This window comes from Nuphar pumila, chromosome 4, assembly GCF_984573655.1.
Source record: "Nuphar pumila chromosome 4, dmNupPumi1.hap1.1, whole genome shotgun sequence".
Lineage (NCBI taxonomy): Eukaryota > Viridiplantae > Streptophyta > Magnoliopsida > Nymphaeales > Nymphaeaceae > Nuphar > Nuphar pumila.
This window is the reverse complement of record NC_143252.1, coordinates 59695963-59768051: the sequence shown is the minus strand read 5'-3', so window position 1 is coordinate 59768051 and position 72089 is coordinate 59695963.

Here is a 72089-nt window from a genome sequence, read left to right as displayed (position 1 = left end):
TTTGAGTTTGGGAATCTGAAGTTTGAATATAAAATGATTTTGGAATTTCAAAGTCAAATTGGATTTTGAAATTGAATTTTGAATCTTTGAAATGAGATAGAATTGGATTTGGATAAGATTTAAGAAGAAGAATCACTTGGAATTTTGAAAAGGAAGTTTTGAAAATATGATGCAATTCTATCCTATATGATGAATGAATTTAAGTTTTGAAATTAGATTTTGAAAATTGTATTTCATTTTTTACATGAATTGAAATAAGATTGAAGATATAATACATCCTTGACTATGGTCATTGAATGTATTATATAATATCTATATTTAAACTCAAGTGAAGAATGAAACATATTTTGTGCTTTTATAGAGTTTAAAATGGAATTAACTCTCAATATACCCTGACTATGGCCATTGGTATATATATTGAATTAATTCTAAGTTTAACTCTGATAAAAGGTGAAATATTTGAAGAATATGATGATTTTTGAAAAAGGATCCAGTGTGGATCCAGTGTTATTTCATAAAAGATAAGAATACTAAGTCTTGTTTACACCCCGACTATGGCCGTTGGTGTAAATCATCAACTTAGAATTAACTTACCTTTTATGAAATGGTGCACGTGCCATTCGTGTTTCACCATTGTGAGAATTTGAGAAATAAAGAAAAAAAATGCATGAACAACAAGTAATTCATGATATTTACAATGCTCATACTTTCTATCTAAACAGGAAACGTAGAGTTTTCCATTAAGGTCTATCTTATCACATCATTAATTGGAAATTGAAATCTCATTTCAAGAAGAAAGATAGCCTTTTTCATATATTTCCTGCAAAACGTAAGTTAATACAAGGCAATAGGAAAGAAATATCATATTGAAAACTAATCATACATATGTGTATTTCTAAGAGCTAAAAGGAAAATATATGCATCTCAGAATGTATCGATAGCATTCTAAGTTGATGGCAAATTAAATGAGATAAGGCACATATAGCATGTCACACTAATGGAAAAGCATTCATTGTAATTGGGAGTGAATGCATGCTAAACTCGTGGAAGCCCTACCTGCAGAAAAACATATATTAGTATGTATCAAAATATTAATCCCAAATACATGCAGTTCTAAAAAAAATCAGATACATCAAGTATCTACATGTTGGCTGATGGATCAGAGTTTTACAATAAACTCTGTTTAATATCATAGCAGGATGCTATATATGTAGGTGTTGTGAAAAAGATGCTGGGCAGCTATTGCACCAGTTGTATATGCATATACTGTGGAAAGAAGATGTGCAAGTAGTGAAAAGAGGGTGATAAAGGTGGTGTGAGAGATGCTTGTTTGATAAAAAAAAAAATTTAGTAAAGGCAAGACAGGAAATGGGCAAGCAGAATAGGGAATTCAGGAGAATCATAGGCTGGGGTGTTATGTAACAGATGGATGGGGAGATGTTTGACAGCGGAAAATATGATGGTGTAAAGGTAGCTAACAAGTGTAACAGGCGATATGGACAATGACAGTGAGCCAGAGTGTTTGGTGTTGGTTGCGAAAGGAACCCATCTTCTGGCAAATTCCAGAGTTTAAGAAAGAGCTTTCCACGCCAAGATATCAGTTTCATCATCAAAGGCAACGACCTAAGCCCTCATCAACAAGATAGTCCACTGCAAAAATTGATAGCATAGTATTGGCTGTAGCAGGTGGAATTCTTGATTAGCTTTTACAGCATCAATCACATTGCTGGTTAAAGACCAATTATTAGCAGTGACTGGTAAATTCAGACCTTATCAGACCATCTCCATGGAATCTTTTGAATTTCATCATTATATTTTCCCTTGTTAGGCCTGTAACTTACATCAAGTCCCACATCTTCTTGAGGTCAGCTTGGTCAAGTCCTACCTGACTTGCAGCACTAACAAATGTCTGATGATGATCAACAGATCAAACAGTTCTGGCTCTTCTTGTCAGCAGAAAAATTGCTAATGTCATGTCCATCCTCATCTTCATTGGTCCTCTCCTTCCTGTTCTTTCATGATCAACATCGAAATTATCTAGCACATTTCTTTAAGAGCTGAGAATCTCCACTCTGATCATGACTTTCCAACCCTTTTGGAAAGCCTGTTGCCTTACACTTCTGAGCCCTTTCATCCTTACAATTTTAAGCAGATAATCGCACACTCTAATGTGAATCTCTTTTATTACCTGTTTATTTCTCCATTATAACAACTGATAGATCCATTTCAAGCCTAATATTTTCAAGGAATTTCAAAAACATTCATGTCAGACATGTTTGTGACTCCAAGCATTGGAGTGTTTGTGACACCAAACAATGAAGAAACCATTGTTCCAGACATAGGACTGGTTGTTGCAGATGCTGGAGTGCTTGTAGTTGAGGTATTTGCAGTATCAAATGATGGAGTGCAAAAAAATAACCCAGCACTGAGCTACCCATGGTTCCAACTGTTGCAAGGCTCATGGCACCATACCAAATGCCGTAATTGAGGAAATAAATGTTGGAAGACTTGATGCAACAAAAGTTGATATGCCTAGAGCACCAAATGTTGAAGTTCCTGCGGTGCCTAGCTCTGGGTCGCTAGCAACACCGATTGCCGTCACGGCCATGATATGTATAACAGAAGCTATTGGTAAGACAAGGCTTTTGCTATGGGGTGTTGGGACGGATGTTGGTGTTACAGGGGATCAAACTGATGCAAATGATGACGGGACCATGGATGATGCACAGGATAGATGCAAATGGAATGATAATGCAGATGGGCCAATGCTGTCATGAATAACCAATGAGAAGCATATGGTACGAGTGACGATGTAATGTATCTAAAAAAAGGAAAAAAAAAAAAATGGAAGCAACGATTAATGTGAGTGTTAAATTTAAAATGCCATATACTGATCTAAACATGTACAGAAGCAATAAGAAACTAAGGATGATAACGAGGATGGATGTTAATCAGTGCTTCATAGGCATATATAGGGATGAAACAGAGGAATGAGAGGTGCTATGGGACTGGGGTTTTACCACCATGACCCATACGCAAATAGCTGCCAACAATAACACAGAGGCCAAATATAGAGATTTGTCAACCGAACCATTTCTTGATGACTTTGGTAACAAACAATTTTATTCAACATAAATGAGATGAGATAGAATGAAATAATCATACAACTGAAGCAAGATAATGGGAGGAATATAACAAGCAAGACCAAAAATGGATTAATTGGGGATCAAGACACAGGGGAATCGAAAATCTACGTGCTATGACAGATGACCCAGATGACCTGAGCAAAAATGATAAAAAAAAAATCTGCTGTACCAGAACATGATGTGGTTGATACAAATGAGATTAGTTGAATCACTATATGAACATCAGTCTAGAATTGAGGAGGCAAATGAACCACACAACCGTGTGACATGGATCTATTGATCTGCTATGCAAAAATGCTCATGCGGTGATTGAAAGTAAAAAGGGGAAGAGGGGGGGGGGGGAGTAACATGGCGAAACAACAGTGCATTACAAGTAGTGGAATGAAAAAGCATTACACACAGAACCGACGTTTGTTATACATTATATCATAAACAAGAGGAATCAAAGTAAGTAAGAAATTATGAGTAACAGATATTTAAGATGCCAACTGAAGATCAAACATAAACAAATATTCACGACAGACACAAATCAGAAGTAAGTTACAGGAGAGTGAGAAATATAGGAATTGATATATTTCATTGATCTTGCCAAATGTAGGCCGATACTGCTATATGCAGATAGGCACTACATATGTGGCTTGTAGTCTAAACAAAGCAGGGTATCTCAAAGGTTGATGGAGAACAGAAAAAAAAAGGAGAAGCAAGATCCTTACCTGATTTTTAGGCTTCAACTGAAGAAGGATCAATAACTCCTATGCACTGTTGTAGTGTGAGGACCACATTCTTCTTTAATCGATTGAGAGATGATTGGGATAAGAGAAGACAAAAGGGGAATCGGAAGATGAAAGGGGAGGTAGAAAGAAGGAGAGGAAGAAGAGAAGACTGGGTGGAGGGGTGAAAAGTGATCCTTTATGGTGCGCACTTCCACTGGACTTCCGGAGGTTCCCGACGACCTTTTGCTTCAGCCCACCGAAAAGGGGAAAAGGAGATTAGAAGAAAAAGAGGAAGATCGTGAAGAAAAGAAACATGGAGGGGTGAAAACGGATGCCCGATGGGGCCTCCTGCGAGTTCTTCTTAAAGAGGAGAAGAAGGTTCGTGAAGGGCCGACGGTTGAAGATTAAAGGTGGAGGATGAAGGTTCGGAGATGGATGGAGCAGGAAGGCATGTGATCGGTAATGGAGGCTGAAAAGGAGAGAGGTTTCGCCGATAGAGGAGGGCTTTAGGGTTTCGGAGAGTGAGAGAGGGCTTTCTCTAAGCTTTTGTTTGTGAGATTTTTCGTTTTTCCAAAAGAAGGCTCCCCTAACAAAAAAAAAATCATAAAAATGGTTTTAAAAATGTTTTTTTTTTTAGCAAAATCAATTTTTAAAAATTTAAACTCATTCATTTTTCTTGAAATTTTTCCATTTTTTGGTTTTTGTTTTATTTTTCAAATTTTTTTTTTGTATTTTTAGAATAAAATTCTAAAATTTTATGAGAAATCAAAGATTTAAAACTAATTAATTTTTTTTTTTTGTGTTTTTGTAAAATATTTACAAAAGAGAATTTTCTGAGAGTTTTAAAGCTATTTTGAGAAAATTTCTTCAGAAATGAGTTTTGATCCGGATTTTGAAGAAATATGGTTTTAAGGCACTGGATTCGGATCCGGAATTGATTTTGAACATATCAACGTGAATTTTAATCCAGAAAATCTGAAGAATAATTGAAATTTAGCTTTGAAATCGTTTCGATCTTCTCAGAAAATAGAGTCAGGGGCAAAAGGGTCATTTTTATAAAATTTTGGAAAATTTGGGGTGTTCACACATCCATTCGTGACTCTGAGGAGGTCAAGGCTAAGTCGTAAAGACTTAAGAGGTTATTCTAACTCACAGCCCTGAAGAGGCTTATGCGAAGTCATGACTACTTGCGTGGATGTTCAACTCATAGCCCTGATGAGGCTTTTGCGATATACGCTAAGTCATGGAGGCTTGAGCGTCGTATTACGAACTGCGACCCTGAGTGGTCTATGCATTTACTTGAGTTGAATAGATAGGTGTTTGCCTACTTACCAGACCATCAGTGGTTCTGACCCCGTTTAATGGGGATTTCAGGTGTTGAACCTGCGTGGCGATATGCGGAGCAAGGCGGCATCGAGTTCCAGGGTTTCTCTAGACAGAGTTGTACTGCTTCCTTTTATTGAACCTACACTGCTTTCCTAAGCAGTAGTGTTGTAATAAACATATGTTTTCGATAAAATGGAACACTTTGGTGGTCAATGAGTTGCTTGGCCACATACCTGCAACGTGCTCGGAGTTTTCTAAAACCGATGACTCATTATCGTCTTATTCCGCTGCTAAAAGCTTTCTAAATTCGGCTGCAAAGAAAAAAAAAAGAAATTCATGAAAATTTTAACTTAGCTTTGTTTTGGAAATCCAGGGCGTTACAGAATTGGTATCAGAGCAAGAGTCTGAGAAACCTGGTTCGAGATCCGTCTTGTCCACCATATCGCACTGTAAGTATATTTTGTACTTCTTGTTCTGATCTGGGTGCATCTTTGTATAGATGGCAACTCACGACTCCCGAGGATACTGCTATCGTTGCGGGATCATGCACGATGAGTGGGTATGCCCATATGAAGTCCAAGACTGCCAGTATTGTGGCGAAGAAGGGCATTCCGTCAACGAATGCCAAATGAAGCATACCGCCGATATGGGTCGGCGGGGATCGCTTGGTCTTAGGGATGAGACCTCGCGTGTTAGTGGGCCACATTACTCCAGTAGAGGGAGTAGCCGTACTCCAGCAACTTCTGATGAACTACCGTCTCTGGTAGGATTTGACTTGAACTTCCTTGAGGGATTTGGTCAATCGCAAGGCTATCAACAGGCATCATGTACGCCTAGCTTGCACAGTTGGGAGGAGGGATGCAACAACTCCTTCTATAATCCCATTATGATTTCAGATTCCTCGAATCAAAGTACTATTATATGGGGGAACAGAGCGGCTACACCAACGCCGAGTCTGAATGGCCAGGAAGAGGGATACAACCTATATCATCCCGTTATGGTCTCGGATTCTCTGAGCCATGATGCCACTGAATGGGCAAGTGGACCGGCATCACTGATCTATCCACAAGAGTCGCTTGAGAGTGCGGAAGTGCCGCCCAAGCCAAAGCTAGTTGTGCCTGCACCAAGGCAATGTGGAAGTAAACGATACTTCGGGTTCTTTGGGTCAAGAAAGAAATCCAGTTCCTAGAAGAGACTGGTAGTGTTTTGGAGTCAATAGACTCATGTACCTAGTTTCTCGACGCCTAAAAGTCTGCCAGTGCGGCATGACGTTTTGTTTAAGGCGATGCTTGTGTAAATGTGATGTATATTAAGTAAATAAAACTTTGCTCGATATATACATTGTGAAACTAAAACACGTTGCTTGTATGTGGTAGATAAATGGCTCCTACGACAAGGAGAACCATGCCGAGCGAGGAGTCCCATACTCAAGGATTCCTGCTGGAAACACTCAACAATTTGGTTACTGCCATTCGAGAAACAAGGCCAGAACCAGTCGCACCTCGAAGCGAAAACCTTGAGGGAATAATCTATGAAAAATTCCTCAAGCTCGATCCACCAGTCTTCGCCGGTAGAGCCGATCCTGAACTGGCAGAAAGTTGGGTCGAAGAGACCGAACGTGCCTTCCTGGTGCTGGGAGTACCAGAAGAAAAGAAGACCAACTTTGGCACGTACAGGCTGAAAGACAACGCACGAAAGTGGTGGGATACCACTAAGATTATCCAGTTCTCGGAAGTTGAAGTCATTCCATGGACTGACTTCCGGAGAGCTTTCATGGATAATTACTTTCCATTACACTCTAGAAACAAGAAGAAGATGGAGTTTCTGAAATTGGAGCAGGGTGGCATGAATCTGATTGACTATACCACCAAATTTCAAAATCTTGAACGGTACTGCTCCTGGTTATTTGAGACCGACCAAGAAAGGGCCGACAAGTACATCAATGGACTGCGAGAAGGGCTAAGGTCACGGGTTATCACCAGCATGCCCCAAACGTTTCAAACGGCTGTGGCAGCAGCTTCAAAAATACAAGTGGATTGGGAGCGATCAAAAGTGATCATAGCAAAAAGGCCCATAGTTGATGGTGGGAACAAGAAGAGAATGTTTTCAAGTGGCCATGGTTCACGACAATCCTTTCAGAAGAAAAGGTTCCAAGGTGGGAACAACACTCAACAAGTTGTAAGGCCAAGGCAGAACATGGCTCCAAACAACCTGCAGTCCAACCCAAACTGCCCAAAATGCCATGTAAATCACGCAAGAGGACCATGCCCACGTGACACAGGTGGATGCTTCTACTGTGGCAAAATGGGCCACATTGCAAGACAGTGCAGGAAGAAGCTTGCTGATGAGCAAAGGAGGAATGCCGGATCTGCCGGACCCTCTCAACAAGTACCACAACGAACACTAATCCAACGACCCCCACCTAGAGTAGAACAAAGGCCTGCTGCAGGTCGTGTATACGCTGTAACGACTGAACAAGTCGAAACCGGTGACCTCATTGAAGGCACCGTACCTGTTAATGGACATGCAACTTACGTCTTGTTTGATTGTGGTGCTACTCATACGTTTATCTCTGACGATTTCACCGAACAACTCCACGCCTCGGTGCAACCGATTGATAAAATGATCGAAGTATATAACCCGTTGGGTTCACGCACCAAATGTATCCGGTGTGTGAAAATTTTGGATATTGAGATAGCAGGGCAACACTTGCCTACTGACGCCATCCTGATCGATATGATACAGTACGATGTCATTCTGGGAATGAATTGGTTGGCTCAGAATAATGCCAAGATTCTGTGCCGCGAGGGCAGAGTAATTCTATCTCGACCCGGATTGCCTAAGATGGAATACCGGTTATCCAAACCAGTTTCACAAAAAAGGCTCATATCAGCACTTAAGGTACAAAAATACCTTAGGAAGGGTTGTGTGGCCTTCCTATTGAGTCTCTCGGTGGAAAAATCCAACGACCAACCCCTTGAGAGTTTGGAAGTAGTGCGGGAGTTTCCTGATCTGTTTTCTGAGGAATTGCCAGGACTTCCGCCACTTTGTGAGGTTGAATTTGGAATTCAATCCTTACCTGGAACAGCGCCGATATCCAAAGCCCCTTATCGTATGGCACCAGCTTAACTCAGTGAGTTGAAATGTCAGTTGGAAGAACTGATGGAACAAGGGTTCATCCGACCAAGTATGTTACCATGGGGAGCCCCAGTGCTGTTTGTAAAGAAGAAGGATGGATCCCTTCGGTTATGCATCGATTATCGGATGCTTAACCAGGCAACCGTTAAAAATAAGTACCCGTTGCCTCGGATTGAGGACTTATTCGATCAGCTCAAAACAGCGAGAGTGTTCTCCAAGATCGACCTCAGGTCTGGATACCATCAGCTCAGAGTTAAGGAGGAGGATATACCTAAGACTGCCTTCAGAACGAGATATGGCCATTATGAGTTCGTAGTAATGCCCTTCGGACTTACTAATGCGCCTGCTGTCTTTATGGACCTGATGAATCGAGTGTTCAAGCCATACTTAGACACTTTTGTCATCGTCTTCATTGATGACATTCTCGTGTATTCAGAGAATGAGGAACAACACAAGGAGCACTTGAGAATCGTCTTGAAAACCCTTCAAGATAATCAGTTATATGCCAAGTTTTCAAAATGTGAATTCTGGCTAGACAAAGTAATGTTCCTTGGCCATGTGATCTCCAAAGATGGAATTGCAGTAGATCCTGCGAAGGTCGAAGCTGTGATAGACTGGAAGCAGCCAGAAAATATCACTGAGGTCCGCAGCTTCCTTGGACTTGCCGGATATTATCGGAAGTTCATACAAGACTTCTCCCGAATCGCCGTACCGATGACAAAATTGTTGAAAAAGGGAGTCAAGTTCGAATGGACTGACCAGTGTAAGGAGTGCTTTGAGGTTCTCAAATAGAGGCTTACCACTGCCCCTGTCCTTACCTTACCTGCTGGTCAGGGAGGCTTCGTGGCTTATACCGATGCCTCGGGAACAGGTTTGGGTTGCGTATTGATGCAGCATGGCAAAGTAATCGCCTATGCATCCCGTCAGTTAAGAATTCATGAGAAAAACTATCCAACCCACGATCTTGAGCTTGCCGCGGTAGTGTTCGCACTTAAAATATGGCGACACTACCTTTATGGAGAGAAATTTGAGGTCATGTCGGACCATAAAAGCCTAAAATACCTCTTTTCTCAAAAGGAACTCAATATGCGGCAACGGCGATGGCTGGAATTCCTCAAAGACTATGAATTCACGCTTTCCTATCACCCTGGAAAAGCGAATGTTGTAGCAGATGCCCTTAGTCGGAAGACTGTTGGCACTCTGGCCAGCCTCACCGGACAATGGAAGCTGATGGAGGATTTTGTCAGTTGGAAGCCATTCCTGGCTGACCCAGGAAAGATTCGATTGTCATGCCTGACAATCCATATCGAGATCCTCGATCGCATCGTAGCCGAACAGTTCAAGGACCCCCAGTACTTGGAATTAAAAGCTCGTGCTGCAAAAGATGACACTTTCTTCCATTTAAAAGAGGATGGAGGAATATGGATGGAAGAAAGAATTTGGGTTCCAAATAACCCTGAGCTAAGACAGGAAGTACTCCAAGAGGCTCATAACAGCAAGTACACCATTCACCCTGGAGGTACAAAAATGTTTCGGGACTTACAGAGAAAGTACTGGTGGAGGGGTATGAAACGTGATGTGGCTACATTTGTCTCAAGGTGTTTAATCTGCCAGCAAGTAAAAATTGAGCATCAATGACCTGGTGGAAAAATGCAACGGATCGAGATTCCAGAATGGAAATGGGAGGGCATTACGATGGATTTCATCGTTGGATTGCCTCGGTCAAAGAGACAACACGATTCAATATGGGTGATCGTGGACAAACTCACCAAGTCTGCTCACTTCCTGCCGATCAACACTCGATACTCAACTGAGCGGTTGGCAGAGATCTACATTCGGGAAATCGTTAGACTCCATGGAGTGCCGATTTCGATCATATCCGATCGTGACTCGAAGTTCACCTCTCACTTTTGGGAGCAGCTTCAAAGAGCCCTGGGGACGAAACTCTAGTTCAGTACAGCATTCCATCCCCAAACAGATGGGCAATCAGAACGAACCATACAGACTCTCGAAGATATGCTAAGAGCCTGTATGCTAGAATAGAAAGGTGATTGGGATTCCCACCTAGCGTTGGCTGAATTTGCTTATAATAATAGCCACCACGCTAGCATTGGAATGGCACCGTATGAAGCCTTGTACGGGCGACCCTGTAGATCACCAATCCATTGCGGTGAAGTGGGTGAGCGAACCTTGGACTCGCCCATAGTGTTGCAGCATTATACTGAGCAGGTCCACATGATCAGGAAGAAGCTAGTGACTGCTCAGAGTCGACAGAAGAGCTACGCTGATCAGCGGCGTAGGGAACTCACTTTTGCGGTTGGAGATAAGGTTTTTATCAAGGTCTCCCCAACCAAGAGTGTGTTTCGTTTCGGAAAGAAGGGGAAGCTCAGCCCCAGATTCGTTGGTCCCTTCGAGGTTTTGAGCCGGATAGGAGAGACCGCCTACAGAGTAGCATTGCCACCGCAGTATACACAGATACACAATGTATTTCACGTGTCAATGCTTAGAAAATATGTTCACGACCCTTCCCACGTCATCCAACATGAAGATATTGACATCCAGGAGGATATGACGGTGGAAGAAAGGCCAGTAGAGATCATGGACCGACGGGAGCAAGTGCTAAGGACGAAGGTCATTCCACTTGTCAAAGTGAGATGGCAACATCACGGAGTCGATGATTGCACTTGGGAGCCCGAATCGGATATGCGAGATAAATATCCTGAACTCTTCACCTTGTACTCTTAGCTGAATTTCGCGGACGAAATTCCTTTAAGGGGGTAATGATGTAAGACCCGCAATTTTTCAGAAAATATCTGAATAAAATTCATGAGGCATTTACCGGTAAAAACAACATTTCTTCTCAGAATGCGAAACGAATCAATTCCTCCGAGCCAGTTATACTTAGGATATTCGTCGAATCGCGAATATATGCCCAAACACTCTGGAAGCCATAACTTCCTACCTGAACGAAATCAAAGGATTCCTGCGAGCCAACTTTCTTAGTTACATCAATACAAAGGGAATGACGTACTCAGAATTTTTCGGAAAAAAATCGCCGAAAACCCGAAATTCTTGCGGGACCCACGAAAATATTGGTGGGAGCCACAGGAATATTCCTCAGAAAATATCTGGTGGGACCCACAAAAATATCCCATGGAAATATCCAAGTGGGCCCCACTCCAAGGAACCTCTTGGAATTTCTGGAATAGCCAAGGGTAAAAAGGAGATTCTGAAACTTGGGGCCCAAGTTTCAGAATCTATAAATAAAGGACCCCCCCTCCTTTAGAAAATCGCCAACCCCTCTCTCTCTCCTCCTTTTTCCAAACCTCCCCTACCTAGCCTAGCCCACCTGACCCGGTCTGAGCCTGCCTGACTTAGCCTGAGCCTGCTTGACCTGGTCTGAGCCTGCCTGACCTGGTCCTAACCCACCTGACCTAGGTCTGAACCTACTTGACCTAAGTCTGAACCCAGTTGACTTGACTTGAACCTGGTTTGGTTCAAAGTCAAAGTCCAAGTCCTTTTTCGTCCGAAGTTCAAAGTTGATCCTTTTTTGAAGTCGAGCCTCGTTCGAAGCGTTTGAAGCAATCGGAGTCGTTTCTTCCTCAAATTGAAGTAAGTTCGCTTCATTAAACCATCTCTCTCAAGTATTTGATTGTTTGTATATAGCATATACTTTCTGAAGTAGTATCTTGCTTTAGTTCTTGGTTGAGCCTTCTAGGACGGTTCGGTGTTCACGCGGTTGCCTCGTAACTATCGTCGGATATATATGTTCGAATACGCAGTATATGCGTTCTTCAAAATAGTATCTCACCCTAGTTCTTGGTTGAGCCCTCTAGGACACTTCGGTGTTCACTCGCTCGCCTCGTAACTATCGTTGGATACAGATCTAGGTGTATATCTGCTGATTCTGCCGACGCGTCTTATATCGCACAGGATATGTAATTTACCTTTGCCGTCGCGTCGTATGATGCCAAGGCTCCTTGCTTTCTGTACTTCTGATTAAAGCACTTCCGATTATGCATTTACTTACGACGTCGCGTTGAACGATGCCAAGGCTCCTGCTTTCTGCAATGTATTTACTTACGCCGTCGCGTCGAACGATGCCAAGGCTTCTGCTTTGTTATATATGTAGAATATTTCGTTCAGTTACACACCCTGAACAATAGTATATGCATTTCCTTTACGCCGCCGCTGTATAAAGCACACGCTTCTGCTTATATTACATATATGGCGCGTAAGTGAGCGTTCAAATGGAGATCAACTCCAAAATCGCCCATGCGATTCCCTTACCGCTCCTCGTACAAGATTCTGCTTGACGAATGAAGCCCCTATTGGAAAGGCTTCGCCTTTTGGCAAAATGCTCTTTACGTAAAGACTAAATCAATTATGTATGGCCTGGCTATGGCCCAAGGTTCCTGCACCTTGATGGATGCAAAGTACGCACAACGGTGCGCATCCATTTCCCGAGTTAAGCATAGCGATTTCCCACCAAAGAGGGGAGATGCCGCTGAAATGGATAAAAGAAATGCACGCTTTCTCCGTAAAAGAGAGGAAGTGCTGCTGAAATTCCTGAAGGAGCTAAGAATGGCTCAGAAAGAACGTAGCAGAAGTGCTACCCAGTTATGGAACGCCTTCTACGATGTAGAAAGGTTCGTCGCACCACTGCCGGTAGAGCAGAGAAGGTGTTGACAGAATGGTTGGCAGAAGAGCTGCCAGAAGCAGTTAAGTGGCACAATGATGTCCTTTGTTGGAACGATGTCTGAATGACTCGTCTCTCTGACACCTACAAGGGCATCATACTTGTAAGAGCCGTTGCGCCAAAGTAGTGGTGGCGCCTTGACAAGGTCCTGAGCTCGTTGCGTAAAAATACGCCGAGTAGCCGATCCGTAGAGATCGAGTCATGTGCATGCTCATTAAGAATTATCAGACAACCAGACTCGTAAGGGCCGCTGAGCCGAAGTGTGTTGTTTCCACCGAAAGAGGTGAAATGCTCATCAAGGCCGAAGTGCCGAGAGCAGAGTTAAGCATGCATATGAATAAAACCTTTGTTCCACGGTGAAAACCGTGTGGTTGATTGGGGTCGGGTACATACTTCTCAAAGGCTGCCCTATAGGCATGCAATGTTCGTCAAGTAATTGTAAGACCGGCAGGCCCCTTTCAGAATTTCTCACCGAGGAAGACGGTGATGGCGCAGCCTTGAGTGACATATATTTCACCCGAACCTGATAGAGTTCATTGATGGCCTTCGTCACTCAGAGGTATGGAGGTCGTGGTTATCCTTAAATATCTAAGGATTGAACCCAACTACTGCAGTAGCAGAATGCATTCAGATACCTAGTAAGGATCTCTTCCGGTATGCTGTACCGTCCTACTAGGGGGATGGGGTCAACAGGCCTCTGGGGTATCTAAAATACATAGAATAATCAACCCCCAGATCGTCGCGTTGTCGCCCAGATATGAGTCCCCTAAGCTCAGGGGGAGGTGCAATTATCGAAACAAAGCATTAGCTTAGGTACAACGCTACTTTGAATGTATGAGTGGATGACGTTGTTGAGTCAGTCTTGCATAACCTTTGTGAAGGTATCATGGTCGGTATACTACTGGACCGATTGGGATAGAACCCCATTGATATCCGTACGACTAAGTGAAGCTCGAAGAAGCTGTCCTTAGATTCGTAGGATACGGATGTGCCAAGCATAAAGGCTTGAGCTAGACATCCATTCGTGACTCTGAGGAGGTCAAGGCTAAGTCGTAAAGACTTAAGAGGTTATTCTAACTCACAGCCCTGAAGAGGCTTATGCGAAGTCATGACTACTTGCGTGGATGTTCAACTCATAGCCCTGATGAGGCTTTTGCGATATACGCTAAGTCATGGAGGCTTGAGCGTCGTATTACGAACTGCGACCCTGAGTGGTCTATGCATTTACTTGAGTTGAATAGATAGGTGTTTGCCTACTTACCAGACCATCAGTGGTTCTGACCCCGTTTAATGGGGATTTCAGGTGTTGAACCTGCGTGGCGATATGCGGAGCAAGGCGGCATCGAGTTCCAGGGTTTCTCTAGACAGAGTTGTACTGCTTCCTTTTATTGAACCTACACTGCTTTCCTAAGCAGTAGTGTTGTAATAAACATATGTTTTCGATAAAATGGAACACTTTGGTGGTCAATGAGTTGCTTGGCCACATACCTGCAACGTGCTCGGAGTTTTCTAAAACCGACGACTCATTATCGTCTTGTTCCGCTGCTAAAAGCTTTCTAAATTCCGTTGCAAAGAAATAAAAAAAGAAATTCATGAAAATTTTAACTTAGCAGGAAATTAAATATCTTATTCCAAAATTTACATTATTACATCACTAAATAAATGAAATAAAAGGAAATTGCAGACTTCAGCCCCTTCTTTTGAATATCCTTGCCAAACTTGAAATAAGGTTAGCTCAAATATATGGGTTTTTCCAAGATTTTCCAATAATATTATGGAATTATTGGATTTAATTGGATCTAAACCCTATTCTCATGCTTCCTTGATATTTGAAATGATGAAAATGCAAGAAATTCAGTAGAAAATAGTTTGAAATTCGGAATTGGGGTTAAAATGACCAAAATACCCCTAAAATCAAAGTTATACCTTTAAAATCAGGGTTTTTTTGAAAGAAAACTTGGTAAAATTGAGATTTCGAAATTCAAATTGAATCAAATGATGATGAAATGCAGTAAGATACATGATGACATGCTGCTAAACACATTAGGACTGTAAAATCAGAATTTGACATTTTGCAATTTATCCAAAATAACGAATTTCGCTTGTTTTTCACTTGAATCCGGGTCCTGCGGGACCCTGTTTTGGTATTATGGCTAATCCGAACCTCAAATGGATTCCAAATTGCACCAAATTCGGTATGAAGCATCTACTTACTCTGATAAACAGCCTAGAATGCTAAAAATCACGAAATGATATGATTTAAATGCTAAAATTTAAAGAAAGTCCTAAAATGGTGGATTTTGCCTATGGATCCGAACCAAATGCAATGCTTAATATGATAATGCAACATTTACACCATGAAAACTTCTGAGATTTTGCAGACTGTTAAAGGACCCAAAATTGAACATTTTTTGTTTTTACAGCCTCGGGATTTGAGCCATGGTGAGTTCAATAACAGAGATTTAGTTCTGACAGAAGTAAAAATCACCCTAATCTTATGTAAAATGCTAACAAAATATAAAACAGCCATGGAAATTCATGAAATTAATCAGAACTACTCACGACACCTACCTATACAACTTTCATGTTCATGACTTCGGCATTTGATCAACAGAAACATGGATAAAAATATAACTTTGTGTTCCTAAGTTGACAGAACAGACCAATGTGACCAAACAGGGGACTGACAAGAAAAATCCGAAGCAGGTATCAACACTGTTCTACAAATCACAGTCTTTCAGATTCAAATAGAGGACACCTCGGACATAACTTTCACTTTTTACAGTTTTGTATTTAGAGCAACACACAAAGAGAAACCATATCCCTAAGTCGATCCAAGATCTCAGAGGCCCAAATCAGGCTCTGAAACGTGTCCCGAACTCTAGGATTTTTTTCAGACATACAAAAAAATCATAAACATCTGAGAACATCCAGTTAAAAACTAGACATTCTCCCAAGTTCAGAACATCTTTCGGATCGAAAATCGGATATCCTATGAGGGAGATATTGATTTTACAAATCGGAAAATGATTTTCAAAACGCCTTTCGGGTAACAAAACCCGACTTACCATTTTGAATGTTTACCGTAATAAACAAATTCAAATGCCTCCGAATTTTTGGCACAATTGTAGGGACACCTAAGGGCGCATTCTGTGATTTTTTTGGGATTTGTAATAAAAAATAATTGCATGAAATGACGTGTAGACTGACTGACAAAAACAGAGACCTACTGAAAATGAGCAGAATTGAAATAAATGCTAAATTAATCCTAATTAATTCATGAAATGTGCTAAATGAATGAAATAAAATGCAAATTAAACCTAGCTAAATGCATAAATGTTAAAAATCATCAAGGAATTATAATCATGTATTTTTATATGTGTCGTTTTATGAGAATAGCTCGATCCATCTTTCGGATGAGCTCTTTCTTCAAACGACTCTCTAATCGAATTATGAAATCAAATCAAGAGGAAAAGAGGTGCACCTTGCTTCGTTAGGCAGCGTTGAAGCTCTTGAAAGAGGCGGCTATCATGGGCTTCGTTCGTCCTTTGATCCGAGCTTCGGATGATTCACCAAAATCGACCCACAGTGCCTTCTTCACCGAGCCAAAGGGGGCGTGACTTCCAAAGTGCAAAAATCGGATTCTCAAGAAGGCTAGGTCGAATTTTCAAGTTCACAAGAGTTCTCAAAAGATGGTCTCTCCATGCTGGGCGTGGACCCTTATTTTTATAGATTTTCTGAAAAAAATTCGAATTTCAAACAGGCTCAATCTGAGCACTCCATGTGGCGCCATCTCAGGGGTGCTATTTTGATTTTTGAGAAAATAAAAAATGAGAATTTTGTGGGTGAGACACCTCAGCAAGATTTGAAATTTTTCAAAAATTGGTTTGCTTGATTTTCTCTGCAGGAAGCTCTCAGATGGCGCCACCTCAGAGGGTGCTCTCTTGGAGTTTGAATTTCAAAATCACCTTTTGTAGGGAGTCCTCAGGTGGCGCCACCTCATGGTGGGCTGCTCTTATTAAAAATAAAATAAAAAATGAAAATGAATCCAAGTGGGAGCTCTGGAATGGTGCCACCTCAAAAGGTGTTTGACACATGTCAGAAGAACAGAGTAGTGGGCTCAGAAGGCACCACCTCAGAGGAGTTTGAATTTTACTTTTTCTGATGAAAGGAGATCTGGACATGTGGCAGTCCAGGATGGTTCCATACCTGACAAGTGTCAGCCTGCTGGAGGAGGTTCTTCCGATGGCGCCACCTCATGGGGGATTTGAATTTTAAATAGAGGTTGGCCCTTGAGGAATGGGGGGTGGACATGTGGCGGCACCTCAGGGTGGCTCCTACAATGCCATGTGGTAGGAGGGATAGGCAAGGGACATGTGGCGCCCTCATAGGCCATCTGGAAAAATCAGAGCTCAGGATTTGCGCCACCTAGGGCTTGTTTGAATTTTTGAATGGTTTGCTTTTTCTGAAGAAAGCCAGGAGTGACATGTGTCTCCTACTTTTCTGAGAAAAGTAGGGAGAAGACATGTGTCCTCTACTTTTTCTGAAGGAGGTAGAAGGAGACATGTGTCACCTGCTTTTTCTGAAAGAAGCAGAGAATGACACGTGGCAGAGGGGAGAGAAGGAGGGCCAAGCCATGTGGCGCCATCTCAGACAACATGGAAAAGGTGAAGTTCAGGATCTGCGCCACCTATGAGGAGATTTGAATATTTGAATTCTAGCTTTTCTGAAGAGAGCAGGAAATAACACATGGCATCTACTTTTTCTGAGAAGAGCAGAGAATGACACATGTCACCTGCTTTTTCTGAAAAGAGTAGAGGATGACACATGGCATTTGCTTTTTCTGAGGAAATGAGAGATTGACATGTGTCCTCTGCAGGAGACACACTCCAAATGGCGCCACCTCAGAGGAGACAAGCCTACCTTTTCTGGAGGAATCTAGGAGTGACACGTGTCTCCTACTTTTCTGAGAAAAGTAGGGACAGAGACATGTGTCAGGCTACTTTTCTAGAAGGAGGGAGAGGTTGACACGTGTCCCCTGCAGGAGACACACTTCAAGTGGCGCCACCTCAGAGGAGACAAGCTCCACTTTTTCTAGACAAGACAACCTATGACACTTGGCATCTCCTGGTAATCTTGGAATGACACATGGCGCAGGATGGATAGGGTGACACATGGCAGATAAATGGGATGACATGTGGCGGCTTCCTAGGGTAGCCCCCACACTGACACTTGGCATGGAAATGGGAGGAGAGAGAAAAGACAAGTGGCACCAATCCAGGGGACAAGGCTCCTATATTTTTGGGTTTTTCAAAATTCAAATTTTTCAAAAGAAAAGCCTGTGTGACACCACCTCAGTGTGGGTCCCACATTGCTTCTTTATTTCAATAAGGATAAAACAACAACCTCTTTTTGGAATTTTCATAAAAATTTGGACTAATTGGCAAAACAGAAGTTTTGAAAAGAGTTGGCCCCTATAGGGAGTTTTTGTAAAAGGAAGATAGTTGAAATAGCTGACAAAAGGCAAAATCTAAGTTGAAATTTATTGAAAATTATCCAGATTGTTTTCCTGAAGAAATATTTTGAAATTCAGAGCCCTGGGGGTAAAATGGGAAGAATTGATAACTTTGAAGACCCAGGGTTTTGAAATCAATTTTAAAAAGAGTTAAAATTCTAATCTGGATTGAAAATTTTGAAATCAAGAGTTCTGGACCTCGAAATGACATGTTGTGCAGTGCAGTGATATGAAATGCTCATGCAATGATATGCAATGTCATGTCTTATGCAATAGAATCTTGAACCAAGACTTGGAGATGCCTGTCTCCTGTCAGGAATAAAATTTTGAACATCTGAGCTAAAAATAGAGAAATTTTGAGAGTTGTAGATGAAATTTGGACTTTTGCAAGGTTCGAGCTCAAAAAATGACCATTTTGCCCTCCGACGATTTCAAAGGCTGGATGATGGTGTTTGGTGGAAATGCTGGGGAGGTGAGTGAAAATTTGGGGTGTTTACAGATGCCCCTCTTTGCTACTAAGCCGGCTCGTGGCCGAGCTTAGTGGCAAAGAAAAATACACCAAATTTGGGCTATATAAAAAAAATGCCCTAGTTAGAAGGATCTGACTGGGTGTGAGGAAATTAGCCTGAGGAAGATGGTAGATATGAAGCGAAGAATGAAGAGAAAAGACTCACTCTGTGAGAGTGAAATTCAGGTTTATGCCCTTGACCTGGATGGGACAAAAATACCTCGCATGGAACGAGGCTCAGGTTTGACCCTTAACCTGATTGGGGAATGAAATATCTCATCGAAATGAGACTCAGGTTTGTACCCTTATCCTGATCGGGCAGGGAAATGAAATACCTCTTTGAATGAGGCTCAGGTTTGTACCCTTATCCTGATCGGGCGGAAAATGAAATACCTCTTTGATTGAGGCTCAGGTTTGTACCCTTATCCTGATTGGGCAGAAGATGAAATACCTCTTTGAATGAGGCTCAGGTTTGTACCCTTATCCTGATCGGGCGGAAAATAGAATACCTCTTTGATTGAGGCTCAGGTTTGTACCCTTATCCTGATCGGGCGGAAAATGGAATACTTCTTTGAATGAGGCTCAGGTTTGTACCCTTATCCTGATCGGGCGGAAAATGAATGGAATCCTCGAAGGAAGAGACCATGATGGAACCTTCGGATTTTGCATAGTAAATCCGACAGGGGTTTTGCAAAAGGAAGGAAAATGGGGTCCCTAAAGCTTGAAAAGGGATTGATTTTGGGCGTCTCATTGCTGAGACTAAAATCAGCTTTTGAAATTGCCTTTCGCGAGAAAATGATTGGTGGTTCGACCTCGAACCGAAATGGGACTGTCTATGGTGGGACAGTGGGGACACAGGGAAGTGTGCAATCTGAGAGTTCATGCTCTCAAAGAAGGGAAGGAATCATGTCCTTAAGAGGGATTTAAAATTGGTGTCAGGATGTATCAAAGACGGACATCAAGTTCTCACTTCATGTCAAGATAGCTAGAAAATATTGTCAAAATGTTGAGAATTTTGTTGTTGATCCAAAGTATTTGAAAATGTTGCACATGGTTGCAAAGATATTCTTTCTTTTCTAACCAAAGCATTACCTCCAAACAAGGTTCACTTTGTAGAATCGAGATTGGAAACCCAAATTGTTTGCAATTGACCTTCTTCAAGGAAGCTATCAATTTCCTTGATATAAGCAGAAAAGAGAATTTGATATTATGAAAGCAATTGATGAAAGAATATTGATAATAGAATTTCACAAATTTAAAGAGGATTCTTGATAAATTTGGCAGTTTGATATCCTGAGAGCTTCTCTCATGGTAATCTTTCTGCACTCTTTTGGCCGTCTGGTGTTTTGCTACATTCTCCTTCATTTTGGAGATGTTCTGACTTTTTTCTCTCTTTCTTTTTCCTCTCTTTCTCTCTTTTGGGGAAGGGTACGTCACAAACTCCTTCAACTTGGAGATGTTTCGATCCTTCTTTAACGATGGGTTTGGAGATCTTTGGATGATAGCTGAAATTAAATATCTTTTAGGGATTGTCGAGAGGTTCATCGCAGCTGCCTTCATCTTGACGACAGGTGAGAGATCCCTTTTGCGGATACTTCATTGCAGCTTAGGTGATTCTGAGGAGACAGGGCTTAGGTGAATTCTCTCTTTTCTAGCACTCAGGATATGTAACGCCCCGGATTTCCAAAACAAAGCTAAGTTAAAATTTTCATGGATTTCTTTTTTTTTTTTCTTTGCAGCGAAACTTAGAAAAGCTTTTAGCAGCGGAATAAGACGATAATGAGTCGTCGGTTTTAGAAAACTCCGAGCACGTTGCAGGTATGTGGCCAAGCAACTCATTGAGCACCAAAGTGTTCCATTTTATCGAAAGCACATGTTTATTACAACACTACTGCTTAGAAAAGCAGTGAAGGTTCAATAAAAAGGAAGCAGTACAACTCTGTCTAGAGAAACCCTGGAACTCGATGCCGCCTTGCTCCGCATATCGCCACGCAGGTTCAACACCTGAAATCCCCATTAAACGGGGTCAGAACCACTGATGGTCTGGTAAGTAGGCAAACACCTATCTATTCAACTCAAGTAAATGCATAGACCACTCAGGGTCGCAGTTCGTAATACGACGCTCAAGCCTCCATGACTTAGCGTATATCGTAAAAGCCTCATCAGGGCTATGAGTTGAACATCCACGCAAGTCGTCATGACTTCGCATAAGCCTCTTCAGGGCTATGAGTTAGAATAACCTCTTAAGTCTCTACGACTTACCCTTGACTTCCTCAGAGTCACGAATGGATGTCTAGCTCAAGCCTTTATGCTTGGCACATTCGTATCCTACGAATCTAAGGACACCTCTCCGAGCTTCACTTAGTCGTACGGATATCAATGGGGTTCTTTCCCAATCGGTCCAGTAGTATACCGACCATGACACCTTCACAAAGGTTATGCAGGACTGACTCAACAACGTCATCCACTCATACATTCAAAGTAGCGCTGTACCTAAGCTAATGCTTTGTTTCGATAATTGCACCTCCCCCTGGGCTTAGGGGACTCATATCTGGGCGACAACGCGACGATCTGGGGGTTGATTATTCTATGTATTTTAGATACCCCAGAGGCCTGTTGACCCCATCCCCCTAGTAGGACGGTACAGCATACCGGAAGAGATCCTTACTAGGTATCCGAATGCATTCTGCTACTGCAGTAGTTGGGTTCAATCCTTAGATATTTAAGGATAACCACGACCTCCATACCTCTGAGTGACGAAGGCCATCAATGAACTCTATCAGGTTCGGGTGAAATATATGTCACTCAAGGCTGCGCCATCACCGTCTTCCTCGGTGAGAAATTCTAAAAGGGGCCTGTCGGTCTTACAATTACTTGACGAACATTGCATGCCTATAGGGCAGCCTTTGAGAAGTATGTACCCGACCCCAATCAACCACACGGTTTTCACCGTGGAACAAAGGTTTTATTCATATGCATGCTTAACTCTGCTCTCGGCACTTCGGCCTTGATGAGCACTTCACCTCTTTCGGTGGAAACAACACACTCCGGCTCAGCGGCCCTTACGAGTCTGGTTGTCTGATAATTTTCAATGAGCATGCACATGACTCGATCTCTACGGATCGGCTACTCGGCGTATTTTTATGCAACGAGCTCAGGACCTCGTCAAGGCGCTACCACTACTTTGGCGCAACGGCTCTTACAAGTATGATGCCCTTGCAGGTGTCAGGGAGACGAGTCATTCAGACATCGTTCCAACAAAGGACATCATTGTGCCACTTAACTGGTTTTGGCAGCTCTTCTGCCAACCATTCTGTCAACACCTTCTCTGCTCTACCGGCAGTGGTGCGACGAACCTTTCTACATTGTAGGAGGCGTTCCATAACTGGGTAGCACTTCTGCTACGTTCTTTCTGAGCCATTCTTAACTCCTTTAGGAATTTGAGCAGCACTTCCTCTCTTTTACGAAGAAAGCGTGCGTTTCTTTTCTCCATTTCAGCGGCATCTCCCCTCTTTGGTGGGAAATTGCTACGCTTAACTCGGGAAATGGATGCGCACCGTTGTGCGTACTTTGCATCCATCAAGGTTGCAGGAACCTTGGGCCATAGCCAGGCCATACGTAATTGATTTAGTCTTTACGTAAAGAGCATTTTGCCAAAAGGCGAAGCCTTTCCAATAGGGGATTCATTCGTCAAGCAGAATCTTGTACGAGGAGCGGTAAGGGAATCGCATGGGCGATTTTGTAGTTGATCTCCATTTGAACGCTCACTTATGCGCCATATATGTAATATAAGCAGAAGCCTGTGCTTTATACAGCGGCGGCGTAAAGGAAATGCATATACTATTGTTCAGGGTGTGTAACTGAACGAAATATTCTACATATATAACAAAGCAGAAGCCTTGGCATCGTTCGACGCGACGGCGTAAGTAAATACATAATCGGAAGTGCTTTAATCGGAAGTACAGAAAGAGGGAGCCTTGGCATCATACGACGCGACGGCAAAGGTAAATTACATGGCCTGTGCGATATAAGACGCGTCGGCAGTATCAGCAGATATACACCTAGATTTGTATCCAACGATAGTTACGAGGCGAGCGAGTGAACACCGAAGTGTCCTAGAGGGCTCAACCAAGAACTAGGGTGAGATACTATTTTGAAGAACGCATATACTGCGTATTCGAACATATATATCCGACGATAGTTACGAGGCGAGCGCGTGAACACCGAAGTGTCCTAGAGGGCTCAACCAAGAACTAAAGCAAGATAATACTTCAGAAAGTATATGCTATATACAAACAATCAAATACTTGAGAGAGATGGTTTAATGAAGCGAACTTACTTCAATTTGAGGAAGAAACGACTCCGATTGCTTCAAACGCTTCGAACGAGGCTCGACTTCGAAAAAGGATCAACTTCGAACTTTGGACCAAAAAGGACTTGGACTTTGACTTTGAACCAAACCAGGTTCAAGTCAAGTCAACTGGGTTCAGACTTAGGTCAAGTAGGTTCAGACCTAGGTCAGGTGGGTTAGGACCAGGTCAGGCAGGCTCAGACCAGGTCAAGCAGGCTCAGGCTAAGTCAGGCAGGCTCAGACCAGGTCAGGTGGGCTCAGGTGGGCTAGGCTAGGTAGGGGAGGTTTGGAAAAGGAGGAGAGAGAGAGGGGTTGGCGATTTTCTAAAGGAGGGGGGGGGGTCCTCTATTTATAGGTTCTGAAACTTGGGCCCCAAGTTTCAGAATCCCCTCTTTACCCTTGGGCTTTTCTGAGAATCCCTTCCATGGAAGGTGCAGGAAGGAGATGGAAGGCTCTGGAAGGTGATGGAAGGTGCTGGAATATTCTAGAATCTTCTAGAATATTTTCTGAGAAATATTTCTGTGGGTCCCACCCATATTTCTGTGGGTCCCGCAAGAATTTCGGGTTTTCGGCGATTTTTTTCCGAAAAATTCTGAGTACGCCATTATCTTTGTATTGATGCCACTAAGAAAGTTGGCTCGCAGGAATCCTTTGATTTTGTTCAGATAGGAAGTTATGGCTTCCAGAGTGTTTGAGCATATATTCGCGATTTGACGAATATCCCAAGTGTAACTGGCTCGCAGGAATTGATTCGTTTCGCATTATGAGAAAAATGCCATTTTTAGCGGTAAATGCCTCATGAATTTTATTCAGATATTTTCTGAAAAATTGCGGGTCTTACATCATTACCCCCTTAAAGGAATTTCGTCCGCGAAATTCAGCTAAGAGTACAAGGTGAAGAGTTCAGGATATTTATCCCGCATATCTGATTCGGGCTCCCAAGTGCAATCATCGACTCCGTGATGTTGCCATCTTACTTTGACAAGTGGAATGACCTTTGTCCTTAGCACTTGCTCCCATCGGTCCATGATCTCTACTGGCCTTTCTTCCACCGTCATATCCTCCTTGATGTCAATATCTTCATGTTGGATGACGTGGGAAGGGTCGTGAACGTATTTTCTAAGCATTGACACATGAAATACATTGTGTATCTGTGTATACTGCGGTGGCAATGCTACTCTGTAGGCGGTCTCTCCTATCCGGCTCAAAACCTCGAAGGGACCAACGAATCTTGGGCTGAGCTTCCCCTTCTTTCCGAAACGAAACACACTCTTGGTTGGGGAGACCTTGATAAAAACCTTATCTCCAACCGCAAAAGTGAGTTCCCTACGCCGCTGATCAGCGTAGCTCTTCTGTCGACTCTGAGCAGTCAGTAGCTTCTTCCTGATCATGTGGACCTGCTCAGTATAATGCTGCAACACTATGGGCGAGTCCAAGGTTCGCTCACCCACTTCACCCCAATGGATTGGTGATCTACAGGGTCGCCCGTACAAGGCTTCATACGGTGCCATCCCAATGCTAGCGTGGTGGCTATTATTATAAGCAAATTCAGCCAACGCTAGGTGGGAATCCCAATCACCTTTCCATTCTAGCATACAGGCTCTTAGCATATCTTCGAGAGTCTGTATGGTTCGTTCTGATTGCCCATCTGTTTGGAGATGGAATGCTGTACTGAACTTGAGTTTCGTCCCCAGGGCTCTTTGAAGCTGCTCCCAAAAGTGAGAGGTAAATTTCGGGTCACGATCGGATATGATCGAAATCGGCACTCCATGGAGTCTAACGATTTCCCGAATGTAGATCTCCGCCAATCGTTCAGTTGAGTATCGAGTGTTGATTGGCAGGAAGTGAGCAGACTTGGTGAGTCTGTCTACGATCACCCATATTGAGTCGTGTTGTCTCTTGGACCGAGGCAATCCAACGATGAAATCCATCGTAATGCCCACCCATTTCCATTCTGGAATCTCGATCCGTTGCATTTTTCCACCAGGTCGTTGATGCTCAATTTTTACTTGCTGGCAGATTAAACACCTTGAGACAAATGTAGCCACATCCCGTTTCATACCCCTCCACCAGTACTTTCTCTGTAAGTCCCGAAACATTTTTGTACCTCCAGGGTGAATGGTGTATTTGCTGTTATGAGCCTCCTGGAGTACTTCCTGTCTTAGGTCAGGGTTATTTGGGACCCAAATCCTTTCTTCCATCCATATTCCTCCATCTTCTTTTAAATGGAAGAAAGTGTCATCTCTTTCGGCACGAGCTTTTAATTCCAAGTACTGGGGGTCCTTGAACTGTTCGGCTACAATGCGATCGAGGATCTCGATATGCATTGTCAGGCATGACAATCGAATCTTTCCTGGGTCAGCCAGGAATGGCTTCCAACTGACAAAATCCTCCATCAGCTTCCATTGTCCGGTGAGGCTGGCCAGAGTGCCAACAGTCTTGCGACTAAGGGCATCTGCTACAACATTCGCTTTTCCAGGGTGATAGGAAAGCGTGAATTCATAGTCTTTGAGGAATTCCAGCCATCGCCGTTGCCGCATATTGAGTTCTTTTTGAGAAAAGAGGTATTTTAGGCTTTTATGGTCCGACATGACCTCGAATTTCTCTCCATATAGGTAGTGTCGCCAGATTTTAAGCGCGAACACTACCGCGGCAAGCTCAAGATCGTGGGTTGGATAGTTTTTCTCATGAATTCTTAACTGACGGGATGCATAGGCGATTACTTTGCCATGCTGCATCAATACACAACCCAGACCTGTTCCCGAGGCATCGGTATAAGCAATGAAGCCTCCCTGACCAGAAGGTAAGGTAAGGACAGGGGCAGTGGTAAGCCTCTGTTTGAGAACCTCAAAGCATTCCTTACACTGGTCAGTCCATTCAAACTTGACTCCCTTTTTCAGTAATTTCGTCATTGGTACGGCGATTCAGGAGAAGTCCTGTATGAACTTCCGATAATATCCGGCAAGTCCAAGGAAGCTGCGGACCTCAGTGATATTTTCTGGCTGCTTCCAGTCTATCACAGCTTCGACCTTCGCAGGATCTACTGCGATTCCATCTTTTGAGATCACATGGCCAAGGAACATTACTTTGTCTAGCCAGAATTCACATTTTGAAAACTTGGCATATAACTGATTATCTTGAAGGGTTTTCAAGACGATTTTCAAGTGTTCCTTGTGTTGTTCCTCATTCTCTGAATACACGAGAATGTCATCAATGAAGACGATGACAAAAGTGTCTAAGTATGGTTTGAACACTCGGTTCATCAGGTCCATAAAGACAGCAGGCGCATTTGTAAGTCCGAAGGGCATTACTACGAACTCATAATGGCCATATCTCGTTCTGAAGGCAGTCTTAGGTATATCCTCCTCCTTAACTCTGAGCTGATGGTATCTAGACCTGAGGTCGATCTTGGAGAACACTCTCGCTGTTCTGAGCTGATCGAATAAGTCCTCAATCCGAGGCAACGGGTACTTATTTTTAATGGTTGCCTGGTTAAGCATCCGATAATCGATGCATAACCGAAGGGATCCATCCTTCTTCTTTACAAATAGTACCGGGGCTCCCCATGGTGACATACTTGGTCGGATGAACCCTTGTTCCATCAGTTCTTCCAACTGACACTTCAACTCACTGAGTTCAGCTGGTGCCATACGATAAGGGGCTTTGGATATTGGCGCTGTTCCAGGTAAGGATTGAATTCCAAATTCAACCTCACGAAGTGGCGGAAGTCCTGGCAATTCCTCAGGAAACAGATCGGGAAACTCCCGCACTACTTCCAAACTCTCAAGGGGTTGGTCGTTGGATTTTTCCGCCGAGAGACTCAACAGGAAGGCCACACAACCCTTCCTAAGGTATTTTTGTACCTTAAGTGCTGATATGAGCCTTTTTTGTGGAACTGGTTTGGATAACCGGTATTCCATCTTAGGTAATCCGGGTCGAGATAGAATCACTCTGCCCTCGCGGCACAGAATCTTGGCATTATTATGAGCCAACCAATTCATTTCCAGAATGACATCGTACTGTATCATATCGATCAGGATGGCATCAGTAGGCAAGTGTTGCCCTGCTATCTCAATATCCAATTTTTTCACACACCGGATACATTTGGTGCGTGAACCCAACGGGTTATATACTTCGATCATTTTATCAATCGGTTGCACCGAGGCGTGGAGTTGTTCGGTGAAATCGTCGGAGATAAACGTATGAGTAGCACCACAATCAAACAAGACGTAAGCTGCATGTCCATTAACAGGTACGGTGCCTTCAATGAGGTCACCAGTTTCGACTTGTTCAGTCGTTACAGCGTATACACGACCTGCAGCAGGCCTTTGTTCTACTCTAGGTGGGGGTCGTTGGACTAGTGTTCGTTGTGGTACTTGTTGAGAGGGTCCGGCAGATCCGGCATTCCTCCTCTGCTCATCAATAAGCTTCTTCCTGCATTGTCTTGCAATGTGGCCCACTTTGCCACAGTAGAAGCATCCACCTGTGTCACGTGGACATGGTCCTCTTGCGTGATTAACATGGCATTTTGGGCAGTTTGGGATGGACTGCAAGTTGTTTGGAGCCATGTTCTGCCTTGGCCTTACAACTTGTTGAGTGTTGTTCCCACCTTGGAACCTTTTCTTCTGAAAGGGTTGTCGTGAACCCTGGCCACTTGGAAACATTCTCTTCTTGTTCCCACCATCAACTATGGGCCTTTTTGCTATGATCACTTTTGATCGCTCCCAATCCACTTGTATTTTTGAAGCTGCTGCCACAGCCGTTTGAAACGTTTGGGGCATGCTGGTGATAACCCGTGACCTTAGCCCTTCTCGCAGTCCATTGATGTACTTGTCGGCCCTTTCTTGGTCGGTCTCAAATAACCGGGAGCAGTACCGTTCAAGATTTTGAAATTTGGTGGTATAGTCAATCAGATTCGTGCCACCCTGCTCCAATTCCAGAAACTCCATCTTCTTCTTGTTTATGGAGTGTAATGGAAAGTAATTATCCATGAAAGCTCTCCGGAAGTCAGTCCAAGGAATGACTTCAACTTCCGAGAACTGGATAATCTTAGTGGTATCCCACCACTTCCGTGCGTTGTCTTTCAGCCTGTACGTGCCAAAGTTGGTCTTCTTTTCTTCTGGTACTCCCAGCACCAGGAAGGCACGTTCGGTCTCTTCGACCCAACTTTCTGCCAGTTCAGGATTGGCTCTACCGGCGAAGACTGGTGGATCGAGCTTAAGGAATTTTTCATATGTTATTCCACCAAGGTTTTCGCTTCGAGGTGCGACTGGTTCTGGCCTTGTTTCTCGAATAGCAGTAACCAAATTGTTGAGTGTTTCCAGCAGAAATCCTTGAGTATGGGACTCCTCGCTTGGTATGGTTCTCCTCGTCGTAGGAGCCATTTATCTACCACATACAAACAACGTGTTTTAGTTTCACAATGTATATATCGAAGCAAAGTTTTATTTACTTAATATACATCACATTTACACAAGCATCGCCTTAAACAAAACGTCATGCCGCACTGGCAGACTTTTAGGCGTTGAGAAACTAGGTACATGAGTCTATTGACTCCAAAACACTACCAGTCTCTTCTAGGAACTGGATTTCTTTCTTGACCCAAAGAACCCGAAGTATCGTTTACTTCCACATTGCCTTGGTGCAGGCACAACTAGCTTTGGCTTGGGCGGCACTTCCGCACTCTCAAGCGACTCTTGTGGATAGATCAGTGATGCCGGTCCACTTGCCCATTTAGTGGCATCATGGCTCGGAGAATCCGAGACCATAACGGGATGATATAGGTTGTATCCCTCTTCCTGGCCATTCAGACTCGACGTTGGTGTAGCCGCTCTGTTCCCCCATATAATAGTACTTTGATTCGAGGAATCTGAAATCATAATGGGATTATAGAAGGAGTTGTTGCATCCCTCCTCCCAACTGTGCAAGCTAGGCGTACATGATGCCTGTTGATAGCCTTGCGATTGACCAAATCCCTCAAGGAAGTTCAAGTCAAATCCTACCAGAGACAGTAGTTCATCAGAAGTTGCTGGAGTACGGCTACTCCTTCTACTGGAGTAATGTGGCCCACTAACATGCGAGGTCTCATCCCTAAGACCAAGCGATCCCCGCCGACCCATATCGGCGGTATGCTTCATTTGGCATTCGTTGACGGAATGCCCTTCTTCGCCACAATATTGACAGTCTTGGACTTCATATGGGCATACCCACTCATCGTGCATGATCCCGCAACGATAGCAGTATCCTCGGGAGTCGTGAGTTGCCATCTATACAAAGATGCACCCAGATCAGAACAAGAAGTATAAAATATACTTACAGTGCAATATAGTGGACAAGTCGGATCTCGAACCAGGTTTCTCAAACTCTTGCTTTGATACCATTTCTGTAACGCCCCGGATTTCCAAAACAAAGCTAAGTTAAAATTTTCATGGATTTCTTTTTTTTTTTTCTTTGCAGCGGAACTTAGAAAAGCTTTTAGCAGCGGAATAAGACGATAATGAGTCGTCGGTTTTAGAAAACTCCGAGCACGTTGCAGGTATGTGGCCAAGCAACTCATTGACCACCAAAGTGTTCCATTTTATCGAAAGCACATGTTTATTACAACACTACTGCTTAGAAAAGCAGTGAAGGTTCAATAAAAAGGAAGCAGTACAACTCTGTCTAGAGAAACCCTGGAACTCGATGCCGCCTTGCTCCGCATATCGCCACGCAGGTTCAACACCTGAAATCCCCATTAAACGGGGTCAGAACCACTGATGGTCTGGTAAGTAGGCAAACACCTATCTATTCAACTCAAGTAAATGCATAGACCACTCAGGGTCGCAGTTCGTAATACGACGCTCAAGCCTCCATGACTTAGCGTATATCGCAAAAGCCTCATCAGGGCTATGAGTTGAACATCCACGCAAGTCGTCATGACTTCGCATAAGCCTCTTCAGGGCTGTGAGTTAGAATAACCTCTTAAGTCTCTACGACTTAGCCTTGACTTCCTCAGAGTCACGAATGGATGTCTAGCTCAAGCCTTTATGCTTGGCACATTCGTATCCTACGAATCTAAGGACAGCTCTCCGAGCTTCACTTAGTCGTACGGATATCAATGGGGTTCTTTCCCAATCGGTCCAGTAGTATACCGACCATGACACCTTCACAAAGGTTATGCAGGACTGACTCAACAACGTCATCTACTCATACATTCAAAGTAGCGCTGTACCTAAGCTAATGCTTTGTTTCGATAATTACACCTCCCCTTGGGCTTAGGGGACTCATATCAGGGCGACAACGCGACGATCTGGGGGTTGATTATTCTATGTATTTTAGATACCCCAGAGGCCTGTTGACCCCATCCCCCTAGTAGGACGGTACAGCATACCGGAAGAGATCCTTACTAGGTATCCGAATGCATTCTGCTACTGCAGTAGTTGGGTTCAATCCTTAGATATTTAAGGATAACCACGACCTCCATACCTCTGAGTGACGAAGGCCATCAATGAACTCTATCAGGTTTGGGTGAAATATATGTCACTCAAGGCTGCGCCATCACCGTCTTCCTCGGTGAGAAATTCTGAAAGGGGCCTGTCGGTCTTATAATTACTTGACGAACATTGCATGCCTATAGGGCAGCCTTTGAGAAGTATGTACCCGACCCCAATCAACCACACGGTTTTCACCGTGGAACAAAGGTTTTATTCATATGCATGCTTAACTCTGCTCTCGGCACTTCGGCCTTGATGAGCACTTCACCTCTTTCGGTGGAAACAACACACTCCGGCTCAGCGGCCCTTACGAGTCTGGTTGTCTGATAATTCTCAATGAGCATGCACATGACTCGATCTCTACGGATCGGCTACTCGGCGTATTTTTACGCAACGAGCTCAGGACCTCGTCAAGGCGCTACCACTACTTTGGCGCAACGGCTCTTACAAGTATGATGCCCTTGCAGGTGTCAGGGAGACGAGTCATTCTGACATCGTTCCAACAAAGGACATCATTGTGCCACTTAACTGGTTTTGGCAGCTCTTCTGCCAACCATTCTGTCAACACCTTCTCTGCTCTACCGGCAGTGGTGCGACGAACCTTTCTACATTGTAGAAGGCGTTCCATAACTGGGTAGCACTTCTGCTACGTTCTTTCTGAGCCATTCTTAACTCCTTTAGGAATTTGAGCAGCACTTCCTCTCTTTTACGAAGAAAGCGTGCGTTTCTTTTATCCATTTCAGCGGCATCTCCCCTCTTTGGTGGGAAATCGCTACGCTTAACTCGGGAAATGGATGCGCACCGTTGTGCGTACTTTGCATCCATCAAGGTTGCAGGAACCTTGGGCCATAGCCAGGCCATACGTAATTGATTTAGTCTTTACGTAAAGAGCATTTTGCCAAAAGGCGAAGCCTTTCCAATAGGGGCTTCATTCGTCAAACAGAATCTTGTACGAGGAGCGGTAAGGGAATCGCATGGGCGATTTTGGAGTTGATCTCCATTTGAACGCTCACTTACGCGCCATATATGTAATATAAGCAGAAGCCTGTGCTTTATACAGCGGCGGCGTAAAGGAAATGCATATACTATTGTTCAGGGTGTGTAACTGAACAAAATATTCTACATATATAACAAAGCAGAAGCCTTGGCATCGTTCGACGCGACGGCGTAAGTAAATACATAATCGGAAGTGCTTTAATCGGAAGTACAGAAAGCAGGGAGCCTTGGCATCATACGACGCGACGGCAAAGGTAAATTACATGGCCTGTGCGATATAAGACGCGTCGGCAGTATCAGCAGATATACACCTAGATTTGTATCCAACGATAGTTACGAGGCGAGCGAGTGAACACCGAAGTGTCCTAGAGGGCTCAACCAAGAACTAGGTTGAGATACTATTTTGAAGAACGCATATACTGCGTATTCGAACATATATATCCGACGATAGTTACGAGGCGAGCGCGTGAACACCGAAGTGTCCTAGAGGGCTCAACCAAGAACTAAAGCAATATACTACTTCAGAAAGTATATGCTATATACAAACAATCAAATACTTGAGAGAGATGGTTTAATGAAGCGAACTTACTTCAATTTGAGGAAGAAACGACTTCGATTGCTTCATACGCTTCGAACGAGGCTCGACTTCGAAAAAGGATCAACTTCGAACTTTGGATGAAAAAGGACTTGGACTTTGACTTTGAACCAAACCAGGTTCAAGTCAAGTCAATTGGGTTCAGACTTAGGTCAAGTAGGTTCAGACCTAGGTCAGGTGGGTTAGGACCAGGTCAGGCAGGCTCAGACCAGGTCAAGCAGGCTCAGGCTAAGTCAGGCAGGCTCAGACCAGGTCCGGTGGGCTAGGCTAGGTAGGGGAGGTTTGGAAAAGGAGGAGAGAGAGAGGGGTTGGCGATTTTCTAAAGGAGGGGGGGGGGGGTCCTCTATTTATAGGTTCTGAAACTTGGGCCCCAAGTTTCAGAATCCCCTCTTTACCCTTGGGCTTTTCTGAGAATCCCTTCCATGGAAGGTGCTGGAAGGAGCTGGAAGGCTCTGGAAGGTGCTGGAATATTCTAGAATCTTCTAGAATATTTTCTGAGAAATATTTCTGTGGGTACCACCCATATTTCTGTGGGTCCCGCAAGAATTTCGGGTTTTCGGCGATTTTTTTCCGAAAAATTCTGAGTATGCAATTATCTTCGTATTGATGCCACTAAGAAAGTTGGCTCGCAGGAATCCTTTGATTTTGTTCAGATAGGAAGTTATGGCTTCCAGAGTGTTTGAGCATATATTCGCGATTCGACGAATATCCCAAGTGTAACTGGCTCGCAGGAATTGATTCGTTTCGCATTCTGAGAAAAATGTCATTTTTAGCGGTAAATGCCTCATGAATTTTATTCAGATATTTTCTGAAAAATTGCGGGTCTTACAGGATATTTCCACTGCCTCGTCCTTACAAGAATAGCCTTTAAAGATGAGCCATTGACTGCGATCAATATCGATCATCTTCGGCTTTTTAATAACATTGAATCTTCTTTTCTGGCCATATCGAGGACTTTATCCTTCATCCTTTTGGTTGGCCAATAGAAAGAATTTGAAGTTTGAATCTCTTTTCACAAAAGCTTCACTCTTTCGGAAGTAATGCTGAAGGTAAATTGAGATAGAGATTAGTGCAATAAAGATTCTGAAATCAACAATTAATTGATTGACAAATTTGATAAAATTTTCTTGAAATCCTTGGTGAAAATGAGTATTTAAAATCCGTCTCAACACATCCGTGACGAAAATTCTCCTCTCTTTTTCCCCAAAAAGAAAGACTCAGGCTTAGCCCTTACCTGAATGGGAAATACTCCTCTCTTCTCTGAAGAGGAGGTGTTTGCAAAACGAACTTTCGAAGAGAAATTGAGCTTTCGTCAAAGCTCCCTAATATTAGGCTTCTCTTATGGAAAGGGGGCCGATAATAGTGAGGTCTGAAAATTGGGTCATGAAAGGAACGAGTCCATCACACTCTCCCTGCAAAGAGGGTCTTTCATGACAAAAAATGGCCTAGTATGAAATTGGGGGGTCACAAGAAAAGCGAGTCTCCGTCGAGCCTCTCCCTTTGAAAGGGTTCCTCGTGTGAAATTGGAAATTGTTTTGCAAACGGTTCACAAAGACGCGAGTCCCTTCAAACTCTCCCTGAAAAGGGGCTAAGTGAACGAATTGGATAGCATGCGAAAAGAACGAGCTCCCTCGAACTCTCTCTAAAAAGGGTCTCTCGCAAGAGAAAATGATTGAAATTAGATATTGAGATTGATTGACCCAAAAGTCGAAATTGAAAATTGGAAAATTGGTTGCTGGAAATTGAATGACCCGAAGGTCGAAATTGGATGACCTGATGGTCGAAATTAAGAATTGATTTGACCAAAAAGGTCGAAATTGAGAATTGGTTGACCGAAAGGTCGAAATTGTGTGACCCGAAGGTCGAAATTGAGAATTGATTTGACCAAAAAGGTCGAAATTGTGTGACTCGAAAGTCGAAATTGAGAATTGAGTGACCTAAAGGTCGAAATTGAGAAATGAAGGTCAAAGATTAGAAATTGATTGACCCGAGGGTCGAAATTTGGAAATTGATTGACCCGAAGGTCGAAAATTGGAAATTGATTGACCCGAAGGTCGAAAATTGGAAATTGGTTGACCCGAAGGTCGAGAATTGGAAATTGATTGACCCGAAGGTCGAGAATTGGAAATTGATAGACCCAAAGGTTGAGAATTGGAAATTGATTGACCCGAAGGTCGAAATTGAGATTGGTAATTGAAATTGAGAATTGAAAATTGGGTGACCCAGAGGTTGAAATTGGAGAATTGCCTGATTTGAAGATTTAAATTGAAATTTGGAAGGCAAAATATCAAATTTGAGCAATTGACAGACCCTGATGATCGAAATGACTTGGATCAATAAAGGAGAATGATGAGTTCGAGTCAGAGCTCGAATAAAATACAGAGATCACGAGTCGGAACCCGGATCAATAAAAGAAAATGAAGAGCTCGAATCAGAGCTCGAATGATGTATTGAGATCACGAGTCGGAACCCGGATCAACAGAGAAAAATGAAGAGCTCGAATCTGAGCTCGAATGAATAGAGAAATCTCGAGTCGGAACCCGGATCAACAAAAGAAAATGAAGAGCTCGAATCTGAGCTCGAAAGAATAAAGAGATCTCGAGTCGGAACCCGGATCAACAAAAGATAATGGAGAGCTCGAATGATGTAGAGAGATCACGAGTCGGAACCCGGATCAACAAAAGAGAATAAAGAGCTCGCATCTGAGCTCAAAGTAAAGAGATCTCGAGTCGGAACCCGGATCAACAAAAGAAAATGAGGAGCTCGAATCTGAGCTCGAATAAATAGAGAGATCTCGAGTCGGAACCCAGATCAACAAAAGACCATGGAGAGCTCGAATCTGAGCTCGAGTAAGATAATGAGATCACGAGTCGAAACCCGGATCAACAAAAGAAAATGAAGAGCTCGAATCAGAGCTCAAATGAGGTAAGGAGATCACGAGTTGGAACCCGGATCAACAAATGAAAATGAAGAGCTCGAATCTGAGCTCGAATAAATAGAGAGATCTCGAGTCAGAACCCGGATCAACAAAAGAAAATAAAGAGCTCGGGTCTGAGCTCAAATAATGAATAATGAGATCACGAGTCAAAACTCGGATCAACAAAAGAAGATGTTTTGAATAAAAACCCGAGTCAAAACTCAGTTTTCCAAAAAGTTGGATCTTGAAAATGTGCCAGTTTGAACACTGGATTTTGAAATAATACCAGTTCGAGCGCTGGGTTTTGGTTCAGTATTGGCGATGATCTTTCCATTTTGAATCATTAGGAATTGTGATGGGACTATTTGTTGAAATCCTAATACTGACCAGATTGTTGTTCATGCAGTTGAATGCAAATGAATATGAATTGATGCATATGAATGCACAAGTGCATGAAATGAGGAATTTGTTTATCCTGCCTGCATATAGAATGTTTGAAAACAAATTTTCAAAAAGATGCCCCAGTGTAATGGGAGAGAGATAATAACAAAAACAGAACAACCACAAGAAGAATGTCATAATTAAATGAGAAAAGTTGATGATTTTATTGATGCCTTAAAAAGGATGACAACTTGAAAAGGGAAAACAACTAGGACTATATCGTCTTGACAAAAATAAATACGACAAAATGAGAAGGCATTGGCATTGTCATTTTTCTGAGTGATCTAGGAAAGGCTTAGTCAGGACTGCAACTCGTCCCTCTCTTTCTTCCGACACCAAAAGCTCTTTATCGATGTAGTCCTGTATAATATTTTTTAGAACGAAGCAGCGTTCAGTATCGTGCCCCATTGCCCGATGGAACTTGCAAAACTGATTCTTGAACCTTCCCATGATGGTGGGAGAAGTTGTGGCCTTTGGGAGCTTCACTAATCCCTTAATCAACATGAATTCAAGAACTTCGTCGAGTGGCTTGTCTATAGGAGTGAAATCTCGATCGCCGTTCCAGTTTCCGCGCTTTGGTTTTCCTTGATTTTTTTCCTTTTGCTGAGGGCTGGATTGAAAAGGTCTATTCTGGATTCTAGAATACTTTCCTTTCAAATCTTTAGACTCTTCTAACTTGCTGCTTTGACTGCCTCTGTTTTTGTTGTTGCTGGGTTTAGAACTGGTTGCCCTGTTGTGGTCTCCAATGATGCTCATAGGAATGGTGATCGATGCCTCTTCTTTAACAAGAACTTTTCCGAGGTTGGCTTCAGCTTGCTCGGATAATATCTCAATCATCATTCTTTTGAACAAACGATATATAGCGGGATCAATCTCCTCCTTGATGGTCTGAGCTCCCTCTTTGACAGACTTTATGGAATCCATTTCTCACTCACTGTCTGTAACTAATGTGCTGAAGTAGCGTGGTCTTTGATCTTGTTAGGATCACACAACTATGCCAATGCCCTCTGCAGAACCACATGGGATGTTTAGCATGATGAAAAAAAAGAATTTTGAAAGCAACAATCTTGAGGGAAAAACAAATGATGGGATTGGAAGGACATGTCAAAAAAAAATTTTGGATAAAATTTGGAAGATATACTGGGAGATATGGAAAAGTTTTTGAAGCAGAATTTGAAATTTCAAAAATTTGCAGGCAGGATTGGAATAAGGCTGGAAATCCGAGATCCAGTAGAACGGGAGAATGTAAAATCACCTGGAGTTTTGAAAGAAATTTGATATTTGAGAAAATCTTCTAGGGTTTGAGAAAATATCTTGTGGAAAATAAGGATATTTTGAAAAAGCCCTAATATTTTGAAAAAAAAATTGGGAAATACGAAGAACTGAGGAAATAAGATACATACAAACACATCCTGCACAAACATTTATGCACATTCAGCACTCCCTAAATGGCTGACTCTAAATGCATCACTTTGAAAACATCTGTAGGACCTTAATCCTAACTCTAGGTTCAGATCATCTTTGTCCAATCTAGTTATGCCGATATACTCGAACCGAAATCCGAGGTACGTGGCATAGAATTTCAACTCCGGTTCTAAGGTAAGGTTTTCCAACATCCTTGAGCGCCTACCGATATACTTCGGACTATGGCCCGCGGTACGTGGTAGGGGGGTGTTAACCCAACTAATTGGCCCAGTTGTGAGGCTCTGTCCCGAACTAGGGTTCTGGAAGAGAGCCCAGCAATGTGAAGACCGGGTAATGATAGGTAATGGAGATTTGAAAAAATGATCACATGCAAGAAATAGATGGCTTTAAATCCTAGAGAGATAGATTTTGAAAACTTTGAAGAAGCATACATTGTTTGCATTCAGATCCCAAATTGAGGAGAGTTGTATTTAGACCTAAGTCTATGTGAGCATGAAAATTTTTCCTCAATCTAGTCCTACCAAACCATGCCTAAGCTACATGCAGTCAATGTCAGCTAGGTCAGAATCTAGGCTCCTAGGTTCGCATGATATCAAAAGTAAAGAGCTGACATTTTGTGAACACAATTTTCATAATTGAACTAAGTCAAGCATAATTTGGGTCAGACAAGGACAGGTCCCATCTCGGTCGCCAAACCTGTTATCGCCTGCAAAATTTTTCAAAAAAAAAAATTCCCCACATTTCCCTAAGTCTCATTCTGAGTCTTTCTCTGTTTTCAGTTCGATGGCATCCAGTCAAGTCGATCCTATCTTTCCTGAAGGTCACATCTCCTTCGAGGTGCGACAAGGTCGTCCTGAACATCGAGCCCTTAGCACCAGAACTTTCATTCCCCAGTGGTATTATTCCTGGCTAAAGAGGTTTTCCCGAATGTTCCCGGACCATTTGAGCGAGTGCGGATTAGAGCTGGCATCAGCAGTCGGAAAGCAGACCATCAATGGCAACCTAATCCATGCAATGGCGGAGCGATGGAATCCTCGGACGTGTACCTTCTGGTTCTCATGGGGAGAAATGACCGTCTTAATGGATGAATTTTCAGAAATCATGGGGTTACCAGAACCAGCCGGTCAACCAGAAGACCCATTAGAGCATCAATTCCTTATCAATGTCAAGGGTTTGGACCCCCGAGACTCCTTAGCTCGTATGACAGGCCGCCGATCTTGGCCCTTGATCCAGTTAGAAGGAAATGAATATGTTGACCTACTTGAGTTGTACCGCCAGTACGGGACCTTCATGGAAGTCAGTTCGCTATCAAGGACAGCTAAAGAAAGGATTCAAAATGCGATGGTTCTGTGCACTGTAGGATTATCCCTCTTCCGAGATGGACAAAACTACATGGACATCAGAATAATTCAGCTTGTGAGAAGATGGGGAAGTCGGCAAACCAATCGCCTCTCTATAGCCATGGCAGCGCTCGCCTTCCTATATCGAGGTCTCACTCGATTCTCACTTGGAGAATCCATTTTAGTTGAAGGATGCATCTACGCACTTCAGTCCTGGTTTTTCCAACACGTTCCAGCCCGAGCAATCTCTTTCAGATACAATGGTCAAGAACTCCGTCCAGTGGCGCAGTACCGGTCTATGATCAACAACATTCAAGAGGATGACGTAGTCTGGGACTATTTTGATCGGCAGCTGTCTCCTCCCCGATATACGTACGCTTATGGCAAGCGATTCAAGTTGCTGGGACCTTTCTTCTGCACTTATTACCAACCAGAGAGATGTGTTCGGCAGTTCTCTCAAAGGCAACACTACGTTGAAGCCCGACTGTTATCAGGAGCTATGGCAGAGTTTGATCTCACCTCCGCGCAATGGTCCGGGGCATATCATTCTGCCCGCTACAGCTGGGATTCTTTTGTCTCTCTTAAAATCTTTCCTGGTCCTAGAGTGTCTGCTGATTATCGTGAATGGTGGCAAATTGTTTGTCCTCCACCTCTTTGTCAAGATCAATAAAGTTTAATTTTCTCATTTCAATAAAGTTTTCTTTCTCTCTATGATGGTTTGATGACCTCGCCTAGGTAACAAGGCGCATTTTTGTTGTTTATTTCTCTTTCAAAGAATAACAACACAATTGTCGTGATTCCCGCGATGACTCAGTCCCTAGTAATGGGATATCTTTTCCAAATTGTCTACCATATTTTCAGTAAATTTTTCTTCCAAAAAAACCAATTCCTACAGAATCTAATCAGATCTTTGCCCTACAGAGAGCATCCATATCATTTGATGGTTGAGACAAGATCAGGCAAGAGAACAACGGCATCCCAGTACTCGTCAGCCTCGGAAGAAGAAATGGGTTCCCCTCGATCCGAGAAGAGTCAAGAGCAGCAGCAAGAAGATGACGGCATAGACCCTCAAATGTATGCCATGTTCAGAAAAATGATGAATAAGATGATGAGTGAACAGCCCGGGACCAGCTCAGAAAGGGATCCATTTAGAGAAAAGTTTCATGGTCGCAGGAGTAAGAAGGCTCCCAAGAAGCGGATTCAGCCAGAGGAAATCTCAGATAAATCAGACTCCATTGAAGATACAGATGAAGAATATGAGGTGCCTCCGGCATTTCAGAAGCGTGGCCAAAGTAAAAGCCGCAGATCAAAGAGCAGAGATAAAGAAGAGCCTTTGCAAGCGCAGTTTAAAGAAATGGCTCGAGTTGTCAAGGATCTGCAAGCCCGCGACAAGGGCAAGAAGGTCTTCACCAGTGAGGACTTCTATGACGGCTTAGAAGGGGATGATGATCTGGAGAATCTCCCCCGTAAATTCATCAAGTTCGACGGTTCTGGCGACCCAAAAGCACACCTCACCACGTTCTTTGCTGAATGCTCTCGGTTCAAAAGGGATAACCGAGCATTGTTTCTATGCTTCCCCCGCAGCTTGGAAGGAGTTGCAGCCAAGTGGTATGCTGAGCATATCAACCCCATCGAGCTCAAGGAGTTCGACAAAGTTGTGAATCTCTTTATTGAACGCTTCTTGTTCAACACAGAAGCACTGCCTACACTGAGTCATCTCTGCAATTTAAGGCAGAATGAGAATGAAAAAGCACGGGACTTCATTCACAGATAGAGATCAGCCTGTAATAAGATGAGAGATCCTATCTCGGAAAGGCATGCATTGTCCCTAATCCTCAACAATTTTTTGCAGCCCTTAAGAGGATTGATCTCCACAGCACCATCCAGGACCTTCATTGAGTTGACTGAACGAGCCGATGGCTCGAACTAAGTGTGGAAAATGGAGTCTATTAAGGCTTCACCTTTTCCAAGAACAACTCCCACGGTAAGCAGAAAAAGAAAGCTCACTTCACTTATTCTGCCAACAACAGCAACAAAGGCCAAAATCGATACAAAGGGCAGAAGAAAGATTACTGCTACGGCACAGGCAGTTCAAACAACAAGGATCAGAAAGCAAAGCCTGCTCCTCAGTACAGCAAGCCTCCTCAGCAGGATCAAGGGCCGAAGCTGCATGAGAAAACTAAGCATGAAGGATGGAGTTACGACAGAAAGTTTACTCCTCTTGACCAAACACTCGAGGATGTGCTCGAGTATATGCTATCAAAAGAAATGGTTAAGTTGCCCAGATTGGCTGATCCCCCTGTGCCCATGGGGAAATGGAAAGATTAGTTCTGCAAGTTCCACAGGTCAGTGGGGCACAACACCGATAACTGCTTTGTTCTCAAAAACATCGTGCAAGATCTCATTGGAAAAAATCTTTTAGTGGAAGGAGAAGAAGAAGAGAAGATGGATATTCTCAATCAACCATTTCCTCCACACACCACAGCAGTAGTGTCGGCACAGCCATTCTTACCACATGAGCACATCAAGCCATGTTCTGCACAAGACCTACAAGTTCAGCACCAGGTATCGGTACTACGACAAGTAGCTCCAGATTCCAAGAAGATGGACTTAATTTCAGCATTCGGCAAAATGAAAGTTTCTGAAGCACCTGTGAAGTCAGTCCCCAAATCAAAAGGAACTCCTGACTTCTTCAAGCAAATCGTTAGACCAAGGCCAGAGAATTCAAGTCAGAAGCCTCTGACCGCTCTAGCCAATGTCTCCATCTTTGATTTGGCCAAGAATTCTAGCAAGCATCAGCAAGTACTGGATGATTTACTCAGGAAAATCAAGGTTAAGCCCAGTACCACTCCTGAAGACATGGCACAGATTGTGAACTCTGCCATGACCAATGCGCCAATCACCTTCTCAGATGAGGACCTTCCAAAGCCTCATTCCTTTCATAATAATGCCTTGTACATTGTCGTTCGAGTCAGAGGAATGACAGTTCCCCATGTACTGGTCGATGGAGGCAGTAGCCTCAACATATGTCCCGAAATGACCGCAAAGGCATTAGGGATCAAGGATGAAGAATATATTCCAGACCCTATCACCATCTATGGGTTTGACAACCATGGTCAAACGGCAAAAGGGAAGATATTCCTGGAGGTGTTCATCAACTATTCAGTGCATTCAGTGCTTTTCCATGTGGTTAACGTACCACCCACCTACAACTTGCTGCTCGGAAGGACGTGGATTCATAATGCAAATGCAGTGCCTTCCACCCTCCATCAATGTGTAAAATGGTCAAAAGGTGGAATGATAACCACGGTACTGGGAGAAGACCCAGAAGAAAGGCTCCCGCAGCCCATGATTCCTCGACCATCAGTCAATGCGGATATTCTCAGCATCAGGGAAAGCGAAGAGATCAACCTCGGAGAAAATCGAGAAATCCTCCAAGCATCATCAGAACCATCTCTACACACGGTAGCCATGGCCCGATGGAAAGGTCCTCAATTTTTCAAGGTTGGAGGCCGAATCGACTACAGCACCATTAAGGATCACCCATTGTTTCCACAATTCATGAAGTCAAGAAAGGGATTTGAGTTACTCCTGAAGCATGGCTATCAACCCTTCAAGGGACTCGGCAAGAACGAAGATGGCCGCATCGAGCCAATGATCCAGAAACATCGTCCCCACAGAGCAGGACTAGGGTTTGCCGGCGGAAGCTCGTCAAAGGAGACTGTTTTTGTCAAAGGGGCACAATGAAGACCATTTGTTATTGTCTTTCTATTCTTTTCCAAATAAATGTCTCATTTTATCGATGTCAATGATAAATCAATAAAATTCCAAGTTTCTTTGTCTATCCGGATGCTATCTACTCCCTTTCTGTCTGTCTCATCATTTTATAATTCAATGCCATTTTATGCATGGTTCTCTTCAAATGATTGCTTGTCTTACTATAGGCCGATTTGTCTGAACCAGATTTCTTCTCCAAAATTTCAGAATGACTTCTCAGACATTCAAGAAGCTCGTTCTCAATCCCAAGGCCTTTCAGAAGTCGACAGCAATTCACAGAATCAAAGCAAGCACCGGAAATGATAAGATTGCAAAACAGTCAGATGATTGTGCAGAATACGATCAGTCTCTTCAGAAATTACCAAAGTTCGCCGCTGTTCAGAAGCAAGATGAACCATCTCCTCTAGTACAAGATCCAACTGAAGATGTCAATATCGGTTCAGAGGAAGATCCCAAAATTCTCCAGATCGGAACCAGTCTGAGTCCGGAAGAAAAGAAAAGGCTTACAGATTTTCTCAAGCGGCATGAAGAAGTGTTCGCATGGACATATGAAGACATGCTATGCTTAGACCCCAAATTAGTCGAACACCGTCTTGTCTTAAAGTCGGATGCTAAGCCAGTCAAGCAGAAGCTGAGAAAAATGGATCCCAGAATAGAACAACAAGTCAAAGAAGGACTTGAAGATTTGCTCAAAGCAGGATTTATCCGAGCTATTGACTACCCGGATTGGTTAGCCAAGATCGTCGTTGTCCCAAAGAAAAATGGCAAAGTGAGGATTTGCATAGACTTCAGAGACCTCAATAAGGAAACTCCGAAGGATGACTATCCACTTCCAAGCATCGATCTTCTAGTCGATAGCACGGCAGGACATGCCATGTTCTCTTTCATGGACGGATATTCCGGCTACAATCAAATTAAGTTGGCTGCCCTCGACCAATCAAAAACTTCCTTTACTACGCCTTGGGGCACTTTCTGCTATACAGTTATGCCTTTTGGGCTCAAGAATGCTGGAGCAACGTATCAACGGGCAATGACTGTCATCTTTCACAATCAGATGCGCAAAATCATGGATGCGTATGTTGATGATATTCTCGTGAAATCTAAAGAGGAAGAAGATCACCTCGAAGCACTTGATCAAGTCTTTAAGAGACTCATTCTTTACAAGTTAAGGCTTAACCCGCAAAAATGTGTCTTTAGAGTCGAATCAGGCAAACTGCTGGGTTTTCTGGTCAGCAAAAGGGGAATTGAAATTGACCCAGCCAAAGCAAAGGCTATCATTGATATACCACCCCCGAAGAATCTCAAAGAACTACGTAGCCTTCAAGGACGTATGCAGTCAATCCGGCAATTCATTTCCAATTTGGCGATGAGATGTGAACCCTTCAACCACTTACTCAGAAAAGGAGTGAAGTTCGAATGGGGGCCAGAATGCCAGCAATCGTTCGATCGAATCAAGAAGTATCTTCTTAATCCTCCCATCCTGAAGCCGCCAGAATTGGGAAAACCTCTTTTATTATACATCTTAGTTAATCAAGTCGCATGCGGTGGATTCTTGGCGCAATACAAAGAAGGCAGCCTGATAGAACACGCCATTTATTACGTGAGTAAGACTTTCATAGATTATGAAAAGAGATACTCTCAAATAGAGAAGACCTGCCTAGCTCTGGTATGGATGTGTCAGAAGCTAAGACACTACATGTTGGCATCAGAGGTCAAAATCCTGTCTAAACTCAATCCCCTCAAATACATCTTAGAGCAGCCTTTCCTTAGCGGACGAGTCGCAAAATGGCAAGTCTTACTGATGCAGTATGACTTAGAATATGTCTCGCAACAATCGATCAAAGGCCAAGCAATTGCAGATCAATTGGCGGATTTTCCTCTGGCAGAAGAAGTGAAAGCCGTTGATGAAAGAGAGACAGAAAACTGTTATCGTCGCGAAATTTTTTCCCCGTCTTCCCTTCCTTGCGGAAGAGAGAGAGGGAAAACCCTTCCGCGCTTCAAACTTGACTGGATTTTGGAAAATGTTTTGAAATACTCGCCTCCATTTTTGAAAATTGCGGGAAAATCCATGGGATGGGGCTCGACCTGTCGGTACGAGGTTCGACCGTTCCTGTCGCCTTTAACAGGGGTAATCGAACCAAAGACCAAAATTGTGCTTGACTTAGTGAAATTACCGAAATCATGTTCTATCCTAAATGCACAGAGAATTCAGGCATGTGCTATGAGAATTTTGGAAAATGTAAATTGGAAAATATGATGTATGCTTAGAAAATATTTGGAGTTGAAAAAAATATTTCTCAGGAAAAAGATGGAAGTCACTTTCTCAGGAAAACTCATGTGAAAAAGGGTTTTTGAAATCACGGGAAAGTTCATGAAGTTGTGGGAAAATCATGAATGGTTGAAAATCCTGGGAAAATGGAAGTGATTCTTGAGAAAAGGGTGAACCTTTGAAAAGGGAAACACTTCTTAGGAAAACTTGGACTTTGAGAGTTTGCTTAGGAAAATGATGGAAAATTTATAGGAAAACTCATTGGAGAAGGAAATTCAAAACTGGGGAATCGAAATCCTGAGAATTTTACCTTTGAAATACTTGGAAATCGCTTTTTGATCTTGGAGAAATATTGAAAAACTCCTTTGAAGCTCTTAAGAAAATAACATTTTCCAAGGAAAAATGTGAAAAACTTGACTTGGGGAAAGCCGATTTTGGAAAATTCTTAGAGTTTCTTGAGAAATCGATTTCTTAAGAATGCCACTTTCTTAAGAAAATCATGAGAAAACCAATGATTTCATGATGCCAATGATATGAGTGAATGAATGCACTTTGAAAGATTTTCTAAGAAAATTTGTTGGAAAAATGTGTATTAAGTCAAAGTAAATCCTTCACATATTCTGACTGTGGCCATGAATATGTTCAGAGTTTATTTGATTTAATGCACATGATTTTGAAAACTTTGGAAATATGATGTGCATTTTAAGATAGCCTAAGAGTGTAGGCTCAATGTGACTAATAGAAAGATGATGGATCTGGGTCTCGTCCATATTCCGACTAGGGCCGTAAATATGGATTCCACCGAGTTCATCAACTCCCTAAGAGTTGGTGCACGTGCCATTCGTGAACATCCATAGTGCCTTTGAAATAACAATGCATGAATCATATAAGCAGGATATTGCATAAATTCAAACTATATGATATGCATCCTAGTCTAAGCAGGAAATTAAATATCTTATTCCAAAATTTACATTATTACATCACTAAATAAATGAAATAAAAGAAAATTGCAGACTTCAGCCCCTTCTTTTGAATATCCCTGCCAAACTTGAAATAAGGTTAGCTCAAATATGTGGGTTTTTCCAAGATTTTCCAATAATATTATGGAATTATTGGATTTAATTGGATCTAAACCCTATTCTCATGCTTCCTTGATATTTGAAATGATGAAAATGCAAGAAATTCAGTAGAAAATAGTTTGAAATTCGGAATTGGGGTTAAAATGACCAAAATACCCCTAAAATCAAAGTTATACCTTTAAAATCAGGGTTTTTTTGAAGGAAAACTTGGTAAAATTGAGATTTCGAAATTCAAATTGAATCAAATGATGATGAAATGCAGTAAGATACATGATGATATGCTGCTAAATACATTAGGACTGTAAAATCAGAATTTGACATTTTGCAATTTATCCAAAATAACGAATTTCGCTTGTTTTTCACTTGGATCCGGGTCCTGCGGGACCCTGTTTTGGTATTATGGCTAATCCGAACCTCAAATGGATTCCAAATTGCACCAAATTCGGTATGAAGTATCTACTTACTCTGATAAACAGCCTAGAATGCTAAAAATCACGAAATGATATGATTTAAATGCTAAAATTTAAAGAAAGTCCTAAAATGGTGGATTTTGCCTATGGATCCGAACCAAATGCAATGCTTAATATGATAATGCAACATTTACACCATGAAAACTTCTGATATTTTGCAGACTGTTAAAAGACCCAAAATGGAACATTTTTTGTTTTTACAGCCTCGGGATTTGAGCCATGGTGAGTTCAATAACAGAGATTTAGTTCTGACAGAGGTAAAAATCACCCTAATCTTATGTAAAATGCTAAAAAAATATAAAACAGCCATGGAAATTTATGAAATTAATCAGAACTACTCAGGACACCTACCTGAACAACTTTTATGTTCATGACTTCGGTATTTGATCAACATAAACATGTATAAAAATATAACTTTGTGTTCCTAAGTTGACAGAACAGACCAATGTGACCAAACAGGGGACTGACAATAAAAATCCGAAGCAGGTATCAACACTGTTCTAAAACTCACAGGCTTTCAGATTCAAACAGAGGACACCTCGGACATAACTTTCACTGTTTACAGTTTTGGATTTGGAGCAACACACAAAGATAAACCATAGCCCTAAGTCGATCCAAGATCTCAGAGGCCCAAATCAGGCCCTGACACGTGTCCCAAACTCTCGGATTTTTTTCAGACATACAAAAAAATCAGAAAACTATGAGAAAATCAGGTTAAAAACTAGACATTCTTCCGAGTTCAGAGCTTCTTTCGGATCGAAAATCGGATATCCCATGAGGGAGATCTCGATTTCACAAATCGGAAAATGATTTTCAAAATGCCTTCCGGGTAACAAAACCCGACTTGCCTTTTTGAATGTTTACCATAGTAAACAAATTCAAATGCCTCCGAATTTTTGGCACAATTCTAGAGACACCTAAGGGCGCATTCCGTGATTTTTTGGGGATTTTTAATAAAAAATAAATTCATGAAATGACGTGTAGACTGACTGACAAAAACAGAGACCTACTGAAAATGAGCAGAATTGAAATAAATGCTAAATTAATCCTAATTAATTCATGAAATGTGCTAAATGAATGAAATAAAATGCAAATTAAACCTAGCTAAATGCATAAATGTTAAAAATCATCAAGGAATTATAATCATGTATTTTTATATGTGTCGTTTTATGAGAATAGCTCGATCCATCTTTCGGATGAGCTCTTTCTTCAAACGACTCTCTAATCGAATTATGAAATCAAATCAAGAGGAAAAGAGGTGCACCTTGCTTCGTTTGGCAGCGTTGAAGCTCTTGAAAGGGGTGGCTATCACGGGCTTCGTTCATCCTTTGATCCGAGCTTCGGATGATTCACCAAAATCGACCCACCGTGCCTTCTTCACCGAGCCAAAGGGGGCGTGACTTCCAAAGTGCAAAAATCGGATTCTCAAGAAGGCTAGGTCGAATTTTCAAGTTCACAAGAGTTCTTAAAAGATGGTCTCTCCATGCTGGGCGTGGAGCCTTATTTTTATAGATTTTCTAAAAAAAATTCGAATTTCAAACAGGATCAATCTGAGCCCTGCATGTGGCGTCATCTCAGGGGTGCTATTTTGATTTTTGAGAAAATAAAAAATGAGAATTTTGTGGGTGAGACACCTCAGCAGGATTTGAAATTTTTCAAAATTTGGTTTGCTTGATTTTCTCTGCAGGAAGCTCCCAGATGGCGCCACCTCAGAGGGTGCTCTCTTGGAGTTTGAATTTCAAAATCACCTTTTATAGGGAGTCCTCAGGTGGCGCCACCTCATGGTGGGCTGCTCTTATTAAAAATAAAATAAAAAATGAAAATGAAGCCAAGTGGGAGCTCTGGAATGGTGCCACCTCAAAAGGTGTTTGACACATGTCAGAAGAACAAAGCAGTGGGCTCAGAAGGCGCCACCTCAGAGGAGTTTGAATTTTACTTTTTCTGATGAAAGGAGATCTGGACATGTGGCAGTCCAGGATGGTTCCATACCTGACAAGTGTCAGCCTGCTGGAGGAGGTTCTTCAGATGGCGCCACCTCATGGGGGATTTGAATTTTAAATGGAGGTTGGCCCTGAAGGAATGGGGGGTGGACATGTGGCGGCACCTTAGGGTGGCTTCTACAATGCCATGTGGCAGGAGGGATAGGCAAGGGACATTTGGCGCCCTCATAGGCCATCTGGAAAAATCAGAGCTCAGGATTTGCGCCACCTAGGCCTTGTTTGAATTTTTGAATGGTTTGCTTTATCTGAAGAATGCCAGGAGTGACATGTGTCTCCTACTTTTCTAAGAAAAGTAGGGAGAAGACATGTGTCCTCTACTTTTTCTGAAGGAGGTAGAAGGAGACATGTGTCACCTGCTTTTTCTGAAAGAAGTAGAAAATGACACGTGGCAGAGGGGAGAGAAGGAGGGCCAAGCCATGTGGCACCATCTCAGACAACATGGAAAAGGTGAAGTTCAGGATCTGCGCCACCTATGAGGAGATTTGAATATTTGAATTCTAGCTTTTCTAAAGAGAGCAGGAAATGACACATGGCATCTACTTTTTCTGAGAAGAGCAGAGAATGACACATGTCACCTGCTTTTTCTGAAAAGAGTATAGGATGACACATGGCATTTGCTTTTTCTGAGGAAATGAGAGATTGACATGTGTCCTCTGCAGGAGACACACTCCAAATGGCGCCACCTCAGAGGAGACAAGCCTACCTTTTCTGGAGGAATCTAGGAGTGACACGTGTCTCCTACTTTTCTGAGAAAAGTAGGGACAGAGACATGTGTCAGGCTACTTTTCTAGGAGGGAGAGGTTGACACGTGTCCCCTGCAGGAGACACACTTCAAGTGGCGCCACCTCAGAGGAGACAAGCTCCACTTTTTCTAGACAAGACAACCTATGACACTTGGCATCTCCTGGTAATCTTGGAATGACACATGGCGCATGATGGATAGGGTGACACATGGCAGATAAATAGGATGACATGTGGCGGCTTCCTAGGGTAGCCCCCACACTGACACTTGGCATGGAAATGGGAGGAGAGAGAAAAGACAAGTGGCACCAATCCAGGGGACAAGGCTCCTATATTTTTGGGTTTTTCAAAATTCAAATTTTTCAAAAGAAAAGCCTGTGTGACACCACCTCAGTGTGGGTCCCACATTGCTTCTTTATTTCAATAAGGATAAAACAACAACCTCTTTTTGGAATTTTCATAAAAAATTGGACTAATTGGCAAAACAGAAATTTTGAAAAGAGTTGGCCCCTGTAGGGCGTTTTTGTAAAAGGAAGATAGTTGAAATAGCTGAAAAAAGGCAAAATCTAAGTTGAAATTTATTGAAAATTATCCAGATTGTTTTCCTGAAGAAATATTTTGAAATTCAGAGCCCTGGGGGTAAAATGGGAAGAATTGATAACTTTGAAGACCCAGGGTTTTGAAATCAATTTTGAAAAGAGTTAAAATTCTAATCTGGATTGAAAATTTTGAAATCAAGAGTTTTGGACCTCGAAATGACATGCTGTGCAGTGCAGTGATATGAAATGCTCATGCAATGATATGCAATGTCATGTCTTATGCAATAGAATCTTGAACCAAGACTTGGAGATGCATGTCTCCTGTCAGGAATAAAATTTTGAACATCTGAGCTAAAAATAGAGAAATTTTGAGAGTTGCAGATGAAATTTGAACTTTTGCAAGGTTCGAGCTCAGAAAATGACCATTTTGCCCTCTGACGATTTCAAAGGCTGGATGATGGTGTTTGGTGGAAATGCTGGGGAGGTGAGTGAAAATTTGGGGTGTTTACAGGTTGAAATCCTTTAGGACAATTTCTTTCGATCTTTAGGCTGAACCCCTACTGATCAGCGAGCTTTAGGCTGAACTCCTACCGATTCGCAGTCCTTAGGTTGAAATCCTTTAGGAACATTCCATTTCTTTCGATCTTTAGGCTGAACTCCTACTGATCAGCGAACTTTAGGTTGAAATCCTACTGATTCGCAGTCCTTAGGTTGAAATCCTTTAGGACCATTTCTTCCCTCGATCTTTAGGCTGAACTCCTACTGATCAGCGAGCTTTAGGTTGAAATCCTACTGATTCGCAGTCCTTAGGTTGAAATCCTTTAGGACCATTCCTTTCATCGATCTTTAGGCTGAACTCCTACTGATCAGCGAGCTTTAGGTTGAAGTCCTACTGATTCGCAGTCCTTAGGTTGAAATCCTTTAGGACCATTCCTTTCTTTTCATCTTTAGGCTGAACCCCTACTCATCAGCGAGCTTTAGGCTGAAGTCTTACTGATTCACAAGTCCTTAGGTTGAAATCCTTTAGGACCATTTCTCCCTTCGATCTTTAGGCTGAATTCCTATTGATCCGCGATCTTAGGTTGAATTCCTACTAATTCGCAGTTCTCATTTTTGAATCCCCTTCAGACCATTCATAAGTCAATCTGTAGGTTGGATTCCTACTAATCTATATTCTTCTGCAGTTCTTGGGTTGAATTCTTATTGAGCCAAATTCATCTTTCAAAAAGTAAATCTGTAGGTTGAAATCCTACTGATCCATATTCTTTGGCGGTTCTTAGGTCAAATTCCTACTGAACCAAAATTCATTTCTTTCCAAAATTTCAGTCTGTAGGTTGAATTCCTAGCAATCTATATTTTTTTGCAGTTATTAGGTTGAACTCGTATTAAACCAGAATTCGTTTTTCCAAATTTTAATCTGTAGGGTGAATTCCTACTAGCCCATGTTCTTTTACGGTTCTTAGGCTGAATTCCTATCAAACCACATTCATTCTTCAAAAGGTAAATCTGTAGTTTGAATTCCTACTAATGTGTATTCTTTGGCGGTTCTTAGGTTGAATTCCTATTGAACCAAAAATTCATTTTTCAAAAGAATCAATCTGAAGAATAAAGTCCTACTGACCTATATTCCTTTGCAGTTCTTAGGTTGAATTTCTATTGAACAAAATTCATTTTTTGTAGGCTGAATTCCTACTGATCTATATTCTTTTATTGAAATCCTATTAAACCAAAATTCATTTTTCAAAAATACATTTGTAGGTTGAATTCCTACTGATCCATATTTCTTTTGTTGTTCTTAGGTTGAAATCCTATTGAACCAAATTCGTTCTTCGAAAATTCAGTCTATAGATAAATTCTTATTAGCCACAAATTCTTTTGCAAAATTCTTAGGTTGAATTCCTATTAAATTAAACTTCATTTTTCAAAATTTCAATCTATAGGATGAATCCCTACGGATCCAATATTCTTTACGACTCTTAGGTTGAGTCCCTGTTGAGCCAATGTTGTGTGATAAAATCAATATTTTCATGTTATTTCCTCCAAAATTTCAGCTAAAGGATGTATCAAAATCTATATTGAGTGATTATTTCACAAAGGATTCTCGAAAACTTTGCCAAACTGCTAAAAATGTGTTTATTCTAATATTTTATTGCACAGAAGAATTACCTCAGATTACTTCCGGTATTCTTTCCAAAAAGGTAAAACTTTTTGCGAAAAAGGGATAAAATTCAAATCTTCTCTCTATTGATCGACCAAAAGGATGAAAGAAAGATCCTCGGTATGATTAGCGATAGAAATATTTAATGATGTTGAAAAGCTAGAAGTGAATTGATATTGATCATGGCTATAGCGCATGTTTAAAGACAGCTATCTGACAATCAGGCAGTGGAAATATCCTGAACAATAAAAAGAACCACTCAATCCATGTCTTCTCAACCATAAAAGTTGCAATCAAATATCTGCAAAAGGGATCTCTCAATTGTCGTCAAGATGAAGACGAATAGGCGAGCTAGACCCCCGGGGCCAAAGAAGATTTGGATCATCTCCGAGATGAAGGAATTTGTGAAGGATCCTTCCAGGGAAAGTTTAGATCACCGTCGAGATGAAGGCGAGTGCAATGAACCTACCGACAAACCCTAAAAGATATTTGATTTCTACTATCATCTAAAGACCTTTTGAGCCAATATCATCAATAGAATCCCTGAGACAAAAGAAGGATCAGAACATCTCTAAGATGAAGGAGTTTGTGACGTACCCTTCCCTGAAAAAGAGAGAAAAGTCAGGACATCTCCAAAATGAAGGATGATGTAAAAAGCCCAGAAAGCCCAATGTCTCAAAAAGAGTGCAAAAAGATCATCATGGAAAACACCCAGATATCAAACTGCCAAAGTTGCCAGAAGTCATCTTTTCTCATGCAAAATTCTTTTAATCAATATATCTTCATTACTTGCTTTTATGAAATTAAGAATATTTCTTCTATTCTCATATCAGGGAAATGGATAGCTTCCTTGAAGAAAATCATCAGCGCTAAAAATTTGAATCTGACTCTTAGAACTGAGTAGTTAACCTCATTTGGGGGAAATACTCTAGGTAAAAGAGGGAATATCTTTTGCACATACGTGCACATTTCCAAGCGTTTGAATCAGTTATAATTTTATCTTATTGGCAAAATTTTTTAGCTATTCCAAGAATGAAATAAACATTCAATATTCATTTTGATACAACTTAGCATTGTTTATATCTTTCCAGAAGAGTTGCCTCATTCAGTTGAAGTATCTCTTCCTGTCCCATCGCGGTTTCTTCAGTCAAGGATTTCGTATGGTGGTTCCCACTCAGGTTAAGGGTCAAAACCTGAATTTTTTGCGAGAGGTCATTTGATTTCAAAAAGCTATTTCAGTCTCAACAATGAGACGCCCAAAATCATCCCTTTTTCCAAGCTTTAGGGAACCCTATATTTTCCTCCTTTCGCAAAACCCTTTTCGGATTTGTTCGTCCAAATTCTGAAGGTCCCATTATGGTTTCTCCATTTGAGAAACCCGTATGGTAGATTTCCTATTCAGATTGAGAGTTAACTTGGAACCTTGCTTTGCGAGGTATCTTCCTTTTAGGTTTGGGTTAAACCTGAGTCTCGTTCCAACGAGATTCCTCGTTTTGACGAGATGTTTTCTCCCAGTCCCATCATGGCTCTTCCCATCGAGGAATCTATGCTTTGTATATCCATCCAGGATAGGATCCTTCTTGAGCTTCATTTCACGAGGCATTTTCTAAAAAATGTCCCATCAAGGTCTTCATGTATTCCTTTCCTCATTCAATACATTTTTGATATATTTTCGTCCCATCCAGGTTAAGGGCTAAACCTGAATCATTCAAAAAAGTGTATCTTGTCTCACCCATGAGACTTGATCAAAATTCTAATTCCACCATTTCGGGATGTTCACCCGAAGTCCCATCATGATTTTCTTATCTTCTATTATTCAGATATGTCATTTTTGAGGATTTCATCTCCCCAAAACCATTCAGGGTAAGGTTTTAAGCCTGAAAAGCCATCTTTTAAATAAATTCCTCCACACCCAGTTCAGGTCTGCTGACTGGGGCATTTTCAAAATTTGGAGTGTTATCTTTACCACTAAGCTCGGCTTTCAACCGGCTTAGTGGCAAAGCGGGGCATCTGTGAACACCCCAAATTTTCCAAAACTTTGTAAATATTCCCTTTTTGCCTCTGGCCCCATTTTCTGAGAAGATCAAAGCTCAAATTCAGTTATTCTTCAGATCTTCTGAATATAATTTCATGTTGATATATTCAACTTGATTTCGGATCCGGTTCTAGAGTTAAAATCCAAATCTGAGCCCCACTATCCAATTTTCATGTTAAACTTTACAAAAATACCCAAAATAAATTTTAAAAAGCTCAGATAGTCGATCCAGTGTCCATTTGGATTCGAGACTCTATATTCCTTGGTTCGAGGTTTAAACCTCAAATATTTCTTCAAATACCGGATGTAAACCCATTTTCTAAAGAAAATTCTAAAAGATAAAACTCAAAATTTCAAAAGCCTTCTTTTTGTAAATATTTGAAAACTTTTAGAAATACCATAGTTTTAGAACTTTATTTTCAAAAATAAAAAATATATATATATATATATATAGAAAATTTCAAGAAAAGAACAAAAAATAAATAAATGAGAAAATCGAAAAAATGGCCTTTTAAAGGCACTCTTTTGAAAATTGAGTTTTGTAAAAACACCTTTTAGCAATTTTTTTAAAAGGACCACCTCTTCGTAAAAATTTTGAAAATAAGAAGGCCCTGTTAAAAAAAAAACCATTTAGGGTTTTTTTCTCTTTGAGAAAACCCTTCGCAAGCGGAAGGAGAGTGAGGACGGCGCTTGTCTCTCTCTCTCTCTCTCATTCCCTCCCCATTCTCTCTCCATTTTCGCCCATCCACCTCGATTTTCAGCTTGAACCCTCCATCTTCAAACCCCCCTTTCTCCGCCATCGATGCTCAACGACCCTTCTTCCCAAGTTTTCTTCCTCCTCCTTAAAAGGGAACGCAGGGAACCCCTTTTCCTCACCGCCTCTCACCCCCGCACCTTCTTCTTTACTTTCGGTCGTCTTGATCCTCGGCATCTACCATCTTTTCCCATTCTGCATACCGCCTCTCTTCCTCCCTTTCTCCTTCCTCTCATATTCTCTCTGGCTCAAACAGTTGAAAGGGATTTCTACCCAGCGAAAACACAAGGAAGGACCCCCTTTCCTCTCGTTTTCTCATATTCAAGGAGGTCAACCCTATCGCAAAACTCCATCGAATGATTAACTCTACAACAATGACCAAAAGCTCGATCCGCCATGGCAAGGGTCACTCTCCTCAGCCTCAGCGACAATAATAAAAGGGTCCCTCTTCTGCAAAACCGACCTCCCCCTCCTTGGTCCTCCTCTCCGTTCGTTGGAAGAAGTCGACCCCCTGCAACAATCAGGTAGGAGTTCAATCGGCTTCAGGCTTCCTAAGTTGAATCCCAGCAATAAAGTCATGATCTGATCCCCATTGGCCTCCTCTCTCTTCAAGCTTTGAAGTTCCACAACACCAAGCAAAATTTATTAAGGAAAGTCTACCCCATCAGACCTGCGATAAGTGCATTTCCCCTTTCTCTTCTAATTTTCTCTAATTTATTTTTGATTTTTCTGATTTCAGTCCCCATTAACGCACCCTTGAGGGAGCGGGATTGCCTATAGCAATACCGATCCCTCTCCTGTGCAATAATAAATGGAATGATATCGTTCCCACACCTTATATTCTTTCCCTTTTGAATTCTTTTCATCCTTTCAATTTTCGGCTTGCACCAAAGTTCTGTTCATATGATTTATTATCTTCATGCTACAACACCAATTGATATCTGCAATATTGCTATTTTTCTTTTTTTTACTCTCTGATTTAACCCTATGTTGTTTTATCGGATTTGTTGGCTTCCTTCTGTTTGTTATAACCTGAATTGGTTGGTAAAGATTTGTCATCAAGAGCATGTCTATCATTTGATTCGATATTTTTGTCAATTTCATCTCTGTTAACCTCTTTTTCGACATGCAGTAGAGTTGCCATTTTTATTAAATGTGGTTGTTGATAAGAAGCAGTCAGAATCGAGTCGATTGTTGCCCTCTACATTCTGGTCTCTGTGATTCCACTTATTCTCACAACAGTTGTCGAAGCAACAGTTTGATGTAACATAACAAACTTGCTTCCGCCGAACATACCCTTTTAGAGAAATGAATACAGAGTTCTCAGGTTCGTTTGTTGGTCATGAGCTAGATTATTCTTAAAAAAATATATATATATCTAATGCTCAAAGTAGAACATCATTTTGAACTTCAACTTCAACAAATGGGAACTCTAACGACCACAGCATTGATGTCCACTTGCTACCACTTCATTCACTGTAGTTACAACATCATTTGCCCAAACTGTTAAGATCGACCACTTTTGTTTGCATAGTTGGGTTTACATATTCTATGCTCATTGTTTCTTAGCACAGCAGGGTCTCCAGAAAGCCAGATAAAATGAAGGGTTAGTACTGTGGTGGCATCTATATTCTAGTTTGCAGAAAACTCTTATATTTTCCAAACACCATAATATCAGCTAGTCATGGTGATAAAGCCTTCCAGTCGTGGGGTTTGGTAAGTACCCCTCTTATTAAAAGCCAATGGATGGTTGTGTGATTTTAAAATACAACAAGTTGAACAATTTTAATGTCACAGCTACTTTGAAACATTAGCTACATTTCTGATGTGATGAATATATGTGTTATCTCCAGTATCTTGTTGTTCCACCATTGCCTTTTGTCCTATTGATTGTTTTGTCATTCTCAATATATATATATATATACATGGATATGTCCCATTGAACCTCGATGATGCATGTTAAATCAATATGCTGATCTCTGTTCATGATTTGAATCTATATCAGATTCTTGTGTAGGAGTCATCCGCGGGATTTTAAAAAGAGTAAATTGCTATCACAGGTGATTAGCAATACAATTGGTTTTGCTAAGCAGTGTGAACCCCTTTGAGGAGCATATTATCCATCCATCTTGTTAAACACTCATTGTCACCACTACCTTGTGCAGCCAGAACTATAAAGATTTGTTTGTAAATTTGCAAGGTTTTCCTCAAGTTTCGGGTTCTTTTGCCTTGAAATCCCATATAGATGATGTGAAGCCTCTTGTTTCATCAGTACAAGCACCTTTCTTGTCTCATAAACATAGCCAAAGACCCTGGTGTCTTTATTCAGAACACGGTGACCTCCCTGAGTCATCACATCTTCTCATTGACCAACTGAAAGATTCAGTTTCAGAAGCTCAAAATGCCACTCATACAGTTACCTGCAGTACTCTTGAATTCCAATCTGGTTTTTGCAAATCAAGTTCATCTGCGAGTAGCCTTTCATCATTGGATGTTTTGGGACATCAACTACTCTAAGAATCAAGTATTCAAGGAGAATCAAGCCTGTTTTCTCCAGACTCACCCCTAATTGGCTCATTATGTGGTCTCAGCAAATTGGTTCGCATGGAAGTAAAAGGGGTCAACAAATTCTCGTGTGGTTACCAGGATGTTACTATGTGATACATTTCCCAAAACTGAGATCATGCATGACCAGGAGGCATGGAATGCCTCCCCACCTCCCCTGTCGGAGCAGGTTTATAATTCTAGACTTGTGAGAGGAAGCTCAAACTCGGCAACCATGTTATATGATGGCAGAATAAATATGTTGCACATGACTGCAAGTTAAATTTATGCTGCAAAATGATTTTTAAATTGCAGCACCATGCCAAACTTGGTAATTTTTGGTAACTCTGGAGAAACAATGTGATGTTTATACTGTTAATTCTTGTAAGAGGCATTGCATGGATTTGCACAGACATTGCACTCTGGTTAGGTCCACGTTGCTGCTCCACCCATCAAAATATAGGATCAAGCATTAACTCAACCTGCCAACTCTTCTCAGAAAACTAGTTGCCCTTTTTGAAAGCTTGTTTTCACATTTATCTCAGCATGTATTTTTTATCTCATTACAGGCTTGTGTAATTATCTTCCAGTGTATGTACAGGCTAAATGCATGTAAGTTCAAAATAGGGACTGAGCTGACCCTGAATCACCAAGTGTTCAGGGCTCAATATTTTCATCAATCCATGATTACAGAATTACCTTCCTAACCTTGCCTTTGCACATTTGCAACACTCATATATCATGTACTCACGGCCGCACAGGTATACTTGGCATGCAACACCTACATGCCACTATCTCCATTTTCTGCACCAACTCACTACTGCCCATCTTTGGTAAAAATGTCTCGGCTGTAGGTTACGAGTGCATTATCTTCCAGTTGCCATGTCTCTGACATATCCTATAAACATAACAGGAACATAAATGATTTAAATTCTCATATTCATAGGTACCTATATACAAGCATATATATATATATATGAATGTATGTGCAGACATATATATATATATATATATATATATATATATATATATATATATATGTACATACACCTTCACATGTATTTTCCCCTATGTATGTTCTTAAGTATGTTTGGACGAATTAAATTTGATTTTATGAGTTGTAATAGCTAGACCCTAATGAGAATTTACATTTTCCTGTTTTAGATAGAATGAATGAGCATTGTAAATGTCATAAATGGCTCATTTTCATGCTTTTTGCCTTTATTTCTCAAATTTTCACAATGGTGAAACACGAATGGCACATGCACCATTTCGTAAGAAGTAATTAATTCTAAGTTGATGATTTACATCAATGGCCATAGTCAGGATGTAAACAAGACTTAGAATTTTTATCTTTTACAAAATAACACTGGATCCACACTGGATCCTTTTCAAAATCATCATATTTTCTTTAAATATTTTCCTCTTTTATCAGAATTTAATCTAAAATTAATTCAATATATATACCAATGGCCATAGTAAGGGTATATTGAGAGTTAATTTCATTTTAAATTCTATAAAAGCACCAAAAAAATGTATTTTATTCTTCACTTGAATTTAAATGTGGTTATTATATAATATATCCAATGACCATAGTCAGGGATATATTATATCTTCAACCTCATTCTTAATTCATTTAAAGAATGGAATAGCTTTTCAAAAATCCAATTTCAAAATTCTTTAAATTCATTCATCATTTAGGATAGAACTGCATCATATTTTCAAAATTCCTTTTTCAAAACTCCAAGTGATGTAAATATCTTCTTCAATCAATCTTCAATTATTGTAAAATCCTATTCATCTTTTCATTTTATTATTCTATTTCAATCTCAAAGTCCAATTTAACTTTGGGATTTCAAAAACTTCAATTTATATTAAAAAATTCCAATTCAAATCTGATTCCAAATTCAAACTTCAAATTCAAGGTCTAATTCGACTTTGAAACTCATTTGTACATTCAAGGTTCAAATTCTAAATTTCAAATTTCAAGTTCAATTCAAACTTGGAAGTTCTTGATTCATCTTCTGAATTTAAATTCCAAAAATCCATTTTTGGATCCGGAACCCAATTCTACTTTGGATCTCAGACTCCAGATCCAATTCCATTTTAGGATCCAAAATCTAATTCTACCTTGGATCTCAGACTCCAGATCCAATTCCCTTTTAGGATCCGGAATCCAATTCTACCTTGGATCTTAGACTTCAGGTCCAAATCCCTTTTAGGATCCAGAATTCAACTCTAATTTGGATCTCAGACTTCAGATCGAAAATCCATCTTAGGGTCCAGAGTCTAACTCTATTTCTTTGGATCTCAGGCTTCAGATCCACAATCCCTTTAGAATTCAGAACCCAATTCTACTTTGGATCTCAGACTTCATATCCAATTCCATTTTAGGATCCAGAACTCAATTCTACTTTGAATCTTGGACTTTAGATCCAAATCCATTTTAGGATCCAGAATTCAATTCCATCCTGGATCTCAGATCCAAAATCCATTTCAAATTTTGGATCCAATTCAGATTTCAGATTCAAAGATCCAGACTTTGGATTCGAGTTCCATCTTGAAATCCAGATTTCAAATCAAGTTCTATTTTCAATTCCAACTTTCAAAACCAATTCCATTTCATTTCCAGATTTCAAATCTAAATCCATTTACAGATCATATCTGGATTTCTTAAATTCATTTTTTTTTTACCATTTGGATTTCTCAGATCCATTCCGAGTTCAAACTTCAAGTTCAATTCCATTTCAAGTATTCATTTCAAAGTCCAAGTTCAACTTCAAAGTCCATTTCTGACTTTGAAGCCTCATTTCTTCTTGTTATCATCTTCAAATCATTCACTTTCTCAAAATCAAGATTTATTCTTCCAACTCTAAAATTACTTCAAAGACTTAGAACTTCTCTGATTTATCTCAAAGTTCTAAGTTAGATTCAACCATTTCTTCACTCCACTATCAAGCACTTGGAGATTTTTTTTCAAATCATTTTTCCAAAAAGAGCATACATCTTTGCATTTGCACAAACATGATTCTTTGTGCATATAGATCTTTAGGATAAATTCTTAGATAATTTCTTAGCAAAGCAACAGGTATAAATTCGACCATTGGTTCGATTACCCCTGGTAAAGGCGTCAGGAACGGTCGAACCTCGTACCGACGAGCGGATCCCGTCTCCCAGTTTTCCCACAAATATTTCAAAAACGGAAGCGAGTCATTTTCTCAAACATTTTTTAAGGTCAAGTGAGACCCCGCAAAAGAGTTCCTCTTCTCTTCTCTTCTTTTCTTTTCTTTTCTTTTCTTTTCTTTTCTTTTCTTTTCTCTTCTCTCCTTCTTTTCCGTCTTTTATTTTCTCCCATCAAAAAGGAGGAAAATAAGAGGTTAGAAAAGGAAAAGAGAAGGAAGAGAGAGAAACCACAAGAGAGGAAAAAATTTGCGATGATCACAACTACTAACTTAGGTTAGCTAAGGGTGGTTAGGCACTAACTAGAGTTATCTAGGGTCGACTAAGGTTTAGCTAACTAGGGTTAAGTAAGGCTAGGGTTCCTATGGGTTGACAAAGGTCGGTTAGGGTTAAGAGGATTTAACTAAGGTTAGGGTAGATGGGGGTTAACTAAGGTTTTTACTAACTAGGATCTACTAAGTTAGTTTCTAACTAAGGTCAACTAGGGTTTAACTAGAGGTATGACTAGGGTTAGCTAACTAGGGTTTAACTAGAGGTATGACTAGGGTTAGCTAACTAGGGTTTAGGGGTTAGGGTTAATTAACTCTCTAGATTAGTTACTAACTATGGTTAATCTAATAACTAGGATTAACTATAGTTAGTAGGGGTCGGTTAGGGTAGAATAACTAGACTATTAACTACCTAGGGTTAGTATCCTAACTAAGGCTAGGGTTAACTAGATGGCGGTTTAGGGTATGATTTGAATAGGTTCACGCCACCTATGTTAGGTTAGTTAACTATCTAACTAATTAAAACCACTAAATGAAATATAAACTGAGGTTAATATATACTAATTACTAACTACTAAAAAATATACAACTAACATTAATAGAACCTACCTAAATGGGCTTACACTAATTTACAAAATCTAAACTATTACTACCTAAATTAATTCATTAACACCTAATTAATGCTAAGTCAAGCTAGGCAATTAATAATTAGGGCTTTAACACTCAATACACGAATTTGGGAAGGGGCCACCTCCTTCTTAATTGCCCATTTAGCACATTAGAAAACTTTTCAACATCCAAAAACCGTCCAGCCTCTTTGACTCATGCGTTTTTCCATATTGTCATTAAAAGTAAGAGCCATTTTGAAATCCTTTCCCAATGCATCCCACACGTTTTTCCTTCTTTTCATCAAAAGTATTAACTCCTTTTGAAGATATTTCCCAAAGCATCATACACGATTTTGGGTTGCTTTAAATGAAAATTTGGAATTTCAAAACTTGCCCAAAACTCGTGTAGATACCTTTAGAAGGACCTTTGGAATTCCCAAGGGTTTCCAAAAATCGTGTAAACCTCTTTAAAGAATCCTTGGAATTCCAAAGGGTTTCCACATTGGAAAGGGAATTCATTTATGACTGGGCTGGGAAATCGAATTTTCCTTAAATGCAATTCACGATTTTGAATGGGTTGGCCTTCTACCAAAAACGCATATCCATCACAAAGACCTTGTTGCCCTTTAACTAAAATCTAAAATTAAATAAATAACTACATTATTCTAATGTTAATCTAATTAAATCACACTATCTACCAATCACAAAAAGGGTAAACAAGACTTAATAAAAACCAAAAATACAGCTATCTATTTTAGACTCTTCACGAAAATTACAATTACTAAGTAAAGACTAATTTAGCTAACGAAATTCAAGACAATCAATATGCTACTTAACCTATGATTAAACTAATCTATAAGGTATCTAATATTACACTAACATACTAACCATACCGAATTTTAATCAAACATAATCAAGCTAAATGCTACATGCAATCTACACTAAGCTACAAACTAAAATAGTTGAAACTAATAAAAACCTAGGCTATACTACATTAATACACGTTAAGGACTGAAATTTTAACTATGAAACATAAACATTAAACTGCTAATATGCTGTACATGAAATGAAAACAGAAAAACGAATTTTACACAACCCTACAATCGACTACACTATGAATCAAAACAGAAATTAAGAAGCAAACGAAAACGGATACATGATGAAGACTAAATCTAAACAACAATGAAAACACGTTAAACTAATTAATCAAACTACATTTAACGTAACCACTACAGCCGGCTGGACGTACTATCTAAAATTCATAGAAACAACAATCGATACTTACTTTATCAAAATCTAAAAACGTTAAAACAGAAAATGACATCTACACAGCTCCTAAAATACTAGACTCAATCAAAACAAGACAAATGGAACTGGGACACACTGGAAAACGCTGGTACATAGAAATATCATATTCAAAACACACGCACACACCCAAAACACCATCGATGGATTAAAAAGATCATTTTTAATAAAACAACCCACCTAAACACACTACGTGCTGGTCTATGCACGAACATTTTCTACACTATGGCTGACAAAAAACACAGAAAAATGCAGCACATAACTCACGCACATGATTAGGTTTTAACTAGAAGAATAGGATGAGAGAATCAACCTCCAGGGCGGTCCGACGACTGAGGGGGAGAAAAGAGCGGACTTTGCTTGGCTTCACACCGTTCGGGGCCTCGTTGATGCTGAAAATACACCATGGTACCATGTCCTACAACTGCAACACGTTGGAAATCCATCGAAGATGAAATGTGAACCGATTCTCGATCGGGGGGCGTAGAAGACCGAATGGAGGTAGAGCCGGCCCTTCTCGTTGGAGTGTTTCGCACTTCCACACGAGAAAAGATGTTTCCCACCTCTGCTGCACTTGCAAAACACAACAACAAAGTGATTAGCCAACAAGGGAGATTAAAGAACTGAGAAGATTTGGAAGGGAGACAAAGTAGAAGGCTTGGATCTCAAGCTTTTTGCCATGTCTTCAATGGAGATGGAAGGAGGTGAGGGTTGAGAAGGGGGCTGGAGTTAGAATCGTGCCCCTAGGGCACGAAAACCAAAGCAAAGACAAGGCTGGAATGGGCGCCCCCCTCTTTTGACGATTTTGGCTCTTTTGAGTTATTTTCATAAAAGTTGTTAAAAAGAAAAGATTTGCTAGGCGCCTCTTTCTACAAAGGGTTTTTAGAAAATGTTTTTTACAAAACTTAAGTGGGCTGGAACTGGGTTAAATCCATGTAATTTGGTCCAGATCCAAGATTTAATGGGCGTCTGGATCCAAATCTCTCAAATCAGCTCTGAGGTTTGATCCGCTACACTGTAAATGCCATAATTCCTTCGTTTTAAGTCCGATTTCGATAAAATTCAAACCCAAGCTCTATAATAATATTATGCACCTAAGTGTATGCTTTTAACCTATAGATGATGCATTTATGCAGTGAAAACATGTTAATAAAATGTATATTTTATGCATCATCAGGCCGCTAACAAAGGTTGGAAGGATATCATAGAGGAACGAGTCCATCACACTCTCCCTGGAAAAAGGGTCCTCGATGACGAGGGTGGCCTAACAAAAGACATTCAGGATTACAAGGAAGATGAGCTTCCGTCAAAACTCTCCCTGGAAAAAGGGTTCCTTGTACGACAATAAAGATTATTTTGCAAACTGTTCGTGAAGCACGAGTCCCTTCAAACTCTCCCTAGAAAAAGGGGTTCAACGAACGAATAATAAAGACATGCGAAAAGAACAAGCTCCCTCGAACTCTCTCTGGAAAAAGGGTCCCTCGCAAGAGAAAATGATTGATGATTGATTCTGAACTAATTGGCAAACGAATTCGACATAAATGGTCGAATCTTGAAAGACTATGATTGCAAGATACGACTTGAAGGTCGGACAAATATGATCGACATTGAGAGAATTTGGTAACCCAAAGGTTTGCTTGGTAAAATGGATGGCCAGAGGTCTGACAAAATTGGTGACCCAAAGGTCAGATTAACAGAATGGAGTGACCCAAAGGTCTGATAAAGATTGTTTGGTTCGCAGATCTGACGATTAACATTGAGTTTGAACCTCAATGTGAGATTTATGTTGCGACCAGTATGAAGACCGAAAAAGTACCAGTACGAGCACTGGATTTTAAAAGATCACCAGCATGAGCACTAGATTCTAAAATATTACCAGTACGAGCACTGAATTTTTAAAGGTTACCAGTACGAGCACTGGATTTTGAAAGATTACCAGTACAAGCACTGGATTTTAAAAGATTACCAGTACGAGCACTGAATTTTTAAAGGTTACCAGTATGAGCACTGGATCTTGAAAGATTATCAGTACAAGAACTGGATTTTGAAAGATTACCAGTACAAGCACTGGATTTTGAACGATTGTCAGTATGAGTACTGAGTTTTAAAAGGATACCAGTACGAGCACCAGATTTTAAAAGAATACCAGTACGAGCCCCAAATTTTAAAAGGTTACCAGTACGAGCACTGAATTTTAAAAGATTACCAGTACGAGCACTGGATTTTTGAAAGATTATCAATACAAATACAAGATTTGGTAAAGCAACCAAGGCGAGGTTGGATTTCATAAAAGGACCAATTTGAAAATTGGATTTAACCGGACCGGTGGAAAACTGGGTTCGGTTAGAAGCTTTGAATCAAAATTCAAATCTTCAAGGAAAGACTAGTTGAATTGGATTTTGAAAGAAAATTCGGGTCGGAACTCGAATCTTCTATACCAATTGCTAAATTTGGAGGAAAGTTTGAGTAGAAGTTCAAACTTTTAAAGGAAAGCTAAGCGAATTGGATTTGGAATGAAATTCGAGTCAGAACTCGGATTTTCTAGACCAATTATGAATTGGATTTGAAAGAAAATTCAAGTCGGAACTCGAATCTTCTAGACCAATTCTAGAATCTAGAGGAAAAAAAATTAGACGAATTGGATTTGGAAGAAAATTCAAGTCGGGACTTGGATTTTCTAGACCAATTCTGAATTGGATTTGGAAGAAAATTCGAGTCGGAACTCAGATCTTCTAGACCAATTCAAGACATTTGAAGGAAAGAAAACTAGATGAATTGAATTTGGAAGAAAATTTGAGTCAAAACTCGAATTTTCTAGACCAATTCTGAATTTGATTTGGAAGAAGATTCGAATCGAAACTCGAATCTTCTAGACCAATTCAAGACATTTGAAGGAAAGAAAAGTTGATAAGTGTAAAGATGACATTTGGGACTAGTTCAACTAGTACAAGCATCAGATTTTGGAAGAGTACCGGCACGAGCACTGGATTTTAAAAGGTTACCAATACGAGCACTGATTTTTTTTTTTAACATTACCAGCACGAGCGGTGATTTCTAAAAGATTATCAATTAATTGTGATGGGAGATTTTTGATCTTCACCCTCACGATGACTTAGACAAATGCCACGAGTCTCAGGATTTATTCCTTATCCTGAATGGGTATTAGACTGATGTAAATTGATGTATGCAAATGAATGCAAAATGAAGTAAATGGGTGCATATGTATGCAAAATATGAGATTTGTTTGATCCTGCCTGCATACAGAAGGTTTTGAAGACAATTTTCAAAGTAATGCCTCAGTGTAATGAGAAAAGAATATTTTGAACAAAAGGATAAATGACTGATGTTCGAAGAACGATCTCTGAAGGTGATAAGGCAACTGGCTTTTGATTGATTTAGGAGAGACTCTGAAGAGGTTTTTCTTCATGAAAGAACATTTTAGAGAGAAGGAGAATAAAAGGGTGGCACCGAGCTTGCGGGAAAAATAGACAACTTTATTGATGCATTGAAGGAAAAGTGACAAATCAAGGAAAGACAAACGGGATTGCATTATCCCATAAAAACAAGACAAGAAATTAGAAAAGCACTAGTGTTATCAATTTCTTGAATGATTGAGGAAAAGCATGGTCAGGATGACTTTTCATCTTCATCAGGAAGATTCTTGTTGATGCAGTCCTGAACGATGTTCTTGAAGACAAAACAGTGCTCGGTGTCGTGACCCATTGTCCGATGAAATTTGCAGAACTGATCTTTAAACCTTCCCATGGTCACAGGAGAATCCACCATCCTGGGAAGTTTGACCATCCCTTTGGCTACCATATATTCCAGAATTTGCTCGAGCGGCTGTTCTAAGGGAGTAAAATCACGGTCATATCTCCAATCGTCATGCTTCGGTCTTCCTTGAAGCTTTAATTCTAATTGGACACTTGAAGGAGAGTTGTCATTTCGCTTGTCCATTTTATCCTTTCGACTTGCGAGGTCATTTCTCTCTGAGTTTGGGTTTCCTGAGCCTCTAGTATGATTTTTTTTACCTCCTCTTTTGTTGTGGCCATTTTTATTTCTGGTGGGATTGGTAGAAAATGTGGAGTGAGCCTTCAGAGATCTTACTGTATCTTTTGCGAGCATGTATTCCAAAAAACTCTCAAGTATTTGATCTAATGGGGCCATCTTGCAGTCCTGATTTTGATCATCATGTTGTACCTCTTGCCAAGTGCTTGATTTTTGCTGAGACTTGGCAAAGACAGTCAACTAATATTCTTTCTCACCCTCAACAAAGAAATTCTTGTCAATATAGTCTTGGATGATATTTTTAAAGATGAAACAATGTTCAATATCATGCCCCGTTGTTCCATGGAATTTATAAAATCGATCTTTCCATTTGCCTTTTGCGATAGGAGGATTAACAAATTTTGAGAGTTTAACCATTTCCTTGACCAGCATGTATTCAAGGATCTTTTCGAGGGGTTGATCTAGAGGAGTAAATTCGCGATCGTAACTCCAACTGTCATGCTTTTTCTTCTCTTTCTATTAACTCAATTTTTCACTCTGCTTCAAAGACTTTTCTTTCTGACTTGTATGATCTCCCTTGCTATCTTTGCAATCGTTGAGGTTGGCATCGGCGAAGAAGGTGGAATTTGTCTTCTTTTCTGAATCTTGATTATTTCTGACAGAGGTGATTCCATCATAGAAGTCTTTGCTCCTGAAGATTTTCTTGCCCTTGTCACGGGCTTGCAAATCTTTAATCATCTTAGTCATTTCCTTCAGCTGTATTTGGATTGGATCATCCATTGTTTGACTTTTCAATTTATAGGTTGTCCCTTGTCTATGAGGGGATCTTTGAAATGCTTACTGGACTTCATACTCTTTATCAGTGTCACCTACCGATTCTGATTCATTAGATGTATCCTCATGTTGGATATGTTTCTTGGATATCATCAGTTGCTTCTTCAGTGTTTGGCCCTTAGTATTCTTCTTCTTGCTAGATATCTTGCCAAAATTGGCCTCTGCTTGCTCTGCCATCATCTTACTCATCATCTTTTGAAACATGACATACATCTGGGGATCAACATCATCATTGCCTTGCTGATTTTTGTTTCTGATAGATCTTGAAGAGGCCATTTCCTGTTCTGAGGCTTGGTGAGTAACTGATACGCTGAACGGATGTAATTTTTTTGCTGGACCTTTTCTGAACCATATAAGGGTGCAAATACTCTCTCCAGGGCAAAACTGAGGATTAGCTGCTGAAAATAGTTTTGAATAGGAAATATTTGCTAGATATTTCGATTGACAATTTGAAGGATGTCCCATTACTAAGGACTAAGTCATCACGGGAGTCACGATAATTGCGCTGCTATTCTTCGTAAAATAAACAACTGGAAATATGCCTTGTTACCTAGGAGAGGTCGTCAAACCAAGATGAAAATTAAAGGAATTGTATTGAAGGAAAAACATGATTTTATTAATAATAAACTTGACAAAGGGGAGGGGGACAGACAATTTTCCACCACTCTTGATAATCAGAGGACACTCGAGGACTATGAAAAATAGTGAGAGTAACAAAAGAATCCCAGCCATGTCTGGCAGAATGGTATGCTCTGTACCACTAATCTGATGTGAGATCGAAATCTGGCAAGATCTTTGATAATAGACAAATTTCTATGTGCTTCTGTCTGTGAGAGAACTGTCTGACACAACGCTCTGGATGATAGTATGCGCAGAAGAAGGGGCCAAGTAGCCTGAACCGCTTGCTGTATGCGTAAGTATATCTGAGAGGTGATTCCTGACGATCAAAATAGTCCCACACGACTTCTTCATCCTGAAGGTTATCGATCAAGAATCAATATCGCGCAACTGGAAAAAGCTTTTCACCATTGTATCTGAATGAATTGGCTCGGGCTGGCACATGCCGGAGGAACCAAGACTGCAATGCATAGGTGCAACCTTAAACTAGAATTGATTCTTCGAGTGTGAAATGGGTCAACCCTCGGTATAAAAAAGAGAGTGCGGCCATGGCTATGGAGAGGCGGCTGGTCTGTCGACTTCCCCACCTTCGCAGAAGTTGAACTATCTTGATATCCATGTAATTTCGTCCATCTGGAAAGCGAGTCAATCCCATAGTGCATAGGACCATCGCATGTTGGATTCTCTCACGAGCTGTTCGAGATAAAGAACTGACTTCCACAAATGTCTCGTACTGTCTGTAGATTTCGAGCAGGTTCGCATATTCATTTTCATTCTCCTCGATCAATGGCCAAGACTTGCATCCTGTCATGCGGGCTAAAGCGTCTCGGGGATCCAGACCCTTGACATTGATTAAGAATTGTTTCTCCAATGGATCTCCTGGATGACCGGCTGGCTCGGGCAATCCCATGATTTTTGAAAACTCATCCATCAACAAAGTCATTTCTCCCCATGGGAACCAGAAGGTACTAGTACTCGGGTTTCACTGCTCTGCCAGTGCGTGGATCAAATTGTTGTTAACTGTCTATTTTCCCACCGCAGATGCCAGTTCTAATCCGCAATCGCTCAAGTGGTCCAAAAACATACGAGAGAAGTTTTTGAGCCATGAATAATACCACAGGGAAATAAAGAATGTGGTGTTGAGGACGCGATGTTCAGGAAGACCTTGCCGCACCTCGTAGGAGATGTGATCCTCAGGAAAGGATGAATCAAGTTAACTGAATGCTATCAGATTGGAAAACATGGAAAATTGGAATAAGACTTAGGAAAATACAGGAATTTTGAAAAAGATGCAGGCAAGATAAAAATAAAGCAGGAAATTTAAGATCCAGAAGAACAAAGGGATGGAAAATCACCTAGAGTTTTGAAGAAAAATAAAGGAGGATTTGAAAAATCGCCCAGGGTTTGAATAAAACAAGAATTTTAGACAGTATATGGAAATAGATGAAAAAATTAGAGATTTTTGAAATTCGTCCAGTATTTTAGAAAACTTATGGAAAAATGTAATAAACAAAACTAATATTCAATCACATCCTCTACAAACAATTATGCACATACAACATTCTCTAAAAGTTGACTCTAGATGCACAAGTTTTGAAATAGCTTTAGGACCTTAATCCTAACTCTAAGGTTCAGATCATCTGTGTCCAATCATGCTATGCCTATATACTCGAGCCGAGGCTCGATGTACGTGGCATAAAATCAATTTCTCTGGTTCTAGGTTCAATTTTTTCAACATCCTTGAGCGCCTGCCGATATACATTAGACTATGGCCCTTGGTATGTGGCAGGGGGTTTTCACCCAAATAGGTGGCCCAATTGTGAGGCTTTGTCCCGAACTATGGTTCTGGAAGAAAGCCCAGCAATGTGAAGACCGGGTAAAGATAGGTGGGGTAGTTTTTGAAAACATGAGAAAATGCAAAAAAACAGAGGGCTCTAAGTCCTAAAGAGATAGAATTTTAAAATATTTAAAGAAGCAAGTATTGTTTTCATATAATTCCTAGATTGAGGAGTGTTATATTAGACCTAAGTCTATGTGAGCATGAATAATTCTCCTCAATATGGTCCTACCAAACCATGCCTAGTCTACATGCAATCCATGTCAGCTGGGTTCAAGTCTAGGCTCCTAGGTTCACATGATAATAGAAAGTAAAAGCTGACATTCCATGGAACACGATTTTAACAATTTGAACTAAGTTAAACACACAATTGATCAGGCAAAGACAGGTCCCATCACGGCCGCCAAACCTATTATCATCGCAAAATTTTACTTTTGCAAGTCAAGCTGACCTTTGAAAAAGATTTTGAAAATAACTCGCCTCTGTTTTTAAAATACGGGATAATTCTGAGGAATGGGACTTGCCTGTCGGTACGAGGTTCAACCGTTCCTGGCGCCTTTACCAGGGGTAATTGAACCAAGGATCAAAAGTGTTCTTAGCTTTTCTCAACTTGTCTAAATTGTGTTATATTTCCTAAATGCACAAAGAATCAGGCATGTGCTATGAATTTTTAAAAAAATGCAAATTTGAAAACATGATGTTTGCTTTAAAGATTTGAAATAATTGGAAAATTCTTGGACAAGATGTCACTTGGAAAATTATGAATCATGGTAAAAGTATTTCTGAGGAAAATGAAAATCAATTTCTGAAGAATCTAGAGGTTTTATGAAAATCAATTTCTAAGGAATTTCAAATAACTTTGAAAAAACTTGATTTTTCTGAATTCAAACTTTGAAATTGAATATATAACTTAGAAAATCATGATTTGAACTTGGGAAATGCTTGAAATATCATTGGAAAGCTCAAAATTTTGAGAAAATCAATTTCTGATAAAGACTTCAGAAATTTTGAGAAAATTGATTTCTCTGAATTGGAATTGGAATTGGAATTGGAATTTGCAAATGAATGAAATGAATGAATATCGATTTGAAAGAATTGATTTTGAGGAATTGAGAAAATCGTTTTGTATTTTTGAGAAATGCAGTGCATTTTGAAGTTAGCCTAAGAGTGTAGGCTGAATGTGGCTAATACGAAGATCACAAATATGGGTCTCATTCGTATTCTGACTATGGCCATAAATACGAATTCCACCGAGTTTGTCAACTCCCTAAGAGCTTGTGCACGTGCCATTCGTGTAGACCATAGTGAATTTGTAAAAATATGCATTAATGATACATTAATCAGATATTAAAAGTTGCAGAATTAAACTATATGCAATGCAAATCCTAATCTAAGCAGAAATTGAAATTCTTATTCCAAAGTTTACATTTAATTTACATCACTAATTGAATTTAAATACAGAAAAATAAAGTCTTCAATATCCCTGCAAAATTAGAAAACTTGTTAGTAAAGATATGCATTTTTTTGAATTCAAACTTTGAAATTGAATATATAACTTAGAAAATCATAAATTGAACTTGGGAAATGCTTGAAATATCATTGGAAAGCTCAAAATTTTGAGAAAATTGATTTCTCTGAATTGGAATTGGAATTGAAATTGGAATTGGAATTTGCAAATGAATGAAATGAATAAATATGGTTTGAAAGACTTGATTTTGAGGAATTGAGAAAATCATTTTGTATTTTTTAGAAATGCAATGCATTTTGAAGTTAGCCTAAGAGTGTAGGCTGAATGTGGCTAATACGAAGATCACAAATCTGGGTCTCATTCGTATTCTGACTATGGCTATAAATACGAATTCCACCGAGTTTGTCAACTCCCTAAGAGCTTGTGCACGTGCTATTCGTCCCATAGTGAATTTGTAAAAATATGCATGAATGATACATTAATCAGATATTAAAAGTTGCAGAATTAAACTATATGCAATGCAAATCCTAATCTAAGCAGAAATTGAAATTCTTATTCCAAAGTTTACATTTAATTTACATCACTAATTGAATTTAAATACAGAAAAATAAAGTCTTCAATATCCCTACAAAACTAGAAAACTTGTTAGTAAAGATATGTTGGCTTTTCTAGATTTATCCAGTAATATCTAGAAAATACTGGATTTTGCTAAATATAAGCCTTTTTCCATGATTCCCAAAGATAAATGATCATGCATATATTTTAGGGATATTTCATATAAAAATATGCATGATTTATGAGAAAATGATTTAAAAACCCAATTTTATGTTAGTTTCGAGTAAATGTGCTAAAATAATATAAGAATAGAAAATGCATGAAAAATAGTGTTATTTTACATTTTAATGCATATTTTAGTGTTTGACATAATTGTAGCAGTTTAGTTTTTGAAAATCATAAAAAAATTAGAGTTAAAATAGACTTAGTTTTATAATTTCTAAAACATAGTCATTTTGA